Below are 72,089 nucleotides of genomic sequence, written 5' to 3'. Positions count from 1 at the left end.
CTTCATGGAGTCAGCTCTCTCCATGTGTGTGTGTGTGTGTGTGTGTGTGTGTGTGTGTGTATGTGTGAGTGAGGCTGGGGGTGAAACCCAGGGCCTTGTGCCTGCTGGGTAACTCTACCACTGAGGGGCATCCTTGGCCCTCTGGGAGCCTTCTCCAGGTTCTTGTGTCTTGGACACATCTTGAAGGAAGCTGGGAAACTGAATCAAAATAAAACAATATTGTTGAACTTCCAAGTGAAAACCTGTCGGTGTCAGAGGGAGAAGTTCTACATGTGTCTAGAAGCATCTGGGAGGACTTGTCTGTGACCTGGCCTTGCAGTTCCACCTCTTCAGGAGTGGGCCTTTTTTCTTGAATTTCAGTCACAGAGAATTAACATGTGGAGTGCTAAAGGTGCAGGCTGCAAGGTTCAAGAGATGGGGGTTCTGCTCCCTGGGGGGGACCTTGGCTGGACCCTCAACATCCTTGATTCTCAGTCTCCTTTCGCATAGAAGAATAATCAAGGTCACACACTTCAGGAAGTTCAAATGACATAGTATATGTGAAGAGATATGAATGTTGAACAAAGAAATCCCCTCACTCTCTCACCTCAGCCCTGATTATTCCATAACTTTTCATAATATTTTTGTTCAATGATGTTAATAATGTTGTTAAAACCCCCACAGTTTCAACCCCTCCTTCTTTGTCGCCCTTTGTCACTCTCCACATCCCCCTACCCTGGCTCCTATGAGACACTTCAGCAGCTGTTAGAGGTGCTATCAGACTGCAGTCTAGTGGACAAACTTCAGCACTGAATGCTGAATGGACCTTTGGCTCTTGGTTTCCAAAAATCATCCCAAAGCCCCCATTTTACCCTGGTTATTCATGAAACTATCTTTTCCTTTAATACCTTACTTTCTAGATTCTTCCAGGTATGGTCTCTGGATGGTTACCTGCTTGACCAAACCATAAATCACCACCATCCCCAGCATCTGCTATCACTGGGGTCGTTCCAGGCACATCCAGGCTAGGGCCTGTGACAACATCATATGTGTAACCCAAGCCCACCTGTGATCACCTGTGGTCTGGGCTCTCTTGAGCCATGTATAGTTTCCTGTGATTTGGGACACTTAGATTGCCAGGGTTGACTCAGTCAAAGTAGCCTTGGGGAATGCTGAGCTTCTGGGAGTCTTGTGTTTTCCCAAAAAGGTTCAAGTCTGAAAGACCTGGTCTTTGGAATCAGAAACATTAAGGTTACAGCCCTTATGCAGATCATGTAATAGGACATGATTGACATTTGCTTTGTTTAAAGTACTAAAACATTTGAGTCCCAGTTACTTCATATCATGGCAAGCACATGATATGAAGTTCCAAGTATGACCTGTGTATTTATTTTCATCCATATTGCTGCAAGACTAGTTCAAACCATCATCAATGTAATGTTTGACTCTTCCTTTTCCTCATGTATGCCCCAAGTGGTCTCTCAGGTAATGTTCTTCATCCTGTAATGGTCCAGAATGCTTTAAAAATGTGAGTCACAATGCTTCATACCCACCTTTATAGAATTATCTTTACATTGCACTTGGAATAAGAAACAAATGAAGTCATTCACCTCAAAACAATGTTTCAACTAACAACAGACTGTCTAATACAGTGGTGTTAAAAGATTATACCACCTAGTGATGAAGCAGTGTGAGTTAGTGCAACACACTTTTGATATCCGCACAGTGATGAAAGCACCCGAGGATGAACTTTACAGAATATGTCTGGTCTTTAAGAGACCTATGACTACCCACCAGGCCCAGGCTTGTCTCCTGCCTCTGCTCAAGCCCTTCCTGGCCTCCCAATCTCACTAACCATGCTTGAGACACCCTTTTCTTTCCCGATTCTCAAAATATTCATGCTCACGAGAGCCCTGGACACACTGGTGCTTGCTGTTTCTTCCATTAGGAAGGTGAAGCCCAGCTTTGAGGACTTTGAGGACCTCCTCTATTGCACAAGTGCCCAGAATTTCATTTCCAGTGCTTACCACTGTGTCTCCTGAAGTCATGCTCTGCAAATATCATCATTTTATGAATTATTAAATACTATGATATGCACATTTTATTTTCTTATTTGTCAATCATCTCTTTCTTTTTCCTCATGTATATGCCACCTTCCTATGAGAAGGGGCCATGTCTGTCACGTTCTGGGATAATGGGGTTATTGAGAACATTGATGGTGGAGTGAGTCATCCCGGGACTGATTCAGTCTTTCTTCTTTATGATTGTGTGGCTCTGAGTAATTTTCTTAACTTAGTGTTCTTTTCTAAAACTATCAATTAATTCTAAAGTCCCTAATTTCAGATAGTACCTTCTACAAACAATAAGTTCTCCATGAATTTTTTTTATCATAATTGTTGCTATTGCCTCCCACTCATAAGTAAATAGGTTCAAGCACAGTGCTTGTACCATTATTCACAAACCTTGCATTGCAACGCACACACAGGCATTTAAACAATCATCCTGTTCTCATGGAGACTGGAGATGGTGCTGATGAACATATAGGAAGTGATTCTCAATTCTTCCTATTGCAGACAATTTTTGCAAAGTAGGCACCAAATGAGTTGCCACTGGAATAAAAAGTAGGAATTTTTCAAGGAAAGAAGTAAGAAAGCAGTTCCAGGGTGGTAGAAGAGATTGCAATGACTCAAAAAATACAAGGGAACAGGGATTGTTAGGAGGAACAGCAGCAGTCATGAGGACGTGCATCCCAGTCCGTGAGGTTCCCTTAGGCACAGATGTCTGACTAGTAACTGTGATGGTCCTGAGGTTGAGTTTTATAAGAAAAAGTCAATGGGGCAGTATCAAATGCTTCTAAATACAAAATTCAAGCAATCATACCTGTGTTAATTACATTAAATTAAAATAACAACTTTAATTAATTGTAATTAACTGAACAAGAATAGTGCATTTCTCTTAGACAAGAAAGTCCAGGAAGAATATCCTTTTGGAGGCTCCTTTGACACCCATAGTTAGAACTGGGCTAAGGCTGCAGCCACAAAGAAGATGAAAAGGAAGCAGGTTTGAGGAGATTTAGAACAGAGGGTTCTAATTTGGCTGCCCCAGAGATGTGGGTTTTGAGAGAGGAAAAATATGAAGATGCACTGATACATCTATTTTGGAAGATAATTTTTATGCAGTTATGCACATAGGAAATACAGGATTAGAAATAGATCAGTGGCATACAAGTCTGAATTTGGAAATATTACTTTTGAGTTGTGGTAAGTTCTTCTATAAGTATTTAATTTGCCAGCAATTTGTTAACTGTTTCCTATGAGAAAATGTTTTTGCAAGAGTTTATGTGAAAACGGATCATAAAAAATTGGTTTGGTTAGGACAGTCCTGGTTTTTTAACAAACATTCTACAGTAATTATTAATACCAACTCCCTTTCCACACAAAAAGGACCCTGGCTTGGATCAGAAATTGCATGTTAAGTCAAGTTATAAGGAAATGCAAAGCCGAAGGATTGAGAACTCTCACCTCGATGAGAATTTATAATCTAGTGTAGGAGGTAGACATGTTTGAAGAAAACATGTTTAAAAATTGCTATCAGAGAGGAAGAAAAAAAGTGTCAAGTTTTGGAAGAGTCAGTTTTAATTCCTATCTTGGCTTCCCAAGGCACTGCTAGGCTGATGTCAAAACAGCAGAGGACACTTTTTGCAGGGGCTTCTTTAAATGTCACTTCAGGAGGGTGGCCTCCTGTAGGGGACAGTGCAATTCACTAGATATTCTGAGAATCCCCTGGAAACCAGTGTGAGGAAGGTGTAATTATCACCACTTAGAGAGGAGGGACTCACAGAAGGAGAAAGAAAGTAGCTTGTCACATGGAGGCAGAATCTGAGTGCCTGTTGTCAAAAAGCTTTCTTCCCACTTTTCTCCTGCTTTAGGGGACACTGGGCAGACTGTTCAGGGAGACGCAAGAACCCGGCCTCTCAGAGGAGGGTCTGGTATTCTGTCGTGCAGAAGGAAAGAGGCCTCTCATTAGGAAAGGCAATCGCTGTTGAGCAAACAGGAGGAGACACACTCATAGCAGAGTCAGCTCAGCTGAAATACTATTCAGAGTCATTGGGGAGGATGTTATAATCAGCTGTGTCAAAAGTGGCATTCAGATCAAGCAAAATTAAAATACTCAAACTGTCAGGTGCCAACTGCATTAATAAATCATTAAGAAGAAAATCTCAGACAAGAGCTGCCTCTGCTGTGGAGTGATAAAAAGCTGGGTTCACATTATTCTCAGGGAGGCAAAGTCCTTCCTTCAAGAGAGCTGATTGCCGCTGGCTGAGAAGGTCCTGGTCCAAAAAGGCACAGCTGCTATGTAAAGAAATGGCCACACTGAGCACAGCCAGTTGTTCCCTCAGACCCAACTGTGCTCTCCTAACATGAGAAGATGAAGACCATTCCCTGAATCATCACTGTTGGTTTGGAATTCTGGTGAGCACTCTTAACAAGTAGTGTGTGCACAGAAATGGCTAAGACACAGCCCTGGTCGCAAGGTACTTATGGCTCTGTGGCCTTGAACCTTTTCTTATACTTAGTAAATAATGCTTAATATCAAAAAATGATATTTGATAAAATCAAGGCAAGATTAGATATGGCCACTGTTTGTAAGGCTCTCAAACTTCCTTTGAAGCAAATAGGAAGCAAAAAATGCCATTTTCTTAGAATATGCTTACACAGGATCATCCTCTGTTGGAAGGCCACATCTTTTATTATCCAATCTGGAATTTTAAGAAAGACAAAGTAACTTCTAATGATTCCATTTGGGCCGCAGATGTAAACTAGTGCTATGTGGAGTAGATTGATAGGCTATCGCCTGTCCTCCTACCACTCAACGTGAGAGACCATGACTCTCCAGGAATCAGGGACAGCTTCTTTCGGACAAGAGAGGTGAACAATACAGGTGCCACATCGCAAGGATCTTTTCTTGGGCTAGGGATGTGGTTTAGTAGTAGAGCATTTGCCTGGCATATGTCAGGCCCTGGGTTTGACCATCAGTACTACAAAAACAATCAATCAAACAAACAAACAAAAATCAAAACAAAAAACTCTTCAGATATCTTTTTCTTTTCCTTTGACCTGCTGTTGTTACACATAGATGAAATGTAGGTACTTTGCTCTTAAGTTAAAGGTCTTATATATCCGCTTCTAACTGTGAAAGGACAGGAGCAAAAGTCATTGGCATGTGTCTGCATCAATGGCTTGATCTGCCTGTAGCTCTCAGTCATCACAAGCTCCCAGAAGGAGCTTAAAATTATGTTCATAAAGATCACCAGCAGGTTCCCGTGCTGGCCCTCAGATGGTCAAGTAAATTCATTACATGTGTTTCATTTGATATTTTATGAAGATGTTTTAAAATATGGACTCCATATCCTAGGCTCCTTCTACATTTTGATTGGGCTAAAATTCCACAAAAAGAGAAGTGTGCTTGTATGTCATGATTATCATATCATATCTACTATCGATGTCATCATGATAGGATGAGATTATGGCTCTTCTGTTAGAGCTGTCAGGGAAATCTCTGGGTGCATGGGACTTGAGCCTAAATCTAATGCAAGCATCAACTATGTAAAGGGTAGGCTCCAAATGAAGCACGAAATTCTGCTCCACTGAGTCCAAGTTAATCTGCTGTGGGACCCCATGGTATGTAACCATGTAAAACTCTAGTGACTTAGATTTTTCTAAGAGTGCTATACTGAGTTCATCATCATGCCATGGTTGCAGGGACAATGGTTAACCAATTTTAAAAATTTTCATTTCTGTATCATTCATCAAATCTTATCTTGGAGATTTTAAACTTTCTTACCTGAGCTATGAATAAAGATTTAATAGCTCTTTTAAACTTTAAATAAATTCTTGTATTTTAAAAATGAAAACCTTTCAGTCAGAGGACCTGCAAGGTTTTACATACCTTATGCATTCTGATTTCAATTATCTGGTCCCTTGTTCGTCTACACCAACCCCACAGTTAAAAGCTATTTCAGGGATCAAAACTCTGTGAATTTGTCTTTCTGTTTGCCTTCCTGCCTCACTGTGCAACACCTGGGTCAAGGATCACAGGTAAGTCATCTCTGTAGGCCCAAGACTGATCGTGGTGGTCACACTCATTTGGAAAATTACAAGCCATAGCTGCTCAATAGCAGCCATGGTGTATCTGCACAGGAATTGGAGAGTTTACTGGGTAGAAAGGTTTCATACAAGGTTCAAATTACTTCAGCACCACATGAAGTTGCTCATCTTGAAGTGGAATTTCTAGTCTGGATGTGCCCACTGTATGGTTTTAAGCATAAAATCCTTTGACAATAAGAACCTGAGAAACATTATCTGTCCTGGATTTGGCATGAAGGATGAGAACTTTTTGACATCCTAAGACTGATGCTGTAATGAGATGGGACTTTTGAGGATCTCAGTAGGAAGAGGGTTAATGTGGGAGAAATGCAGATAATCTGTGGCCAGAGGAATAACTGTGGCCATCTTAAAGCATGGCCTCAAAATTGTTCCACATTCCCCTCTGAACAGACAGATTATAGTTCTCCTCTTGAAACCAGGCCCTGGGACTAATTTCTCAAAAGTATGCAGTAGAAGCCACACGGTTCCCTTTTTCAGAATAGGCCTCTGAGAATGCTCACTCTGAGAATCCAGCCTCCTTGCTGAGAGGAAGCCCAAATGAGCCCAACAAGGGAGAGGCCTAGGGAGGCCAAAGCAGGGGGTTGCAGCCAGCAGCCCCAGCTGACCACTTAGCTGGAAGCCAGAGTGAGGTACCAGCAAGAGTGAGATGTCTTCAGACACCCAGTCTGCCGCCTTTTAGTCTTCCTGCATCAAATTTGAAATTTGGGGGGGCAGATATAAGCCATACTTGCTGTGCCTTATCTGAATTCATAATCCAGAGAAAATACGGGAGATAATAAATTGTTGTTTTATATCAATAAGTTTTAAGACTGTGAGTTGTACAAAAATAGATAAGCAAAATATCAATGTTTACCTATTTCCAAAGTTAATTATCTACCAGGAAAAGAATTCTATTATTTCTACCCTTTGGTTCTCAATGCTCAAAAATACTTTTCTTTCTTTACTTTCTTAGTGTAGACATTCACTCCAACTCTGTGTAGACAGACAAATATGACTTTAAAGATATAAACCATTAATGTAGATCATTATATTCCCTTCCTTAGTCCATCATAAGAATTGTTCACAGGGAAAATAATCAATAAGGCTGTATTGAATGAATGAATGAATAAGTAACATGTGTTTTGAGCAATAGATCTGTGAAAATCCATTGTAAGAATAAAATGCAATATGAAATTTAAACATTCCCACCAATAATCCCCACCATTATATAAATACTAGGGTTATTCATATTCTGTGGCTTCTTGACATGGAAGATCTCCACTTGAACATGCTTTAGGCCTGGTTCTTCAATTTACTTTTATCTTTAACACAGTTCCATGAATGTAACTTGCCTTCTAGGCAGGTGTGTTTCTTTATGTTTTTCCTCTTGAGGTTTAAAGGGTCACCTCCATCAGAAAAACTGAGCATGTACTTTTTATGTATATGGTTTATTTTTAAGTAATTTACAATTTACATTCAATTGTAAGAAATAATGGAGATAGATTTCATATACCTTTAACCCATGCTGGGGATACAGCTCAATTGGTAGAGTCCTTGACTTGCATGCACAAAGCCCTGGGTTCAATCCCCAGCACCACAAAACAAACAAAAACTACAACAACAAAAATCCCTTAACCAGTTTTGCCTAATGATAATGTCTTCCAAAGTATGGTATGATATCACAACTAGGTTACTGACAGTGATCTAGTCTAAAATACAACATTTCCATCACCCCAAAGACCCACATATTGTTTTGTTATAATGCATCTACCTCCCTCCCAGCCCTATTGTAATTCCTAGAAACTATTAAGATGATTTCCATTCCAATAATTCTGTCACTTGAAGAATATTCTATAAGTGGAATCATAAAGCATGTAAGGTTTGGATAAGCACTTTTTATTCAATATATTCTCTGGCAATTCATACAGGTTGTTGTGTGTGTTAATAACAAACTTCTTATTGAAGAACTTTATCTCTGGTATAGATGTACCACAGTTTGTTCAACCACTCATCTAAATAAGAACATCTAGTTGTTTCAACTTGGCAGTGTTAAAAATCCAACTGGTAAAAACATTTGTAGAAGGGCTTTAGCATGGATATACATTTTATTTCCATGGGATAAGGATTTCTATGGGATATCAGTGTAGTTGCTGTATCATATGATATTTACCTACTTAGTTTCTATTAAAAAAAAACTGCCAAAATGTTTTCCATGTTGGATGGATTCAGTTACATTGCCACCAGCAGTGAATGAGTGAGTCAGTTTTTCCAATCATACCCTAAGTTTGATGCTATTAGGAATTTTACTGTAGCCTTTCCAATATGTGTATAATAATAGCTTCTTATGATGTTAACTTGCATTTCCCTAAGGGTAATGATTTTTACCTTCTGTAATTCATCATTGATAACATATCCTTGTTTTGCACCTATTTGGATTATGCGACTTTTTAACTGTTGAGATCTGAAAGTTCTTTATGTATTACTTAGATATGTACTTTGCAAACCTTCTCTCTTCCCCTCCAGCTTATCTTCCCCTGTTCGTCATAGGCTCCTCCACCATCAGACATTTTAAATTTTGATTAAGTCCAACTTTTCCTTTTATGAATTGTGCTTTGCTTATTGAGTGTAGAAATCAAGCTCTAGATCCTGAAGATTTGTTTCTGTTCTTTTTCTAAAAAGATTCATAGTATCAACTATAGTATACATACATCCATGATCCATTTCTGAATTAATTGTTGTACAAGTTTTAAGATATCAGAATTCGTATCTGCATATGGATATCAGCACCCTCTGGAAACAGTTGTTGAAAATTCTACATTTCTTCTATTGAATTTCTTTCCCAACTTTATGAAAAATCAAGTAGACGTGTTTGTGTGGATCTATACCTTGGTTCCCTGTCACAGTTTTGAAAGCAGGTGGCGCACAGATGAGAGAGGCAGAGGCAGGAAGCAGACCTGGATCAACAAGCTCTTCTTTATTCAGAGGGGTTGGGGGTGGGGGCGGGTGTCAATGGGTCAAACACTTGATGTGGCTCATCCCTGCTGGCCACCAAGAGATCTGGGCTTCAAGGGAAGCCTTAGCAGAGCCAGGCCATGGCAGGAGTCACTTTTGGCAGGAAGGACAGTGGGCAGGGCCAAGTCATGGGGGAGGACAGGTAGCTAACCATATCCTTCAGTTTTGAGTACTATAAATCCATAATAAATCTTGAAATAATGTAGATGGATTCCTCCCAAGGTACCCTTTTTCAAAAAGTAGTTTTGCTATTCTTACTTTTCTATTTCCAGATGAATTTTAATTTACATTTGCAAAAGGAAAAAATAAAATAAAATACTTGACTGGATTTGTATATACTTTGTATCAGGCTAATATATCTATTTTGGGAGAATATGCATCTTTAAGCCTGCTATGGTCTTAGTGTGTTTCTCTATTTATTTGAACTTCTTTTCATTTCTTTCACCAGTTTTTTTAGCCCATGTGCAAGTCTTTACAGGTCTATAAGGATCCTGTGCATGTTTTCATACCTTTATCCCTGGATACTTCATTTTTAAGTATTTGTAAGTGGTATTGTATTTTCATTTTTGTGTTCATGTGATCATTATTAGTATAAAAAATACAATGGATTATTTTTATTTTTATGTTTATCTTCCTAAATTCACTATTAGGTGTGGTTAATTATATCTTCTTTTGTATATCTTATATAAAGAATCATGACACCTTACAAATACAGACATTTTTTATTTCTTCCTTCTCATCTGAAAAGATCTTTTTACTACTTTTTTATTTCACTGATAAATTTCAAGAGACATATTGAATATGGGTTTTAGATGCAGACATTATTATTGCCTCATTCTGATATTAAAGATAGAGCATTAATCCTTTCATCATTAAGTATAATTTAGATTAAATTTTTCATAAGTATTCTTTAATAAAGTGATGAAGTCTCCTCTATGTCTATCTAAAAATTATCATTGATGTGTTTTGAATTTATCATATGATTTTTCTGTGTTAGTTGATATGACCATATGAGTTTTCTTCTTTAGTCTGTTAACTAGGTGGATTATAGAGATTCATTTTCAAATATTCAGACAGCTTTCTTCCTTGGAATAAATTCCAGTTGGCTTTAGTGTAAATTTGTTTTTATTTATTGGTGAGTGGTATTATATTTACTCATACATTGTTACAGATTTTTGCAAAGGACACTTGCTAATATTTTTTAAGAAATTTCATGGTTAAGTATAAGGTAATATAACTGAAAGCTCGGTCCTTTTTCTCAATGCCAATTATGCCACTTTAATAATAAGGACATGGTTTTGAACAAAAGAAAAAATAAGTTTTATTGCTTTGCTAACAAAGGATAAACACTGAGGACTTCTGTCCTTGAGGCTGAAATTCTGCCCTACAAGACAATATGTATGTATGTGACTGCATGACCATCAACATTGGTTATGCAGTCACATATACAGTAATAATGTCTATTCCCATATCCTTCCTCTTCCCACATCCTTTCTATTCCCATATCCCTTCTTCTCCCCTACCATCACTTCCATCTACCTAATCTAAGGTAACAATATTCTTCTCTAGTGCTCCCTGCTTTATTGTGAACTAACATCTGCACATTAGAGAAAACATTTGGCCTTTAGTGTTTTGGGGATTGACTTATTTCTCTTAGCATGATATTCTCTAACTCCACCCATTTACTGGAAAACGCCATGATTTCACTCTTTTTTAAAGCTGAATTATTCCATTAAGTGTATATACCACATTTTCTTTATTCATTCATCTATTGAAGGACAGTAGGTTGGTTCCATCAATAAATGGGATGGTTTCAAATTACAAAGCTTTTTTTCTCAGCAAAGGAAATAATTACTAAAGTGAGAAGAGAGCCTACAGATTGGGAGAAAATCTTCACCACATGAACCTCTGATACAACATTAATCTCTAGGATCTATAAAGAACTTAAAAAACTTAACACCAAAAAGACAAATAAACCAATCAATAAATGGCTTAACTGAAATGAACAGACACTTAACAGAAGAAGAAATACAATTGATCAACAAATATATGAAAAAGTGTTTAACATCTCTAACTATTAGAGAAATGCAAATCAAAACTACTCTAAGATTTCATCTCACTCCTGTCAGAATGTCAATCATCAATCATCAAGAATGTCAATCCTCCAACAATAAACGTTGGCAAGGATGTAGGGGAAAGGTACACTCATACATTGCTGGTGGGATTGCAAATTGGTGCAACCACTATGGAGAGCAGTATGGAGATTCCTCAGAAAACTGGAAATGGAACCACCATTTGACCCAGCTATCCCACTCCTTGGTTTATACCCAAAGGACTTAAAGTTAGTATACTAAAGTAACACAACTACATCAATGTTTACAGCAGCTCAATTTACAATAGCTAAACTATGAATTGTGAATTTTAAACAGTCTTCATTGGGCTATTTAGTCTTATCAAAGTTTGTTCAGTGATGTTTGATTCCAAATATTTTAAGGAGTTTCTTGATTCCTACAGACTTAACAACAAAAAAAAATTCTACCTTATCTAGTAATTAGGTCAGCACATTTTAAAATTAGGAGAAATGAATCCCCATTGAGATCAAGCCACTTTCTGAATCATCCGCATTATTTTACATACATTTATTTTATTTCTCAAATGACATTATAACTTTTCCAAAGGCATGGCTGTACATCATTTTATTTCTATATTCATGTTTACATTTTCATTTATTATGTATGTAGCATGTGCTTAGAAAGTATTCCTTTAATTAATAACTGAAATAACACTTATCTTCATATTATTACCACGTGTTTTCACAAGGCCAATCCGTAATAATACCATGGCTGAAAGCCTCCATAGAAGCCTTGCAAGTAAAACTAGCCAGAGAGTCGATACCTATCAGAGAGAACTGCCCATCTTTGGTTTTGGGGGCTTGGCTTATTTCCCTTAGCAGTTCTGATCATTTACCAGCAAATGTCATCATTTTATTCTTCTGAGTAATATTCTGTTGTGTATATGTACCACATTTTATTTATCTATTCATGCTCTGAAGGATACCTAGGTTGGTTCCATAATTTAGCTATTGTGAGTTGAACTGCTAAAAAACGTTGCTGTGGTTGCGTCACCGTAGTATGCTGTTTAAGTCCTTTGGGTATAAACCAAGGAGTGGGATAACTAGGGCAAGTGGTTGCTCCAGTTCAAGTTTTATAAGGAATCTCATGTGTATTCTTAATAGCAAACTGGCCACATAAGTGTTTCCCTTCATTCCTTAAGCTTTCTTAGCAAATTAATCAACTCCAGGTGAAAACTCTGGTGGTAGCTTATTGGTCAGAAGTCTTGATGACAACCCTCTACTGTGATTAGAATGAGTGGGTTGTCTTGTGGAACTGAACACTCAGCTACTGAGATCTGACACCACCACCAGTTAAATAGACTCAGAACCAAATTGATTTAAATGATCCCAGTTGGGAATATGGTGGAAAGTTCCTATACATCTGGTCAAAAAGTATTCTAAGTTTAGTGTGAGGGTTAAGGGAGAAAACTTTTTCCCATCAGACCTACAACTTTGGAAAGGTATAGGACTGAGCATTCACTAAAACACATATGTTGAAACTGTCAAATTCCACTTTGTGTTTATTTTGCCTATCCCATTGAGAAGTAATTAGTTCACAGGATCTTAGTAGAACATGGCCCTGGTACCAAGACCTCAGTTCCTTGGTTTCTCTGTCTTAGCATTAGACCAAGCCTTAGAACTGGCCTGACATTTCCCTCACATCCTACTGGTCAAAATAATCATATGGCTAGCCCGGCTTCAAAGAACCGAGAAATAGATCTTATCTCTTAATGGGAAGAGTCTCTTTTCAAAGTCATACTGAAGAGAGAATTGGATAGAGGGGAAGAAGAACTATGATCCTCTTTGCTAGTGATTTCCCACAGTGCCAGCAGGGCCTGGCAGGTATTAGGTAATCAATAAGAGTTGCCTAATTTAAATCAAAGGTGATATTTGTTGCCATGCTCTATGTCCTGGCCTGTGAGTCAGAGGCCATTCATTCCCTTAGTCATTAGCTCACTCATTCAGAAATATTTCAGTGATGCAGCATACTTAGGGGTTCAGAGCACTGACTCCAGAGTCAGCCAGCCTAGGGTTGAATTTGGCCTTGCTGTTTACTACCAAGGTGACCATGAGCAAGTAATGCAACCTCAGGCCCCCCAGTTTCCATTGCAAAGAATAATTTGCCTGTCTCATAGGTTCCTTTGTTAGAACTGAGTAAATGCCTATAAAACATTCAATATTGTTACCTGGACCAAAATAAGCACTGTCCATTCATAATTAACTACATAATATTTAAAATACATTATTGGACACTTCTATGCCAGGAACAAAACTAGAACAATGATAGTAATTGTGAATCTTGCCTTCATAAATTTCTCAAAAGGACTGACAGAAAAGAGACAAGTAAACAAATGGTCATTGACTTATGAAGTTAGTTACATAATATGATTGATGTTGTGTGAGGAATGAGAGGAAGAAAGATCACAGAATCATGGAAGAGTCTGAGGAGCCTCGGTTGGCAATGTTGCTCAGGAGTGAAGGATGAGGGGGGCCAGTGCTGGAAAGAAGTAGGAAAAGAGGGTTCCGGGGGGCACGGGGGTGTCCTCCTCCTCTGGCACAAAGCATTTTTACTATTACTGGTTCTTTATTCTTCAATCCAAACTTTAAAGCTTTGTGTTTCTTTCACTTTCCTGTTTTCTTTCTTTCTCCCTCTCTCATTCTTTCTCTCTCTCTCCCACTTCAGAACATCTCTATAAGACAGCTGGAGTTTCCAGTGGATTTGTGGACTGCAATATCTCCCTTCTTTACTAATTCTCTTCCACACACGACATTCCAGGACTTCTTTAAAAAACATCAGGTGCCATGGCAGAGAGTGGCTTAATTAAAACACTACACACGATCACACCCTGGACTAAGGGACAGTCATTGTGTGACTGAGACAATAAGCACAGGGCTTGCCCTCTGTTCTGAAGAGCTTTCTGAACATGAAAGCCACTCAGCCGTGCTGGAGATTGAAGTGGATGACACCATGAACAGCCCCAGCACAAGCTAGGCCCTTGACATGTAGAGACCACTGAAATCAATGAAGTCACTCAGGTAAGGTTTCATGATTCTGCAAGAATCAAATAAGTATAGAGTTGATGTGCCAGAAACCAAATTGTCAGAGCAGAATATCTCCCAGGAAATTTTATGTGGAAATAAATGGAAGTTGCTTGAAGGATTCCCTGTACCATCAATATTACCTCAGTGTCAGTGGATCAAAATAATCCAACTCAGAAAAAAATTTTTTTTTCAAAAAAACATGGTTATTTCTCTTAGCATGACCCCACTACCCAACCAGCAAAGCTTGTTATGAAAGACCCACCGATTCCCTGTCCAAGAAAGACGCACGAGGCACTGGCTGCAAACGCAAGAGGTTTATTCAGACACAGACGCCTGTGGGTGCTCAGCAGAACCTCAGCCGGAGCTTTGGTGAACTGGCACGCCGGGTTTTGGGGTACAGGTCTTTTATAGGATAATGGGGCAGGTTTCGCGCGCACGGGAAGTGACAGGTTTCTTATTGGTTATTTTGAACCCAACATATAGATTACCTAAAGGGCAAAGTTGTTTTTCACTTTATGTTCCTGGATAAACCTCATGACAGTTACATATTAACATTCTGGTTTTTCTGTTCCTGCTTATCATTATCAGTTCCTGTTTGTTCAGGCATGCCTTGGGATCTGCTTTTCTGTTCTTCCTCAACCATCCTGTCCCCTCACAATAGACTACCCTTAACTGATTAACAGAGAGACCTCTCTTTACGTGGGTTAGCAACACGCCCTGATGGTTTCACAATGGGGCCTGGGGTTTCTGGGCTGGGGTCTTTCAGTTACCCTGTGGTATACTTATTCCTCAAGAATCTTTATACTTAAAGCTTTTAATTACTTTTATTTGAAACTCCAAAATGGAACTTCAGAGTAGCTCTGAGATGGATGGAATGTGGAGAGATGTATGCGAGGAAACCAGGGTCTAAACAGTTTACTCAAGGAAGCACTTTAGAAAGGATGATGCAGAATCTGAATGCTGTCAAAATCCCACTCCCATTACCCCAGGGGCATCTGAAGGAGGCATGAAAAGGGGGCGTAGAATAAGAAAGATGGAGGTCTTCCTAACTAAAGGCTTGGCAAGAAAAATGTAGGCCTTATGCTGGGCACGAGATAAGGAAAAAATATGTCAAATAGAACAGAGAATGAAGGAAAGTAAAATAAGTAGGAGAACAGTGGAATACTGATTCCAACACCAAGTAATGAGTAAAATACCAGTTAAAATGATTTTGTTAAGTTTTTGAAATTCTTCAAGGATTGTACAACCCTGTGACCTTCTCTGGGGTCCCCAGGAAGTAGGATGTATGTAGTAGTAGGGTGACTGGCTTCTCCCAGTTGAACCATGTCTGGCATCCTGGGAACCCCTGTGCCCGTAGTGAAGATAGTGGACCTGCCTGTGTGGGAGAGGAAAAGAGGGAGGAGGGGTCCTCAAGCCTATTACCAGCTCCTGAGAAGTCTGGCTTCTGTGATTTTGTCAAGTCACCTCTGGCTCATTTTCTTATTCAAATGTGGGTCCCTTTACCCAGTGCAGATGGTTTGTGAGTTAAATACGAGGTCGTCTCTCTTGAGGAAGGCTTCCACTCGGGATGTTTAACAAGCCCACCAACACATGGAGTGTCTGGGGGGTGACCGCTCATCTAGAGGGGAGCATAAATCCTCTTGAAGAGCGCTGTCCTGGGAGGGGAGGGGACACCTGTGGAGCCTACACAATGACTTTGGCCATAGATTTAGGAACTGTGGGGTCTGTGCGCCTCTTTCCCGTTGCACTCAGTGACAAGGAGGTTCCCTGACATGAGTGAGGACTTCACACAGACCCTGAGGCATCTGAGAGTGTTGCTGAGGCACTCCTGGGCCAGTGCTTGAGGACGGAAGCACTTCATCATCGTGCACCAGGATAGAAAGTGCCAGGAAGAAAGGTGTCCAGCAGTGACTGCAGACCACGCCCCTTTCCTGGGCCCAGGTATAGTCTTGTATCCCAGGGATGACCAGCAGTCCCCATATGACAGGGTCATTGGCCACCCCCTTGATCAGAGGGGACTGAGATTTAATTTGATTTAAAACATTCCCATTATAAATATTTGCATACATTTAAACACTGTAAGACAATTTATTGTCATGTTTTCAAAGAAAACAAAGACATCAATATGGATCCACATATTCTTGCAGAATCATTTAAGAGAAAAAAAAAATATATATATATATATACTGTCAGTTACTATGTAAGAAGGTAAAATGAGGCTAACCAATGGGCAGGGGCATGCATGGGGAGATTTGAACCATCTGCTTGTGAATTTCCATACCAGGAGATGGGCAGAAGAGATTGGAATCTCCTTTCTCTGGTTATACCTAGGACAGGCAACTTCTCTCAGATCAGGCAGGAGGCTTAGAAAGGAAAGACATAGTATGCATTCAAAATATCATTTTACCTATAATAAAGTAAACAGAAATAAATGAAAAGACATTCAATTCTTATTCATGGCTCAATTTCCACCAGACACATCTCACCTGCTCCTGTGGAGGAAATGGGACAGCTCTCTTATAGATCTTTAAGTAAAATTTTGAAGCTACAAATCCTGATCTGAGGAATAAAAACAACTATAGACCTATCAAGTATTAGAGAACCCTGCTTTGTTCCAATGGGCTGCCTTTAAACACATTTGTTATGATCTATTGTTAATTTCAAGAAGAGTATAAGAATTAGCCTCCCCATAATTGATAATTGCAAAGAATCTGTCTCCCCAAAAAGCTTCCTTGCAGAGGAAGATTTAAAATTCTCTCAGTGACAATGGCAGCATTGTGGCCAAGAGGAGGTAGAGTTGGTCTGATCTTTTGTCTAAAATATTCAGCATAATTGATGAGAGAGAGAGAGAGAGAGAGAGAGAGAGAGAGAGAATGGGAGGCATTAGTTGAATGATTGATAACGGAACCTTTCTAATTACATCAGCCCTTTCCAGAGGAGACAGGTCATGGAACTTATAGATCCACAGCTACAAGTTTAAGAGTTTTTGACAAATAACTATAATTTTAAATACAATTATCAAAAGATAAGACAGATGTGAACAGCTTGCTGCTTTTTTCATGTTAGAGTCAGATAGGGACAGGGAGACTCTGCTGCCATAATGGATCCGAGCATTACAACTCCAGAGACATGGCTTAGGGTTGGTAACATTAGATTACAAAGCACTAAAACAGTGAAATTGAGATTACCTTCAACTCCACAGGAGGGAAAATAAATGTCCTATTATTTTCCATTTTCTAGAGATAACATATTTCAAAATAATGTTTCATTTTCTTTTTGTAAACAGCTTCCATGCTCCTGATAGAAGTTTAAAATAAAATAACAATATCATTCCCACTATCATGATGTCCTTTTGCTGAAGTGTTTTTTGTCCCCCTCTGAATAGTTTTGAATAGCTCAGAGATAGGAATTAGGTAAAGGGAGAGATCCGAGTCTCAAAGGAGGTGTCCATCAGCCTTTGAAATGCAAGAGACACTCCTGCACCATTAACATTAACAAAGCACCCAAGAACAATGGTAAATCCTCAGCCAGGTACCCTCAGTCTGCATCCTTGACCCGGTTCTTTTAACTTCAGGGCAATGTGCAAGCACAAGGAAAACAGGTTGGAAATTGTGTGGCTCCCCTTCTAGTCCAGACTCTAGCAACCTTTCCTCTATAAATATTAACATCCCACACCTGTAGGTTGTTCTCTCCCCCTCAGGAGATGGCCCACATTCTCCCTTGAAACTGTATTCCTTGATTTATTTACCCCTGTAAGGATGGTCTTGGGACTTAGTCTAAGCAACTCCATTTTAAAACTCCAGTTTGAAACCTGCAGTCTCACCAGGCACACCTACAGAGCCCTCCAGTATGGCCCTCAGGCACAAATAAGTCACTTCTCCTCACCCTGACAAACTCAGAGTGAAGTCTCTGGCATGTTGATAAGAGCAAGAAGCAGGAAAATCAGGGTGGGGACCACCAGACCAGATGCTTTAACCTCAGGACAATGACAGCACTGAGAAATCCAATAGCAGCTGATGGGGATCGAAAGGGTGGTCAGAAGCCCCAAAAGTTAGTATAAATGATGGAGCAAATGAGGAGACATTCAGCCAGCCCACCCGGATGCACACAAGCCTGAGAGCCTGATGAGGACCTGGACTGACATCCCAATTCTTCTCATCTGCCTGAACTTCTGCATTGTTCTCACCACTATAAAACTTCACAGCAGCCTTTTAACTCTGGTGAGAAAAGGATTCTTCCTATGACCATCTCCTCAGCCAGCTGTCAGCTCCACCCCAGGAGAAGCCTGCTTTGGATCCTGATCTGATCACTAAGGTCTGAGTGAGTGTGTATCTGCTGGACTTAGAGCCTAAGGCTTGAGACTTTTGATCTGACAGTTGAACTTAGCATGCAGAGGGAATGTCATGAGCCTGTCATGATTAAGTGTGTTTGCAGTGCTTAGAATTAATGTAGAATTGTTTGCTGTGGATTATGTCTATTGTAGTGCCTAACATTAAGGATTGTCATTTTCTTGATTAAGAACCTATATAGTGAAGTTGTATTGAGTGATTTGAGTGAATAAAGCATTGAAAAGGGCAGAAGCACAGGCACATTCTTTATTTCTCCCCCTCGACTGCATAAGTCACATCTTTTGTCAATTGCAACAACCCCAAAGATTTGCCTCTTGGGATTGCCCTCATTCTCCCTCTAGTATGTCTATGCCTCTGTCTATGCCCTTGACTGGCCTGTTCTGAAATTCGTTTCCTGACCATATCCCAAGCACATATCTGATCCTGTCTTGTGTTCTGCTCTCTCTTCGGGTACTCCTCTGACCCTTCTTCATAGACACATGACCCAAGTAGAAAACTAATTTTATTCCTGTTTATTATCTACATATATTTTATAATGCTATTGGATATGCTTTACACTTTTATTTTAATATTGCCACATTATCTTATTATGACATTTGAATTTTATGTTTTTAACTTAAATAAAAGAAAACAAAATTAACCAAGTCCATTTTCTAAGAGTGCTCTGAGGAGTTTTGTGTAGTAATATATAAATAATCATCTGATGAATTAATTTTATTAGCCAACATCAGTGTTGCCAGATTGCTTTGAGAAATTCAGGTAACTGTTTAGTATCCTCACCATACCCAAATAAGTGAGAATTAATTCCATAGCAGAAGTCTCTCTGACTCAATACATAAATTTTACAAAATCATATGGTGATTCTTCAATGAAAGTAATTGATAAATTTACCATAAAAGTGAGTTACTAATTATCAAAGACATACTCAACTTTGGAAAGGTGTGTCTTCAATTCTACTGAGTTCATCTGGTTTTCTATTTCTTATTCTGTCACCTTCAAACTCCATTTTTCCTTAAAAGTCCTCCCACATCAAATGTAGGGGAAACAACAGCAGCCCTAAGCCATCAAAGATGGTAGAGCTTTGCATGTTGGAAGGCTTTTATCTTTTCCCCAGTGTATGTTGGTGGTTGTGTTCACTGTTGTACTGTTGGATAAATCATGACTGCTGACTTTTGGAATAGATCTTTTTACTGGTATTTCTTTTGCTAATATTAATACAAATAATAACTAGTATGTGCCCAGGATTTACTATAGGCAAGTCGCAAAGCTGGTTTCTCCAACAAACTTGCTGTGGTTCAATTATCTTGGGTAAGACCCTGTACCTCTCTCTCCCTAAATTTCATGGCCTGGAAAATGGGGGGACATTGCCTAATTTCTCATGAGTTATGAGGATTTTGTGAGATAATAAAAATTAAGATGTTTTATAAAGCATCGCAGCATGATAAATACTTGTTGGAAAGATAGATGGTCTGAATCCCTCATTTGGCTGATAAAAGATAGTGAACCATAGCATTTATTCTCACAAATGTGCAATGCACATACTCTATCGTTTGAGCCTCATAGAGACTGGAAATTGGGATCCAAGGGGATGAAGTCAGAAGCCCCTGTTCATACCTATAACTAAGTCAGCACACAAAGCCAGTCCCTGTTTTTGAAGACCCAAGTTCCCTACCAATGAGTCACTATGGCCTTTTATTTTTTGTGATTCTTTTTTAAATATTTTTATTAGATCATTTTAATTGTGCAGAATAATGGATTTCATCGTGTCATGCTCCCACATGCAAATAATATCAAGGCACAGTGTCCTGCGTTAAGCTTCTTCTGATTCTTGGTTAGCCCACACCTTTAGATTTCTACTAGTTATATATTGTGACCACCTAATAGAAAATTTGTTTCCTCCAAAATGCATACCTCCTTTCTCTGGAGTGAGGGCCCCTTGCTGACTCCAGCTGTAGAAGCATCCTCCTGTTCAGCTCATCCTCTCCTCACCCAAGCTCTCAGCATAATGGAAAATCACAGTAGTTAAATCTCCCATGATGCACGGCACCCTGTCTCCAACCACAAATCACCCTGGGTAATTAAAGCATAATGAAATACCATAGTCAGTCAGAGCCTAATGGGGGTCTTTCCTGTAGTATTTACTTCCCACATTAATTCTCTAATTAGACATCTATACTTTATCTTCCCACAAGCCCAGTCCCATATGTTAAAATGAATTGATCACTTTAAATATATAGTATACTTTTGGAATTACAATAGTTGCTGTGGGTGAAGGGGCTCAAGATGCAGGAACAGGGAGAGAATTCTTACTCTACAAAATATTGAACTGCCCCCTTGGAGAATTTAGCTCAGGTCCCTAGGTAATATCTATATTCTTGCTGGTCTCCTTCAAATATTGCCTGGCGGTCGTCCAATACACTCAGGTTTCCACATCAGCCACTTCAGCAATAACCTGTCATCCACTAGGCATTCACCTGGTCAGTAAATAAACCCTGAATAGCTGCTGTGCCAGGCCCTGTTCTGAGTCCTCAGAATGTGTCAGAGAACAAAACAGACTCCCTTTCAAAGTTGATTTTCCTTTTTTTTTTTTTTTTTTTTGCTTTTGTTTAGAATATTTTTTACTCCGAGATGGACATGATAGCTTTATTTATTTATCTATTTTGTGTGGTCCTGAGAATCAAAGCCGGTGCCTCACACCTGCGAGGCCAGCGCTCTGCCACTGAGCCCCAGCCCCAGCCCCAGCCTTCAGAGCTGATTTTCTAACAGGGGAGGTGGACAGATAGTCGCCATCGAGTGTGACAAGTGTGTTGGCCACATACTCTTTGCAGAGTGAGGCCTTGATAGCTCTGTGGAAGGGGCAAGGCCGTCAGTGGGGGGTGGAGCCGACAGCTGCACTGAGAGCGGGTGTGGGCCTAAGGAAAGGCTTGAGGGGACAGTCGTGGCCACTAGAGAGCTGGACGGAAGGAGCACCTGCAAAGGAGGACCTGGAGCAAAGGCCAAGAGTGTTGTGGAGTTTCTAGAAACCACTGTGCCCGTACCGATGGGCACATTCGAAGGACTATGGCATTTGCTGTACCTGACAGGGGGGATCATTAAAGATTTTGGAGTAGAGGACCAATGGGAGCTGACTTTTTATTTATAATGAGAACTCCTAAATGCCGGGCCGCAAGGAACCAAGTGTGGCTGCCCCCACAATCCATCTGTTGAAGCCTTCCTCTATGGCTAGAGCAGCCCTGGCTGAGGCTCAAGCCCTAGACTAGGCGATTTATATAATTCTCAGCAAGTCTGTGCCCAAGTGACAGCAGCTCCATCCCACAGAGGTTCTAAGAGGTAGAATTCCCAAGGACAGAGGCCCAAGAAGTGACATGAGTAAGACCCCAACTGCAGCAGAACCCCTGACAGGGACACCACACTGTGCTGGCTCCTATCCAGGTACTTTTCTGTGTCTGTCCCCTGACATCTCCACTCTCAGCTTTTCTTCTTTTTTTGAATATTTCTCCCTTCTAAAGCTGAGCTTAAAATTATCCACCTTAGCAACACCAATCCTGCACATGTCACTCAGTGCTGGAAATTGTCCCCCCACTAGGCAAATCACAGCCCCTTGTTTTCTCGTAGTTCTTATCACAAGCTGTATCCACTCATTTACTTGCTCATTCTTCTTCTATCTGATACACCAAATATAAGCTAAATTACCACAAGTGATTTATGAATATTGCAAACCTAGCTAGTGTCTGGTATTTTGTGGGTGTTAAGTAAATATTTATGGATAAAGAGAATGACAAACATTTAAAACACCAAAAACAAACAAATAAGTCATTTTCATTATTTTTACAAATAAAACAAAAATAGCTCCTTACTGCCTACACACTCCAAAGCTCCCCTCCTCCATACACATAAGCTTCTTCACAGTCTGGTCATAGTTTGCCTTTATAGGGTCATCGACCACCACATCCCCGACCTCCCCGCTGGAAGGAAACCCAAGTACAGCTGCACCATTATCTATCTTCAACAACCAAAAAAACCCTTTAATTCTTGATACAGTCATTTTGTCACTAAATTATTTCTCAGTGTTTGTTTATAACTTCAAATTTTAGTAAGTCAATGTGCATAAAAAGGACTCAACATACACCCATGTGAAATATTGAATTGAAATATTTAAAATCATGACTGGGTCAATGCTGATTACCCATTCTCTTCTTTCACGACTTCAGGATGCTGGGCACTGCCATCGACTCTTCCTCCATGTGGAAGGAGGGGGACGCTGAAGCCAAGAAGGCCATGCTGCTGGCCTAGCAAGCCTCACTGGAGGTGCCAGGGAGGGTATTCACACCAAAGTCACCAGTCATGACGGTCTGTGCTCCTCCTTATCACATGTGCTAGAAGGTACTGGTGTCTGTCTTCCAGATCTGTCTGTCGGTCAGGAATACACTTCCGTCCATGGCTCCACTAGGTTACAGAGTACCTCTGAGAATTGCGTGTTCTAGAATTCCCAACACCACTTTCAATGAAACTTCATCAACAAATCAAGGTGAGACAAATGCCAGAGCTTCAGCCACATCTGCAAGAGCCAAAAGCCAATGGAAATGACCTCTGGGGGGCTCCCATCAGAACTGGGATTTGCTGACCTGAAGGAGAACATGTGCTTAAGAACGAGGGCACTGGGAGAACCAGACACAGGGTGCTCCTCCCAAGGATGAGCCTCCCCTGCCAGCACTGGGACGCCAGGTCCTCCCACTCCAGTCCCTTCCTTCTGCCCCTCCTGAAGGATCCCAGCAGATGCAGAGCCACTGGTTTGGTAGGAGGGCAAAGCTGAGCATCCTCGCTAAAGTGATGCTAAGGAGACAGACTCATGCAAAATGTCAAGTGGCCCAGTTGAAAGGGAGACCTCACCTCTCTTACTTGATTATTATGATAATACTGACAGTTATAACAATCCCTGCCACAGAGCTGATGCTGGAGATTCAATAGAAATCGAATAATGCAGAGCAGTTTTTTGACATTGCTGCCCTGCTTAATGGAAGCAGCCTGTACGCACATACATAGACCCAGTTATGCCAGGCTGGCCCGGGAATTACGGCAAATATGGAAAATCTAATGGTGTATTAAGGTCAGTGTCAGGCCTGAGAGGCACTGAGAGGTTTGAGGAAGCAGGATACCTCCAATGCCCCCATCTCTTCTCGTGTGAAAAATTTTATATGACAAGATCAACAATCAGTGTCAAGAACTTAACTCTGTCCTGCTACCCACAGTTCTCAGCTACTCCAGGGGACATCTGTGGCATTGGAACAGATATTTGTATACGCAGCATGGTCCATGATGAAAGACCTAAAGGAGTGCTTAGATTTGGGAACTATGGGAACACCAGGAGGAGAATGCATAGAGGGTCAACCCCTGGAAGGGTGCCCAGCTGTTTTCAGTAGTGGAGCCTAATATCAACTTTCTATTAAGCTCTTTTGTCAGGAAGAGATTAAAATGCTAAAGGAGAAAACACGAAGTTCCTCTCCTTGTGTTTTTTTTTTTTTTTTCATACCAGGGATTAAACCCAAGGGTACTTAACCACTGAACCACATCCTAAGCCCTTTTCATTTTTAGACAGGATCTTGCTAAGTTGCTTAGGTCCTCTCTAAATTTCTTAGGTTGTCCTTGAACTTGTCATCCTCCTGCTTCAAGTTCCCAAGTTGCTGGGATTCCAGGAAGCACTACCATGCTCAGCCTCAAAGTCCCTTCTTTAAGAATATTAAGATATATAATGGACAGGGAGACACACAAACATTTGCAACGTAGTATCTTCTGTGCAACACCAAATAATCTGTGGGTTCAGAGAAGGAGCTCTTTTTTCTTCCTGAGAGAGGTAAAAATGAATCAGCAATAGAGAGAAGATACCAATTTCTAATAATTTGAATCAAAGACTAAGTCAAATAAAGAGGAATAATTTTTCCATGAATTGATATAGCTTATGAAGGAGAGACACAGATCACAAACGCTGGCATGGTATAGGAGCGTAAACGTGTTAGCTCTTATTACTGTGACTTTATTACCTGACCAGAGAAACTTAGAGGAGGAAAAAAAATATTTTGCCTTATAGTTTCAGAGGTTCAGTCTGTGGATGGCAGACTCTATTGCTTTTGGGTGAAGTGAGGCAGAGCATCATGGTAGAAAGATGTGGCTGAGGAGAGCTGCTGATTTCAGGATAGCCAGGAAGCAGAGAGAAAAGTAGGAGCCTGGGACAAGATACAACCCCAAAGGCAAACCCCTAATGACTTACTTCCCCCAGTCACACCCTACCAGTTGCCACCCAGTAGAGAAATTCTTTCAAATTATTAATCTGCTGATTAAGTTGTAGCTATCATAACCTATCATTTCATCTCTGAGAATGCCTGTATTAACGCAGAGGCTTTGGGGGACACCTGACACCAAGCCATAATAATAAATTTGAGGGATATGGTTGGGGATTAGTTAAGAGATAATTCTGGAAGAGTGGTGGCCACTTGTGGAAGTTTTTATGTGGTTTTAGAAAGAGCCATTTTTCAGGAGATGTGAGCTAACAAGGGGCAGAGAGAATAGACTGCTTCCAAAGGGGAAGTGGAAGACAATTCTTTTAATAAACGGAATATGAAATTTCATCTTACAGACAGTGAAGCCTTCTGATTATAAATATTAAGCACACCCCCAAAATATATTAACAGCTACATCTAGACTAGTGTTTGACACAGATTTTTTTTTCTTTTTTCTTTTTGCAGCGCTGGGAGTGCAATCCATGGTTTCACACATGCTAGGCAAGCACTTTACCACCGAGCTACATCCCTGAACTTTTTGGTGTCATACTCTTAATGACTACTCCTCTTTTCAAAAAAATGTGTATAAAATCAGGGTTCCTAGGTTCCTAGTTTCCAGTCAAAGCTGCTCTGCATGTTGAAGGGAGAGTTTGCTGACACAAGCTCAACTGGCCTGCAGTGTTTTGAAATGGTTGGGGAGCAGGGTTAAGTCTTGGCTTCTGAGAACAATGTCTGTCCAGAGGGTCCATCCAATGACAGTAGGTTAGGAGGTTAGATCAGCCCCCGCTGCGGCCTCTTGTGTGCAGTAGCCCCACAGTTTGCACAGTTATGATTCAAGGACTTAACTCTACAGTCATCGACACCCCCAAAGACTTCTCAGTACTTTTTCATGAGATAATGAGTTGGCCAAAAAATTTTAGAATTTAAAAGCTTTGCATCATGACCTGCAATCTCATTAAGGGGACTGTGAAGTGTCTCCTGTTGGTATTGTTTTTATTAATGTCAACACTTTGATGACATGCTGTGGCACCTAAATAGCTGTGTGTCAAAATTCCCTAAATGGAGGGTCAAGAGAGGTCTTCTACACCCAGTTGGCCTTATGTAATTTCCACACTTTGTTTAGCAAGGCTAAAATGCTCAGTAACTATTTTTGTAGAATTATTAATATTTATTTTTATCAGTGTTTGATTAAAAATATAAATATGTCCTCCTCTTCACTCCTGGCTGGCCGTAGAGAATTCTTACCTGTGGTACTTCTCCATCCCAGCAAGGGAGCTTTGGCATTGAAGGGATGAAAAATGGTGATGCCTAAGTGCCAGGAGCCATCTGTGATCTGTGTGTGAACTAGATCGGCACGGAAGCCATCAGGTGGGAAAGTCTGCTGTCTGGGGACTCACAGTGGCACTCGGGCTGGTGAGATCACCCAGTGCTCATGAATTCCTACCTGGCTCTGCCAGGTTCAACACTGCACTGGAGTTGGGGTGACCTGCTGCAGCCACATAGACACACAGCCTCTCAGAGATGAGTGTGGCTTGCCAAGATGCTAACCAACCTGTTTGTTCCAAGTCCCCTGCCACAGGGAGAAGGAAGACTCCACCCACTGAAACCTTATCCCTGCCTTGGATGTTCTCCCTTAAATAAAGGACCTGAACCATTTTCTACTTGCTGGGGTCCAGCTCCTACCAGGGCTGGAGAACCTATCAGGTGCTCCGTTGCCCTTTTAAAGCTATCTTCTGGCTCTGGCTCTTAATTCTTCACTAATTATTTCAGACTTTCTCTTTCTCAGGTGGCTCAATCTCCTCAGCAGGAAAGTACCCTGGTGGGGTGTTGGTTGTTCCACAATACCTGAGCGAGATGACAAGTGGTGACAGGGCAGCCAGCACAGACAGACAGAGGCAAATCCCGAAGACCTTTGCAGTCTGGAAGGTTTGGGAGCGTGGGGGTGGGGAGGGCTGTTAGGTTAGATTGGCTGTGCATTTTGTAATGTCACACTGGGCACAAGGTACATGTAAAGGACCAGAGGGTATTTATCAAACTGTCAAGGTGACCTGGGAAAACTAAGTGGTGGAATCTAGGGTAAGACTAAGGAGCCCTCAGGAAGCCCCTGAGATGTACAGAACGTGGCATCACGAGGTGGCTGGATCTTTCCTGTGTTTTGTAAACTGTTTCAACGGATGTGGTCCCAGTCCCTCTGCATGTGGATTGTGCAGATGTCCTCACAGCACAATTTGCAAAGTTCCTTCAAGAAGAGCAGCTTCACCTTGGGACACCAGAACTGCACCCACCAGGGCTTGGGAAAGCCCTCTGCTGGTGGCTTCTGCCTGTCTTCTCCACTTGGAAGAGCTGTAGGGCCACACTGGGCTCAGGAGTTTCCAGGAACAAGTTTCCAGCTTTGTGATCTTGGGTGTGGTGTTCCCTTCTCTGGCCCCAATTTTTTTTTCCCTGGCATGCCCTACACAGCACAATAAATGTGAAATGAACCGGCGAATGATACAGCTCTCACAGTGTCTAGCACAGGAGGCCTGCTTCCTGCACCAGACCAATTTGCAGTTCTTTCTTTAAATTTTGCTGATATTAGATCTATAATCTCACATTGCAAGATTATAGAAAAGAAATATCAGAGACTGCTCACACTGCACAAAAAGCAGACAATTGTTAAGAATTTCTAAAATTGCAAATTCCCATCTTAATTACATGAAAATGTGCACGTTTATGCAAACTTAGCATTGGACTTAACCTGAACCTCATTGCCTCAGCCCAGAGAGGCAAACTAAGCAAATATATTTTTTAGACTTTATTGTAATTGCAACAAACTTCAAAGTCAGCTTCTCAAAGTGACCTATGCTCTGAATTTTAAATGCATAGTTTGATCATATAAAATTGTCATTTGTATAGATAAAAACAATTGCCTTTGGGCAGTATCATACGGCTTAACCTAATACCATCCTTGAGGTGGATTCTGACACTTTTTTTGAAACTCAGAAAAAGAAATTTAAAAATTAAAAATGGACTCTCTCATTCCCTACATTCAGTGTATCAGTGACAACTATGAGCTAGGCACTGCATATTTACTGTGAATAAAAAAAAAATAAAAGTAGAAATGATTCTTCTTTCTGAATAATTCATAGTTTGTTTGCAGAACTGAGAGTTACAGAAATGATCTCAGGGCACAGTAAGATCTCAGAACTTAGGTAAACTGAGGGAGACAGTGAAGTGCGCAGTAGCAGCAGCCTATCCAGAGAAACAGCAGGGAGGCTGCTTTGGGGGCTCAGTGCTGCAGCACAGCGTCATGCCCTGAGTGTCAGCAGCACTGTGGAGGGGACCTGTGCAGTTGTTTTTGTTTTTGTTCTTAGTTTGCATGGGAATGCATGCACATGCACAAAATTGTTTATTTATTTTCAGTAGAATACCTCATCCTTTAAATCTTAGTGGGAGAAAAACATGCCCCCCAATATGCAAGACAGTTGGAAGAAATCTTCCTCTCCATTCCTTGTAGCAAGTGCATGGGCACAGTTCAGAAGCTTCCTGCTCAAGACTTGTCATCGAGCAACTGGCATAAGGGCAAAGGGACAAGTTTGGAATTCACAGGGTGATCACAGCTTGCAGGCAGCGGTAGTGTTTCGGAGGAACCCTGTCCTGCAGGGGCTGTTCAGCAGTAGCTGTCTAACAGTGGCTGTGTGTTGGGAAAACAGTCTATGGCTGATTTCTTCATGTGTTGGAAGGACCCTCACAGGTGTAATACTAGCTTCGTCATCTGATCAGACCTAGTGGATTTCTCACAGTACCTTAGAGATCCCAAGTGATACAAGTTTCATGTCACAATGGATTTTACCAACTATGGACTGTGGTTTGAAATCGTATCCTTTACTAATGGGATAGAATTTAAAAGAGACAGGGTTTTAAGAGGTTCTTAGGCCAGGAGGGTTCCTCCCTGGAATGGGATTAGGCTCCCATGAAAGAGATTATTTCCCACAGTCTTTGGCTCACTTGTCCTTTGCCTCTGCCATGAGGGGACACAGCCCTCCTCCCCTCTGGAGCATGTGGCACCAAGGTGCCATCTTGGAGGGAGATATTGGATCCTCACCCGACACTAAACCCACCAGCAGCTTGATCTTACACTTTGCAGTCTCCAGAGATTTTGATAAGACACCTTCCTCTTCTTTGGAACCTGCTCCGTCTGTGGCATTTTGTTGTGACTGCACATTTGAACTCGTACAGAAATTTTGCCATCCCGTACGTACACAATCAGTAACATTTTCCCCTTGTTCTCATATTATTCAGGTGCATGTGCACATTTTCTTTAGGACACTTGATCACAATTAACTGCCAGTTAGTACACTGAAGTGTCTCCTGAGAATTTCCCAGGGCACAGCCTCATGTCCTGTGGAAGAGGCAGAAACTCTCAGGCACACGAATCTCCTGCATGGCTGTACTTTCACTGAAGCCACAGGTGGGGTGGTTGCTTCGCTGAGCACATCTGTCTCCAAGGATGACTCCAGCCACTGCTCTTGTGCCAACAAGGGGGCCTACTCACCTCCTGCTCTGGGGACGAAATCCAGGTGGTCATTTTCATTTTGAAACCAATACTGCAAGTAGCATTCTAGGCCACAGGAATTCCAAACTGCTTTCTACCAGGTAAACATGTCTAGAAGTGGAATTCTCTGTTTTATTCCTGTTTTCTTCTAGCATATGCTTATTTGAGAGGGAGAAAGAAGAAGGAAAAGGAAAGGGGGAAGAGAAAATCCAGAGAGAGAGAGAGAGAGAGAGAGAAGGAAATGTCATCCTCTTTCAACTGTTCCTTCTGCTCTTGCCTCCGTGTAGCTTCCACAGATGCAGAGCACATTCATCTCCAGAGCTGACCCTCCTACTGTCCCTCTGACCCTCTTCCTTTAGTTCCTTCTTCAGTGCAGACAGAGCTGAGTTGGTGAGATCACACGATTCACGGAAGCAGAAAGACCAACACTGGTCTGTCGGATCTCTGCACATGGATACCTTGTGCACCTCCTTAAGAGAGCAACTCTTCGATTTCTGTCCTGCTATTATTTTCTGTGTCCAGAACTCCCTCATGAGCTCTGAAAGAAAGGTTCATCAGTTAATTGTGGCCATAAAGAAGTCCCCAAGCAGCAAGCCAGACTCAGTGGCTGACAACAGCTCTCCCTGCTTCCTGCTCACGTGTCTCCTGGTCAGCTCGCTGCCCTACTGCCCCGCCTCAGCTTCAGCCCAGGTACTCCATGCTTCCTCCATGGCCAGGCTTCTGAGCACGTGTCCACATGGCGAGGACAGAAGTGCGAGGAGGCGAGTGGCGATGCTGGATGCTGTTGTACGCCTAGGCTCAGGCTCAGGTTAGGATCCAACGGAAGCCGGCACTACCAGGAGGGACTCGTTAAGACTGATGAAACCACCTCAGAACGACAGGACCTGGCAAGGCTGAGGAATTGGAGCAATAGTGCAGTCCCCACGTGGAGAGTCAGAAGTGCTAGTCAGCAAGGATCTTGCCATTAAATATCAACCAGACTTCACCCCATTTCCAAGATTAGTCACCCCATAAATGTAAATCCCTGCCATTCTTATCCTCACCAAACAAAAACCAAAAAAGTGGGGTAGATGGATAGATGGTGGTAAAAACTCGGCTACCTCTTAATTAGAACTTCCTTGAGGGTGGAAACTGGGCCCTACTCACTATCACAGCCCTAATGTTTTAATATCTATATTTGTTGAAAAAAATGAATTAAAAACCAATTTGCTAAGGAGTTTCAATCTTTTCCTGAGCAGCTTTTCTTTAAAGTGCCTAATGAGCAACATTATTGGATAAAATGGAACAATATATTTTTTTCCAGCTGATACAGGTGATAATTGGTAATAAAATAAGGAAAACCTCCAGTGTGTTTGACTTGTGTAAGAAAGGATCTGAATAATACATCAGCTTGATAATCAGAAGCATCAGAAGAAGACTGCACAGTGTTCAATGAAAACTTCATAAAGGAAAATTAAACCTCTTTTGATTTGTTGGCAAGGGACCTGGAAACCATTAAAGGGAGATTAACGTCTTCAGAAATCTAAGTGTCTGCCTTGCTCAGAATGTGCTTCGCTTTTCTGATCACTGTTTGAACTTCCTTGACAGAAGAAGACCCTTTCTTAAGAAAAACAGACTTGGTGGGTAAGTAGGTCGTTCCCAGGAGAAGTAATTAGAGAATATAAACTGGGCATCACCACATTAAGAACAACAATAGAAAGACTCAGTGTGAACAGAACAGTAAATGGACAGGGTCTCACCTGGACCCACCACTATAGTTAGATGATAAAGTCGGGTCCAACAAAAACCTATTGGTCTGGGCAGAGAGACAGAGTTAAATTTATTACATGAACTCAGAATTCATTTTGTTGAAAATTGAACCTTGAAGTTTTCATCTAAAACTTGTTTTTCTTCTTGTGTTCGGTAACTCATGGTGGACACTACCTTCTCCTGGGCCTGCCAAATAAAAATCTGAGAATTGTACTTGGAATTTCCTGTACCTCAAATCCATGACTAAGAAGTGTGTGTGTGTGTGTGTGTGTGTGTGTGTGTGTGTGTTGTCTGTGTACATGTGCACATGCAAAGAGTTTTATGCATTCTTTGCTTCACCCTTACTAGGTACAACTGGTGGTAGGAGGTTCTGCCGGACATGGAGATCATGAGCCTCTGTTGAGTGAAGTGGGAGGGATCCACAAGATATTGACTGAACAGAAGAGATGACCAGAAAAGCATGTCATGAGAGGTAGCAATGTTTCACTAAGGGAAGGCGGAGTGAGAGCCACCTGTGTTCAGCATGGGTGGAACAGAAGCCACTCCGCGTCCCCAGGATAGCCCTTGCTGCTCTGCCACTATGACTGAATTTAAACTAACATGATTTTATTTTGATTTTTCTTTCTCTTCTCCCTCTCCCAATGGAGAAAGAAGATGAACTTTTTCCCCTCCTAGGCCACATTATCTGTGCATGAGGAAGGAATCCACACTTCAGGACAGTGCTGGAAGTTCTCAGAAACAGCTCTCTCTCTCTCTCTCTCTCTCTCTCTCTCTCTCTCTCTCTCTCTCTCTCTCTCTCAAAGCTACAAGTGGATTCTGACCCTTGATGGGCACAGCTAACATGAGAGGCCTTTGAGTCACCTCTTTAAAAGCCCTCTGTTCCCCCTCACAGATAGAATCACAGCCTCTGGGACAGGAGTTCCCTGTGTTTCTCCTTTGCTAGCAAAGCAATAAACCTTCTTTTTTCCTTTTTCTCAAAACCTTGCCTCATTTTTGGATTGGCCTCAGGGACAAGGCCTGGGCTTTGGGTTACATGGGTATGTGGCTTTTCAACCCCTGCAGGAGTAGCCAGGCCCCTGTGCTGTGGCAGAGTAGGAAGACCCAGGATCCCAACATGTTTCCACAGGCCTCCAGTGAGGGCAGCCCCCAGCCAGGGAGCAGTGATAAGGAGCCTTAGGGTTCTGCTTAGCTTGAGGGAACTTAAGGCAGCTCCTGTGCTGACTCCAGGCTCCTGACCTCCCTTTCCTCAGAAGACTTTTCTAGAGAACTTAAAATTCCATGTTCTCTGCCTACTTTGAGATGCAAAGGTTCTCAGTTTTTTTGTTTATTTGTTTTTAATGTCATTTTTCAGTGCTAGGGATTGAACCCAGAACCTCACACAAAGCTTTCTACCAAGGAGCAGCATCCCTTGGCCCCCTTTTATTACTTTACTTTGAAACGAGTGTCTTGCCAAGTTGCCCAGTCTGACCTAGAATTTATGAGCCCCCTGCCTCAAACTCCTGAGGCCCTGGGATTCTGCACAAGCAGCTCATATTTGCAGTTTTGCTGGCTAGTAGTAATCTCTTTCCCAAGGGCCCACGAAGACACCTCGTTGAAATGCGAACATGCAAGGTGCCTGCCCCATCTGTGTATTGGTGGGAAGATGGTGTTAGCAAGCCCAGATGGCATGAGTGGGCGGACCTCCTCCCTAAGTCATTCAATGTTTTTCCACTAGCTCATGCCAAAAGGCAATGATTAACTCTTGAGTGAAGTAAAGGAAGTAAATAAACTCAGGGATGAGATAAATGGTCTTTCAGCTACCAAGTGGAAGAACAAGTAGCTGACCATATGAATAAATAAAGGACACTTTGAATGGAGTTTGGACCCTGTCCATTCCAGCTGAGAGACTGACATATATACAGGGTACATCAGGTATCCTTGGGTTAAGCTTAGCTATGACAGTGCAGAAAATGTACCAGATAAAGTTGACATGGCCCCAGAAAATGCATGCCTTGGGCAGAGTGCTTGCTCACCCCAGGTAATTGGAGCTCCTCAATCTCCCAGCAATTTCTGCTCCTCCCACAGGGTCCTCCTAGTCCCCTCAGGTCATCTCCCTCAAGCAACTTCCCAGAGGTAACTCCTCCCCCTCCTCTCCACTTGCCCTTCTCGTCCCTCTACAGCCTCATGGCAAGGCCAAGCCTTGGCAGTGAAACTCCTTCTCCAACTGGGTTTGTGGGACTGAGGGACAGGTGAATGAAAAGTCAATCATTTGAATTAACAATTCCAGCAAGTGTCCAGTGCCCTTGCAAGATAACTATTCCATAGCCAGGATAGTGCAAAGGATATGCCCCTTCCGAGTTCTTGCATCCTCCTGGGGTTTGGAAACAGAGGCAGAACTTGGACTGACAGGAGACTGTGGCACCAAGGCTGTGGGCATAGTCATTTGCATATATCCTATTTATTCTTCCACTTATCCAAAGAAGAAAAAACAATCACAGTTCCAAAATGAAGAAAATCAGACTGCAAGGAATTAAGTAACTGGTTATAGGTCACAGGATTGTAGGATGCTGAGTCAGGATTTAAAATTAGGTACTGCAGGCCCCAAAGTCAGTACATTTCCCAAGAACTTGTACTGCACCACTTTTCCCAGGGTAATTGCCTCCTCTAATATTCAGGTGGTGTTTTCTCTACTTCTGTCCCTGCCTCTCCAGAGGTACCTGGCTTCATTAGGATGCTGCACCTTTAGCTGCAGGTGACTCGTTAGGCATTCGAGCACCCTGCATTTGTCAGCAATTCAGGTTAACTTGCTCTTTCTAGTAAAATCCTTTCTAGCAAAATTCTTCCCTCTTGCAAAAATTCAATAAAAGCTGAAAGGCAGGGGAGCAAGATTAGAGAGGTTGAGAAAGGAAACTAGATAACTAAGAAAGAACAGTCCCAATAAGCCCATATTTCTCTCTCATCAGAGAGTTGGTGAAAGGGCCAGATTGGCAGGAATGAAAAGGAAAATCCTTTTTTATTACACTTACCTGAATAGTATTATCTCTTCAGAGGTGTTTATGAAAACATTCATACACAGTAAAACTTGCCTCTGTAGACCTACTTTTTATTGAATTTCTTCAGCTCTCCATCAAATTTTAAAATCCCTGTCTATTACTCCATCTCTACATAAATCATACCCCTTGTCCATCAGACTCTGGCTCAGGTGCAATCTCTCCAGCTCCTGGTAATCTGATATAAAACTGTGCACCACACAGAAGAAGCAGTTATGTCCTGGGCTTCCAAATCACCTAGGGATGCATGGAAATTACCTTGTTTCATTTCTTGAGGGTAAAAATGAACCAGAATCTAGAGCAAGAGACAAAAAGGCCACTGGAAATTTTATTGCTGCAGGCTCTCAATTATTCAGCCTCCAATGACCCATCCTCTGAATGAGTCCTGCTGCTCAGCTCTGAGACCCGCACCAGGCCTCTGTGCTGCTGACCTGTCTGGAACCTATGGAAGGGGCAGGCAATATCACAGGAGGTGGGGGCTAGAGATCACTGTCACCGTGAGTGAGGAATTCAAATGTAAGGGATGAAAGGAGCTACCTCTGTGGATTCCAGGAGTGAGAATTGAAGGCAACCCTGGATCTTGCTCTCTAAGACTAAATCAGATTTTGTTTTGAAAGGCATTGATGGTGGACAATGGGCTGTTAGTCTTCGAAGTTTTACAATTTGAAAAATGCTAGAGTATTCCCCATTCAGACCTACCATCTTCCTATGCGCCTTCACTCATTCATTGACGTCCACTCCATCAGCTCGTCAATAGCACCAGCTTCAAGAAACAGTTGAGCATTCAAAGTCCCGGGGAATGCAGGTGTTGAGAGCATGTGCAGAACAAAATCCATATTTCTTGATACACGGATTTGGTACATAGTACATGAGCTCAGCACATGAATGTTATTCAGAAAATCATAGGTAAGAGGAATATGAGAAATACATTCAGAGATCTTATGTTCTAAAACATAATGGTGCATTTCCTTTCTTTGTGGTGTAGTAGCATTCTCACCTGGGTGAGGTCACATGCTGGCATTTGGATTTGTTATTTCCACCAATGTGTCCTACAGACAAGGACATTACTATATCATGGCAGACAGACGTCAGCATGTGAGAGTGTGGACTTCACAGTTCCCTTCTACCACGTGTGGTGACCATCAGAGGGAAGATCTGACCTTGTGAGTAAAGTTGAGTAACTGATCCTGGAAGTCAAGTGCCCTGTCCTTCTTTCCTGGAAGGGTCCCTAGAAGTTCTGCTCTCCTCCTCTTCCCTCTGTTCTGTGGTGTCCCCAGCTCAGGTGGTGGGAACATGTTCGTCAAAGGTGAACCCTTTGAAGCCACTCCCACTAAGTGTCCCCTCGGCCCTCAGAGGTTCTTTATCCCATGAATGAGTCCCTCCTTGGTCATCACAGTGACCCACTTCTGCTGTCAGTGTTTTGCGTTTCCACATCACTCTGGGTCACCCTGACACCGCACTTTGCTGTCCCCGCTGGAACCGCTGCCTGCATCCTGAGCCCTGAGGCTGACCAGGAGCTCACTCCAGGCTCTTCCTCCTCACTTCCTGTCTGTGGCCTCACTGCTCCTTTCCACCCTTCCACCCTCAGGGAAGCCTTTTCCAGAAAACTGAGGAAGCGGAGGTCCACTGTGGCCCTCGGAGCCCTCCCCACAAAGGAGACAGATGGCCGCTGACATGTGAAGCACAAGGTTCTTGGTATGGAGAAGAGATAAGCCAAATACTGAAGCACCTCAAGAGCAGATCTTCTAAAAAAAAAAAAAAATGTGGTTGCTGGGCCTAGAAGGCAGGATTTAGAGCTCTCCTCTGCCAAATGGGACCCAGCCCTGCCCAAGCAACCACGCTGCTGAGCACAGAGCCAAGAGCAGCTTGGTCAACCCACGGGGGTTTTGTGTTGCAAGGCAGGAGGAGTGCTCTCAAAGACTTCCAGAGGACGCGGCAGCAGGGTCTCTCAAAATCACCGTCTCCTGTTCTGTTTTGTGCTGCTGTCACAGAATGAACCATAAAGACTGTGTGCTTCATACAGCACAGACATTGATCTATCACAGTCTGCAGTCTAGGGCTGGGGGGGGGGTGGTGGCTGGGGAAGCAGCATGACTCTACTTGTGTGAGTGGACGTGAGTCATTAGCCCCTCGGGATCTTGGGCTGGGTTCTTGTATTGAGAGTTCAGCATCACCCTCAGGGGTTCAGGCCTCATAATTGGAATGGAGCCATTGGTTTCCTGGTAGCTCCAGGTTGCAGACAGCATGTCACGTCATGGAGCTACTCAGTCTCCAAAATCATACTGTGTGAGCCAATTCCTATCATGAAATCCTCTCATCTATTTACCTACCTTCAAATCTACCCATCTATTCATTCTCTCTCTCTTGTTTCCTATTTCTGTCTCTTTTAGAGCTGGGACTACAGTTTCCCTGGAGAACACTGACTTATATATTGTTTAACTTCTGTTAAACTAAATATTAGTTTATTTATCTTCAGGATATATGCATAATGCATTCTTCATAAAGCATATGTGGAGATAAAATGAATCATGTGTGCAACATTACTGGCACAACAGAAGAACTCCAGAACTTCCAATTCCCTTTTGGTCTTCCCATTTTTTCCTCTGAATCACAAATGTTTACAGAGAACAGTATGTTACCTAAATAGCTCCGTCATGACCTAACCACCTTCCACTGGGAACTCCACCTCCAAATCCTGGTGCATGGGGACTGCATTTCTAATACGTGAATTTTTGAAGATGCATTCATGTTTTAATTCTATAAATCACCAGGTGAATTAAATGGAAGTGTCATCTGTTGATTGCCATCATTCCCTAGAAAATTTCACATGCTGCATCTAATGTATCACTCACAACATCCCGTCAAACTAAACTACCTATTCCCATTTCACACATGGACTTCACTCAATCAGGGAAGCCAAAGGGTTAAGCTACTTACCTAATAAGCCAAGTAAAAAGCTTTGGGTTTGAATTTAAGCTGTATCTTACCCCAAAGCCTGTACCATTCACTCACTCACATCATCCCCAGCTCTTTATTTAGCACTTAATATGTTCTAGGAGATTTACAAATATCATCCCATTTACATTTAAATTTAAAGTTTATTATCAAAATAAAAAAAATACATAGAAAGTCAGAATAATCCCCATTTGTATGTATGGAAGTAAAATTCAAAGAGTGTAACAAATGAATCTAAGTCATAGCAGTAATAGATGGAAGACCTAAATTTTCAATTTATCATACAATGTTATAGAAAGTATTATCTTAGGTTGTACATGAAGAACACATTTTTATTAGTTAGACACATAGGAGGAACTCAATTATTGTCTGCTATTATTACTGCAGGTGTGCCCACATAAACATCTTCAAATTAAGTCACTTTTCTGAAATAACGATCATTCATCTTGCCTAGTTATTCCCTTCTCTTTCTCCTTAGTCTCAAGTTCTTGTAAGAACTGTGGTTCACACTTGGATAAAAAGTAAGGTCAAAAGACTAGAAATAGAATATTTCATATAACATATAAGCCCACCATCTCACTCCTTGGTATTTATCCAAAAGAAGTAAAGTCAGAATCCTGTAGTGATATATACATACCAATGTTTACAACGGCACAATTTGCAATAGCCAAGTTATGAATCCAGTCTAGGTGCCTGTCAACAGACAATAAAGATGGATGAAGAAATTGTGGTATATATATTCAACAAGGGTTTACTCATCCATAAAGAAGAAATTATGTCATTTGCTGGTGAATGGTTGGAACTAGAGAACATCCTGCTCAGTGAAATAAGCCAGATTTGGAAAGTCAAAGATCAGATGTTTTCTTTTATATGTGGATGCTAGAAAGAAAATTAAAAAATTGAATAAAAAAGGGGGGATCTCACAAAAATAAAAGTAATCCATTAGAATAGAAGACAGAGATTGAGGGGTGGGAATGGGGAAGTTCTGAGGAACAAAATCTACCAAATTGTACCATGTCCATGTGCAAATATGCTGCAATGGATATATATGTATATATATGAATCTCTATTTATTCATTGAATATATATATATATATATATATATATATATATATATATATGTATAAAAGTATAATACACTCAGTAATGATGATAATAATAATAGAAGGGAGGTCAGGAGAAGAGAACAATCAGGGCAGGAGAGCAAAGAAGAGAAGGATAGGGAAGGTGCTGGGGAATGAGGTTAAGCTGTGTGCATGGATGATATGGCATAATGAATCCCAGTATTATACATAATTATAATTCACCAATGAACATTTTAAAAAGAACTGTGGTTCATTTAGTGCAGTGAGGACCTAACCCTGGGGAGTGTGCAGCACTCAGCAGTGAGCAGAGTGCAGGTTTGGGGGCAATTTGGGTGGGTATCCAGATTATATTCACCAACTGTGTCACCCTCAGTAACAACCCGAGGAGGATGCTCAGAAGAATAATGACATTTGCTTGGGGACAGCAGAGCATCCCAATGGGCACATGTGTGCCATAGTGAACTATGTGGGTATTGTGAGAGGCTGATACAAAGATGTCATGTTCCAATCTGTTAAGGGCATGATCTGACATGAGGAGAGAGACAGGTATTTGAAGCAATAATGCTTGGCTAAAAGAATTTTAAAAAACTGTAGCTCTAATCCAAGATTAAACAGACATGGGTTGGGAAGATGCCCCCTGCAGACCTCGGGGCACAGAGGTAGTAGTCTTTGTGCACCTTTGTGGTTCTGCTGTATTTTGAGAACAGTTCTTGCCCTTGGACCCATGAGATTCTGTCCTTCACAGCCTCCTGGTCTGACCCACTTGTCTCTTTATTTATTTATTGCATAGGGCTCAACAATAGTGATTCCATTTTGATGTTGACAACTTTCATAGCTGTCTGGTCTTAGAAAAAGCCTTGGGCCTCTCTGAGTCATAGCAGATGTAAAATTAGAAACACTATCCATGTCACAGCAATGCTGAGAGTCTGAAATCCCAAAGCATGCTTGCTGCAAGTAGGCACTTGATACCTATTACTTCTGCTCTCAGTCTCATTCTCACTGGGATGTGATGGGCAGAGACAAAAGGCCCGTGCAGTGGACACTGGAGCCACAGTGATCATTACTCTACCTGTCGTTTCTAGTTCTCCTGGGCACATGCATGGGGTGCTCTTCCCTGCCATACCTGTAATACCTCCGATACACGGTGGCCTACAGATCATGAACTGAATCTTCTGGTCAGATTCACCGCATCTCTGCATGGTGGTGACCTAAGTGTGCATCACATTGGAGTCCTTGACAGCGGGTGCTTGAGCAACTGCAGTATGTGGGTTCCTGGGCCAGCTGGGTTGACATGAGGCATGAAGAACGAGGCTTTTGTTGTAATAAGCCACTGAAATTTTACTTAACCACCGCATAGCTTAAATATGCTGACTGATGCAAGCAACATCTACCTTGATTTTTCCTTCCATTTAATTTTTCACCAAAGAGCCTGGTTTTAACTATTCCTTTCTGTTTGCTGAGAGGCCCAGAGGGGTTTGGAAGCAATCTGATCATGTAAGTGAATGATTTATCACTCCCTTTTGGCCTTAAGCAAGGATTTGCCCTGTACCATTCATCTCTCAAGATATAATTGGACTTAAAATTAAAGCTGCATTACCTTCCAATTCATTGAGAGGAAACTGGTGGTTTTGACTTAAACAGCAGTTTCCAGCAAGGCATCTATTAGGAGACTGTGAAAAATTGTTGCAGCCTGTTATGCTGAAACTCAGCACAGGGAAAGAATCGTTTTTCTAACAATGCACTACTGAGTCTGAGGTCCTAAGGACAAACTTCATGACCAGAGGTGGTTCTGACATCCTGAGCTCTGTGCTCCTCCTCCCTTGAGCCTAAGTTGCCCCATAAGATGTGGAGTCCTAGTTCTCCATCCTTGATGTTATACATAAAACTCATGACTGACAGGAAAGAAAAGGGGGGTTAGGGACCAGGAACTAGAGTCAGAGCAGCGTTCAGATGGACCCTGACTGCTGAGAGGAGGGATGATGAGGGCTCTCCTTGTCTTTATTTCAAGCCCCTCTTCATCTGTATCAAGTTCAGGTGGAAGGGCACAGTAGAATTCACTAGGGGGAGAAAAATTGCCTTTGGCTGCTTCAGATTTCTTTGTGTCCTTATAGCTCAACCTGTAGACTGTAGACGTGCTTCAGGGTCCTTCAGAAGGGGACTGCTGTGTGAGTCTGGGGTTCAAATGAGTATCACTTCTGAAAGGACCCGGGAGAGGCCAAGAGGTGGCAGAGATTTCGGAATACAACGTTAACCCAATGGGAGTCCCACAGCAGACTCTCTGTCCCCCGGAGTCTCCACCCTGAGTGGACATGCCCAGATCGTTGGCCATCACCAGGCTCAGTCATCGAGTGGAGAACCACAATTCCATTTGTACAGTTGGAGTGCACTGTGAAGCATCTTGTGCTGAAGGCTCCCAGTGAGCCAGCTCCTGGAAGTCCTTCGGTGCCTCAGCAGTGAGTCACTTGTCCCTACCTCCCCTGGGGCCTTGGCTGGTGCCTGCTGGAGGCCACCTCCACCAGCTTAACGATATCCAGGGGGTCTTCTTGCAATCAGGGTTTGAGAAGTGCAGAATTTTACTGAGAAATGGATGGAGGGAGATAAAGTTCTATGGTCAATCAAGGGGAGCCAAGATCCCTGGAAGTCATACCCGATTGAGACCTGCTAATAACATTGAGAGTACACTTGAACCCCTGGAGGAACTGTCTAACATTACAATTCCCAGGCCTCATAGGCAAGAGAGCAGAGGTAGCAGAAAAGGCTGCAGGACGGACTCTTGGCTCTAAAAGGTGGCTTAGACTCTTTGTAGCTAAGTAACCTGAGCACGTGACTTGACTTCTATGTCAAGATGTCCTTATGTCATAGTGAGACTATCTCATGGGATTTTTCATGAATGTTAAAAGAGTGTATTTTGTGAATCATTCAGAATAATATATGGCAGTTGGAAAGCATTTGTTAAACAGTTTCTGTGCCCAGGGACATCCTTTCATTCAATGGTCCACATTTCAGCAATTGTAGATACACCCTTGGGAGTATTCCTGAGAAGAGGAATGCATTCATGTAATGCCAAATGAAGCCTAGGAAGACTCCCTATTCAGACTTGCAATGTCTAAGGACACACACACAAAAAAATGTTAATTACTATTATTACTTAAATTTGATCCAGGATGTTTGTCTGACATGGTACTCCACAAATGCAGGTTTCCTCTTCCCGATGTTCAACACCCATTTTTCTCAATACCTATGCCTTGTGACACCAGTGTTTTCTTGTCCCCACCATATGTCCAGTGCTGCATCCTCCTTCTAAGACGTTGCTCCTGATGCCTGTCCACCTTGTGCTTCTCAAGGTCTCACTTAGACTCGGTGAGAGCAGCAGCCAGGAGCACTCTGGGAATCCCTCCAGAGCACTTGGGGGCTTCCACCTTCACAGTGCTAGCTGCAACATCCTAAGAGGTTCTCTTTCGGTGTCTGTGCTTACCTGTCTCCAGAGCAGAACCACAGTCCCATCATCTTTTCAGTTCCAGGGACTGGCACTGGACTGACATACAATAGTTACTCAGTAAATGTGGAATCGATGCTTGGATCTTATTTCAAACAAGGCTATGCCTTACTCTTTCTAGCTCATCCCAAGCCAGCATTTTCAGCCTAGATTGCTGTGCTGTTTCCTCTCTCCCCTCTTCACAAAACCAGGCTTTCCTCAGAAGTACAGTCTTATGGAGAAAAGTGTTACAACAAACCAGAAGCTATGTAAAACGTGGCATTTGCATTTCTGAATAAATAAAAAAGGAAGAAAGGAAGGAGGTAAGGGAGGAAGAAAGAAAGGAAGGAAGGAAGGAGGGAAGGAAGGAAGAAAAAGAAAAAAAGAAGAAGAAAGGTACATCTACATTTTTTGCATAAAATATAAATTTGATTATATATTTGTATATAAATATATAAAAGTGGCAAATAGCAATATTAGAATGACTAGCACAGTGTGAATATTGACATACCAATTGCAACACTGCCAAAAATGATTAACCACCTACTGAATTTCCATAACAGTGTCAGAGCACTGCTTTGTCTCCCAGTCCGAATGTTCATAGTTTTCTGCATAGGTCAAAAATACCTCAAATTTAACTTGTCTAAAGCTACAGTCATAAGCATGATTCCCAACCAGCTTTTTCCCAACCAGCTAATGCTGTGATGTGGCTCCCTGTTGTTCAGTCCTGTTAACATTCTTTCCAATCTATTGGTCAAAACCCTTAGTTGCAGATAGCAGAATGTGCTCTAGTGACTTTGTGTGGGAAGGCTATGCTAAGAGACAGTGCCATGACAGGGTGGAGAGAAGTCCGTGGGAATGACCTGCCCTAGGTAGGAGTATTATTTTATCACTGAGGTAATTTAAAATTATTTATACATGTTGATAATAAAAAGCAGATGGGCTTTTGGTTAATTTCCTTGTTAAATTATCTCTTCTGCAAATAATATATCTCCTTATTTTCTGCACCTGGAAATAACTGTTCCTGCTATACCACCCATGATATGAGGCTGCTGAGGGATAGATGATAGACAGAATATCTGCATTAGCATTAGGGATATATCTAACCTGAGAACTCCAGAATTATCTGGTCTATAAGAATATTAGTATATACAAAACTCCAGTTGAGAACTCCTTCACCAAAGTAGGAAACTGAGCTGTGCCATCACCACCTCTATTCCCAGAGACTCCCTGTTGTATGTTTGGTGTGCTGCTACCATGTCAAAAAAAATCCATGTCCTATGTCCTCAGAGGGTTCACTTTCAAATCAAAGACTTATTGACAAGATTGAACTGAACAAATGACATTTCGTGCCTCTACCCCTGGTAGTATGTGGAGCTTAGAAGTACACACACTCATACACTCACCAGAGGCAGTCCTTGCTTTGCATAACATTGTGTCAACTGAAACTTTTAAATATCAGAATTGTGTCTTCATGTTGTGCAGTTTCGTGGTTATTGTGTGTAATTGTGAACATCATGATACATGCTTGATATGCATGCATTTCAATTAATGTAGAGCACTTTGCAAAGATGAGGATTGAGATAAGGAGTAAGATTCACAAGGTCCGTCATTAATCAAATATGGAAAAAGTTGTGGAACATCTATAAATGATGGATTTCTCCCTAACCTTCTAAACCATCTTTTCCCCCCATTATTTGTCCTATTATGCCCATTCCACCTCCAATCTCTTTCTTCCTGTGGCTTCATCCCATGGCAGAGGTCAGAGCCCTATCACTCATATATCTCAATCATAGGAGCTCTCTGTCTTGACACTTCTTTGCCTCCGATCCCTGCACCTCTCCTTCCAGAGTAAAATGTATGACCATGATGATACCATACTCTAAGTGGGCTACCCATATCTTCTGCATTAACTGTCCCTTCACTGTTAAGTTTCCTGTGGCTTTATGAGTGGGATAAGCAGATATGTACATTGTTCTTCTAGCAGATCACACACTTTGTCCCAAGGCACTGCAAACGTCTGACTTTCCCACTAAAGTTTGTTCCCCTGTTTTAACTTAGTCATATCTGTACCTTCCAACATTTTGGCCATATTGATACCTGATGGTTGGACGAGGATTGACTGATAAATCAAATTGAATAGTAGCTGCTCAATAAATTCCCTTTTAATCACAGACTTATTTGTTAAATCTCAGGGATACTGGAATAATAGTTACTGTGCCTAGACTTTGCACTCTACCACTATGTAAACTTGATCTAAATTAGATAGTTGTATTGAATCTTCTCTATAATTCGTATTTTAGGGATGGAAAAAATGAAGACATAAATACTAAGGAGTTGTCTAAGGACATATAACTTGTAGGTAACTTATCTACAACTGAATCCAGGTCTATTTGACTTCAAAGTGAGATTTGTCTCCATGATACTTCACTCTAAGAAGCACCATAAGTCTCCCCTAAAGAAAGGTGACGGTTAAGAACTGCAGTCTGTCTCAGACACTAAGCATGTCCACCAGAGGCAAAACATGGCTATCCATTTCAGCAAGTAATTGAATTGATTCACTGATTTAAAGCCAAGAAACCTCATAGCACACCCAATAACTTGGAGATCAAACACAAAGGAAGACCTGGTGTCTCCAGAAATGTTCCTATCGATCCATTTATTGCCACCCTGGGCTTAGAAATGTGTGGACACTATGTGTGAATACAGAGTCATCATGTTTCAAAAGATAATGCTATTAAGTCACTCAAGACCCTGGGTGTGATTGTGACATTTGCCACACTTCCTGATAGCCCTTGGCGGGTACTGGTGGTCTGTTTTGTGACTGAAGACTCACTTGGTTCCCAAGGCTCGTTCTTTCTCTTGTTTTCACTTCTTTAGGTGTCCTGTCTCCCCCTGGTTTCAAATAAACTCTAATCTCTTCTTTTTTTTATCTTCTATTGTGTGTCTTCAAAAGCCAGGAAGGCTATTGTTTCACAAAGTTATTTATTTATTTATTGCCTAGATGCTGCAAATGCCTGCTGTGCTCCAAGGAGTAGGAATCCAGGTGTCAAAATAAGAAAGCCGGTTTCTAAAATTTCTATGATAGGTTTTTGAAGTTTAATAGTCATGCAAGCATAACAAGTAAATTCTAGGGGAAGAAAAATCCACAAATCAACTCAAACAAAAAATATGTGATTGCAATAGCCTCTACATTTTAATAGAAAATTGGACCAAGTACCAGTCAATAGGACCTACTACTCACACAAAGGAGGAACATTCCCTACAGAGATATGGGTGGAAAAGGTGAGTTGCATCTCCATGTCTCCAGGAGGTCAGTGCTATGGGAAGTGGACTGGAGACAATAAGGGCGTGAGTTCATCCAAAGGGCTTAGGCTCCAGGTCAGCATTGCCCAGAGCAGGTGCCGTGCTGTTCTGATAACTGCATAAAAAAACATCTTCAGCCAAGGGACATGGCAGAAGCCAGGAGACTGGGTAAGAAGTGACCATGGTCAGTCCTTCTACTTACAAACAACAAAAATGATCTGACAAATTGACTTATTAATGGACCCCAAAGTACCTAAAACATTTCTGGAAGATTAAGAAACTTCAGTTTGGGTTTCTGCAGTTAGGAATAAAAGTTACCCACATGCCCTCAGATTCCCAATACTAGTCAATCCAGATTGTCCCCAGTTTTAGAACTGAGAATCCCAAGTTCTGGGATGTCCCACAATCCCAGGAAAACACAAAAAGATGGTCATTCCACTCTTACAGGGGAACAGGTCATGGAGATACCCGAGCCTAGGTAAGTGGGCACAGAATTGCCTCTTGTTCCAGCTGTGATTCTAGAGACTAGATCAGCCGCCAGAACCAGAGACAGTCATTCTTCTAGGAATGGTGCAGACCTTACCAACAGGTGTTGTCAGAGTCAGTCTGGCAGCGGTGTTACCTGTTCCTGATTGAGGGAGTCCATGTGTCTGGATCTAGATACATTACCTGGGATCTGTCAGTCAGAGAAGGTGGAGGAGAGCTTACAAGCAGCCTTCAGTTTAAGAGTAGGAAGATTCTATAAACACAAAGGGACACTCCAATGTCATGATGGGATGCCTTCAAACAAGGACAGCTCTCAAGTCCAGTGACTCGTACAAGCAATTCAGTGAAGAGATAGTGAAAAGCTGAAATGAAGCTTGAAAAAGGTGTGAATGATTTGAGAAACATTTAGAAGGAAATCGTAAGAAGTCAATAGGATATGCACAGCCAGGGAGAAGAACCAATTGTTACCCCGACACATCCAGATTACATATCCAGATTGATGTTGTTGCAACCTGCTAAAATCAAAACTCAGAGAAAGAGAGGATACAGGTAGGAAGGTAATGAGGTTAGTTTCCATCAAGTTGGAGACGCCTTTGGGAATTCAGGTGGAAAGACCCATCTAACTGAAGCTCAAAGAAGGGCTAAATTATTCCCAGTTCGTAGGTCTGAAGAGTGCAGCTAGAAGACAGTGCTTACTGTGTCCAAGGTAATAGAGGGCAAGACTATTCAAATGTGAGACTGATCCCAAGAGCTTGCTTTCTTCAGTGCTTCATACTACTAGGATGACCTAAACAGAACAAAACAAAACAGAAGAAAAAAAAAAGTAGAAGAAAATTTTATCATCTGTGTTCAGTGGTAGAAATATATATTCTCTTATTTTGGAAGAGAAAGAAATGTAAAAATATTAATAATTGTCTTGGAAGTGACAGTTCCCTATGGTAATCACCTGGAATGAATTCAGAAAAAATAGTCTTTATTTTGCACATGATGAAACGGAGGCTATGAGGGATTGATTTGCTCAGCATTACGCAGCAGCTCGTGAACTGAATCAGGTGAACTATGCTCACTCTTGAATGTGGAGGTTCTGAAACTGAGCCTAGACCCAGAAGTATCAGCATCACCTGAGACCTTAACAGAAACACAATTTTCTGACCCCACCCACATCCCCTGAAAGGAAAACTCTGGGCTGTGGTGCCTGGCGATCTGTTTTAGCAAACCTTTAAATGATTCTGATGTATGTGGAGGTTTGACACGAGTGCTCATTTTACATTCCTAGGTAGGATGATAATCGAATTTTGTTTTTCCACTTTTGGGTAAGATAAATAATTTAAGTGAGATGCTATTTATAAGTCCCATAAGAGAGTGTCAGCTACTTATTATCTTCTCAATGACTCTAGTTGAAATATGTTAAGCTTACAGTTCAAATAGCAAGTCAGACTCAATCAAAGCCATTTAAGTATTCTTAGAGCTGAAAAAAAAAATTGTTTAAATTTTTAATATATATATATATATATTTTTTTTTCATTCCCCACTGCTGGGGAACAAAACAGGGCCTTGTGTGTGCTATGCAGGCTGCATCCCTACTTCCCTGCCCCAGACTTATGTATTCTGATTCTCAGTTATTTTAAATAAAATTTTCTTGACTTCACTAATTTATAAGCATGACATTACTAAAAACATGCGTCCTTAGGATTTCTTATGAAGTCATCTCTAAAAGCGTTAGGAAGCTGGACATCTGAAATGGACTCCACACCCTGGAGGTGTCGGATCCTGTGCCACTAAGATCCTGAGGCCAACACATGCTCTCATTTCTCTTGGTACTGGAAGTCTGGCTCTTGGAGGTTGTCTATTTCTGGTCACTGAAGATAATTAAGACAAAGCTTAATTCACACTTTTATCGATAGTCCAGCTGTAACTCATGAACTGAGTAGAAGGAAGCACCAGACACTTACACGTCTCCTCCAAACTCCAGATTCCGGTTCTCAGTGAGGTGTGTGATGGGGGAGGCCCATGCCCCAGAGCGCTTCCTGCCACTTGCTGAGCAGGATTCTTGCGCACTACCTGGGAAAATGTGGGATGATAGCCAGGTGTCCTTGCTCCTTGGAGTCTTCCTTTATCAAATGAAGTACTTAGGCGGTAGGCTGATGGAGATTCCTACCAGTGCTGGCAGGATGTTGAAAAAGAAAGATTTACCAAATAATAAAGAAATATTACCTAAGCAGAGAGAGAAAAATCCAATCACTCGTGTGTTGTGCTTTACAGAAAAGTATAAATTGTTCCCCTGTAGATGCAGATGTTATTCATTACCCTGTAGATAAATTCAGAAATGTAGTTTACCCTGATTTAGTATTATGCCTAATTGTTTTGAAGACTAATGCAATGCAATCAGCCCTGCACACTGTTTTGTTGTTATGTTTAAAAACTAGGACTTCAATGATTTGCTTGTGAAGTTTCTCTACAGGAAAAGACTTCTAGGCCTGTAGTCTCAAATCTCAGAAATGGAGGTATCTGCACACTAGAAGATCTAATTGTAAAAGCTACTATGCGTTTTTCAGCACATATTTTGGACCAACGAAGGGCTAACACTCAGTGCGTATATGAATTGTTTCTTATCCTCAGAACAAACAGTAGAGGAGAACTTGGCTCCTCATCTTGCAAATGAAGGCAAATTGGAAAAGAGAAATACCAAAGCCAAGAAATGAGTGGCTGAATGTGCTACTAGAAATAAAAAGTATAATTGGGATCCAAATCCACTTCTACTTAACTCTTATCCCACCCCTCCAAAAAGAAAAAAAAAAAAGAAAAGAAAAGAAAGCAGATAAACCAACTTAAAAATTGAGCATGTTCTATCTCCTCTCTATCAAGTTTCTTATATTTATTTCACTTACTGGTTATAAAACCATTATTAGCTGATTCTCTGGGTAGAAAACAGTTTACCAAAGTCACAGTCCTAGCTAAGAGAGATTAGGATCCAGACCAAGCTGCTGATGATGCAAAGAAAAACAATCTAGGAGCATCAAGCTAAGCATGAATGCAAAGGACTTTGCAGTTTCTTCTCATAGACCATGACAGTGTGCAATGGTAAGTAATAATATATTCTGGGAAAATATCTCATTATGCCTAATATATTATTTAACTTCTATTAAACTGGATATTAGTTTACTTATCTTCAGGATATATACATAACACAACCTTCAAAAGCTTTTTTTGGAAACGAAATATATCATTTATGTAGTATTTGTAGCAAAATAGAGAAATCTCAAAACTTTTAATTTTCTTTCTTTCTCCTTTTTTTTTTAATTGGAATCACAAATAGTTTCAGAGAATAGTATTTTGCCTAAATAGCTCTTTGAGTCAACCAAAGGTTTCCTGAGCACACATATGCCCAACTTGTTTGTTGTTTTTTAATAAGAATGTCTCCTTTTATTTCAGAAACTTGTATAGAATCTCTCCTGATAGAAACTCTTTTGGCAGTGCATTTATTACAGGGAAAGTTGTCCCTGGTCTTTTCAGCTGAATTAGATGAGTAACCCAGAACCACTCGATATGCTAGGCACAGACGGCAAGTGCTGAGGAGGTTAAGAAAATGATCTGAAAGGAAATTAGGTAATCTCCATTGAAAAGGAAAGTAAGCTTCAGGGTTCTTACTCTATAGACAGACTGAGTTGTTGTTTCTTTAATCCATGAATATAGGACTCAGCTGAGGAGCAAGGCAGTAGAAAATTGAAAAAAGATCAGAATGCCAATGGACCAGAATTTGAGTCTTAGATATATCTCTTACAGAAATGAGGAAACAATATGTATCAGTTAGCTCTCCCCACATAACAAAATACCTCATCACTTACTATCTGAATAGTTATTTATTGTTTCTTAGAAATGTATGTGTTAGCACAGGGGTTCTATAATTGGGCTTCACTAAGTTCACTCCTCCATCTTTAATCATCTGAAAGTGGCTAAGTCACTGTTCTAATTGGGTTAGGCTTTCTCAAATGTCTCAACCAGGATAAATAGGATGACTGAGCTCTGTTCAGTCTGTTCTGTCCCATCTCTCTAAAAGCTGACTCATGCATTTTCCGTAGTGAAAGCAGAACAACAGAGTGGAGAGAAGTGCACAAGACCGCCTGAGCTTGGCTTGGAGCTGAGAGACACAGCTGCTGCAGGAACAAGACCCTGTCCTGGCTGAACTTTTGTAATTATTATCTTCTCTAGCTAATTTTGATATCAAGTAGGATTAAAGACAATGACTTCACTGTTTGAATCATATTCTGATAAGAATTCCTTTTACTAAAACATTATTAAAAGCAAACAAAAATGGAGTAAACAAAAAATGTGTCCTTATTAGTTCACACAAATAAAAATTTCAAAGCAAAATATAACACAATCATTTCAAGGATGAAAAAGAATAGCTTTTGTCTCTATCCAGTGATTTTCTTCGCTCCATTGTGGAATTCATATTGTGTAGATAGGATTTTTCCATAGGGTGGCAAAACTGCCTACCAACAGTTTCCATAGTCTTTGGAACTTTGTTCATTACAACAACAACAACAACAAAGAATGATGGATGGAAGAGGGGAGAGAGAGTGTGTGTTTCACTTCTCTGAAGCTCAGAAAACAATAAACTTTCATTGACCCAACTTTGATTACATGACCTACCCAAGAGCTCAGACCAGTGCATTCAGCCCATTTGGATTGAGATGAAAGAAGAGTGAATTTCCAAAAGGAAATCAGAGTGTAATTACCAGGAGAAGAGGAAACAGAAACTGGGCTGGCAAAAAAATAACAGATTTCTATGACAGATGATATATCTGCATCTGCATTTCCATAACATGCTATTATCTCTCTTTTCCTGCTGCTGTAATCATGGATTTTATTCTGACTTATACACTGTTGTATAATTTTCTTGCATACAAAGAAAATGAACTATAAATTTTGTTACACTGGTGTTCCTGGTGTTATGCATAACACATAAGCAGATCTTTGTTTTGTCTATTTTTTAAAGAAATTTTATTGAGTTTCTGTTACTGATTTCTTCTTATGCTTTTAAAACTCGAAAAGGAACATGTACTTGATTTCCCCTTTTTTACCTGATTTTTATTGCCTTTGGATCCAGGTCAGTATTCCCACTTGGTCTTCAGCCTTCAGAAGTTGGATGAATCTAGTCTCCTTTTGTCCTGATTAGAGTCAAGTTGACTGATTTGTGAAATTATTCCATTAGACCCACATCTCAATCTTAAACAGGCTCAGAATTCAAGCTTCTTAGAGTAGCAGCAAATAAAAAGCAACAATTTTCACACCTGGAACAAATCTGGTCCATGCATTCTACTTCCATTTGTGTATATTTGGATAATCTTTCAAACAGAGGTTGAGATCACCTGGGCAGGAAAAAATATATGAACAACTGATACTACGGTATTATATACAAGGGAAGGAAGAGAGAAAACAGAAAGCACATCAACTGTTACAAGAGAGGGTGGATCATAGACAAGAACTATTAATATTCTCATTTTTACCTAAAAGAGTCAGATACATTATGAGACATAGCTTCATGCTCTTCATCCAACCCAGAGTCCATTCCTTTGGCTTTTACTGCCCATGGTCTCCTTTGAATCCTTTTTAAGTCTCCACCGCTCCCATGCTTAACAGCACTGTTCTGGTAGGATGAGATATTTTCCAGAGTTTGTTATTACTTAACATTGTAAAATGCTATGATATGTGAGAAGAAATCACAAATATATTTTACTCATGCTTAGCTCAACACTTACGTGTGACTATTCCTTGTGTTACCAGCAACTTTATTTCTAATGTTTCTCTGGGCTTCGAACCATGTTTGTCACATGGGTCAGCACCCCAACACTAAGGGTTAAAGCCAAGTTTTCCTCTTGGCTAGGGCTGTGACCTTGGGCAAATGGTTTCCTGCCTGTAACTCTTGTAATACCCCTACTTGACTCAGACACATTTAGTACCAATGGATTTGGGGGGCTGTAGAGAATTTCATGAAAGCCTGGACTGTCTGCATTGCCTTCCCTGGTTCTGTTTGCCTCTGACATCTGGTAAGTTTGTGGGTGACTCCACAGATGAGCCACAATAGCACACTTGATGTCAAGTATCGCCTCCAACATCCAAATGAGTACTGCTAAGCCCAGTGCATCTTTTCACTGAAAAATATGTTGAAAATTGCAGCAATGTGTCTGTTAACTTTTGAAGAGATAATTATACATGTTTTTGACTACTGGATCAAAAGTTCCACTGGGTTAATCAAACTCTGAAGTTTTGTCAGATTTTTCTCTCCTCCTGTGGTTCTTGTAAGTCACATTTGATAAAAGTCTGTTCATCAGATCTAATCAGCATAGCAAAGATGTAGTGTTTGGGATGTCGGAATGATCAATAACTTTACACACTGTAATAGGCAGAAAGAAGAGACTTTGGAGGTATTCTGTTTGACGTGGCAGGTAATACAAAACTGTTTCTGATGGTTCTTTGCATATTAAAAGGGAAGAAGGACCATAGAACAGGCCAACAGCTGGATGCTGGGTGCCCGGGGGGCTGAGCTGATTTGCTCAGCAATGATACTGCACATGGACTTTCAGTTGGCAATTGAGTTTATAACTTGTACATGGTTATGCTAATTCTTTTTTTTTTTTCAAAACAGATTTAACTTCTGCATTGGCTAAAGAGGCAAATTAAATGAGACTGTCATGATTTTGCAAATTTGTATCTCTCACGTACTTGATGGTGATGCTTATCTCTGCAGTTCCCCCTAAGGATGAAGTACTGCTCTTGGATTAAAATATCTCTAGAAAGAGGAAGTTTCTTCTTGCCTGTTCTGACCCTGATAACCCTGAAATGAGAGTGAGAAAGCCAGATGGGGATTCTCACAGATATCAAAGAAGTCTACTTTAGGAATTATGAAAAGAACCACAGGTTGACTTTACAAAATAACAAAACCCAGTTTTTCGCTGGGTAAATAAGATTTTTTTTCTATCATTTGACTGTTAAAAGCTTTCACTTTGGTTACCAGACCAGCATTTTTGATCTCCAGGAATTGGGCTGAATTCATGACCAGTATTTAATATGTTCTTTCCAATAATGTAGAGACTCTTTAAAAAAATAGGCTCTTGACCCTACAGGGAAGACTTGGAGAAGACTTTACACTACACACTGTGAAAGTTCTTTTTCTTTTTTTTGGTATCAGGAATTGAACCCAAGGATGCTTAACCACTGATCCTCATCTCCAGCCCTTTTCATTTTTTTATTGTAAGACAGAGTCTCACTGAGTGGCTTAGGATCTTACTCAGTTGCTAAGGCTGGCTTTAAACTTGCAGTTATCCTGCCTCAGCCTCCACAGCCACTGGGATTACAGGCATGTGCCAGCACCCTATGTGAAAGTGCTTTCTTAAGTTTCTGGTGTTGCATCCCAAAGCCTGAGGATGCCCTGGCATCAGGCCAGATGCCAAAGCAGATTTGGGAAGAAGAGGAAATGAGCATCTTGACACATGATTTCCATCTGGGATTCATTCTCTTCTTCAAGATTTTTTTCTCTCTTCTGGTGAATCTATGAGGGAATAAAAATATTGCAAGAATCTGTCATACAACACACACACAAACAAAATACTGAAGCATAAAGTTACTCATTAGTTCAAATCTGACCTCCCTGGATTTTCCAAAATTTATTCCAAAACTTGTTTCTTTAAAATTTTTAACAATTCTACTGCTTCAGATTCATAGTGTTAGATAAGTAGACACACAAACCACGTGAGAAAACAATGGAACAAATCAGGCCAAATAAACCAAAATACTTTGATAACAGAATTCATCAACATCACCATGGAAGAAGAAGAGAAGAGTTTACAATGTTCATAGTGAAACTTGTCTGAAAGGTAAAGGACATTGTATGAAGTGAAATCAGAGAGAAAATATAGGAAGTGAAAGACAACTTCAATAAAGAGATTCTGAAAGAAAAAATAGAGCAGAAATCCTCAAATGAAAGAATCAAAAAAACAAATTAAAAATGCAATGGAATGTATCAACAGCAGACTAGACCACTTGAAAGACAGAGTTGCAGGCAATGAAGACAAAATATATAATCTTCTTAATAAAGTTGACCATGGAATAAAAAATGTTAAGAGACCATGAACAATGCTTCTAAAAAATATGGGATAACATGAAAAGACCAAATTTAAGATTTATCAGAAAAGATGAAGTCTCAGAAACACAAACCAAAGAAATGCATAATCTTTAAAATAAAATAATGTATGAAAATTCCTCAAAACTTAAGAATAAAATGGAAAATCAAACAGAGGAGGCATACAGGACACAAAATATACAAAATTACAATACAACCACACTAAGGTACATTAATATAAAAATGCATAATATATAGAATAAAGGTAGAATTTCAATGGCTGCCAGAGAAAAAAAATTATTAGCCACATTAAGAGAAAAAAAATAATCTTGATCTCAGCTGATGTCTCAGCCCAGACCTTCAAAGCTAGGAGGTCTTAAAATAATATATGCCAAGCTCTGAAAGAAAATTGATTCCAATCACGAAAACTATACAACCCAAAATATCCAGCTTCAGAATTGATGATGAAATAAAAACTTTCCATCATAAACAAAAGTTAAAAGAATTTGCAACTAGAAAGCCTGCACTTCAAAACAAACTCAATAAAATATTTCACAAAGAAGAAATAAAACATAAAATTGAAAAACAGCAAATGGAAGAACCACACAGGATGAGTAATCTATCAAAGGGAAAACCAATTCAAATTACAAACCAGAGATAAATAAAAGTGACAGGAATAAATATCATTTATTAATAATAACATTGAATATAAGTGGGCTAAATTCATCCATCAAAAGACATAGATTGGAAGATTGGTTTTAAAAAACAGGACCCAACGATATGCTGTCTCTAAGAGACTCATCTCACAGGCAAAGACATCTACAGACTGAAGGTAAAAGAATTGGAAAGAACATGTCATTCACATGGATCTTGTAAACAAGCAGGGGTTTCTATCCTCATATGTGGTAAAGTAGATTTCAAGACAAAATTAATCAGAAGGGGAAAAGAAGGCCATTCCATGCTGCTTAAGGTAATTATACATCAAAATGTCATAACAATCATAAATATTTATGCCCCAAAACAATGGAGCATCTACATATAACAAACATTTCTCCATTTTAAGGATCAAATAGACCATAACATAATAATACTGGGTGTTGCTTGTTGCCTTATTGGATAGATCCTCCAAACAAAAAACTAAATAAAAAAAATAATGAACTATAAAATGCAGTTAATAATTTAGACTTAACAGACATATATAGAATATTTCACCCACAAATGACTGAATACATATTCTCCTCAGCAGCACACAGATCCTTCGCTAAAACAGACCATATCTTAGGCCCCAAAGCAACGCATAGCAAACAAAACAAAACAAAAAAAGAGATAATACCTTACATTCTATCAGATCATAACAGAATGAAATTAGAAATCAATAATAAAATAAAATATCAAAAAAATAGAAGCTACTTTAACACCTGAAGACTAAATAATACACTTTTGTGTGACCAATGGATAGCTGAAGAAATCAGGGATAAAATGCAAAATAAAACACTTAACAGTAAGTGAGAATAGTGACAAAAAATATCAAAATTTCTGGGACACTTTGAAGGTTAGAAGTAGAAGATATGAAGTAATTAAAAGCAAAGCTGAAATCAATGAAATTGAAACAAACAAACAGAAAGTTCAAAAAAATCAATGAAACAAAAAGCCAATTATTTGAAAAAAATAAATAAAATTGATGAACCCTTAGCCAAGTTTACAAAGAGAAAATGGGGAAAAAAATTATCAAAATTTGTGAGGGGAAAGGAAATATCACCAGAAACACTACTAAAATACAGATGATAATCAGAAACTATTTTGAAAATATATACTCCAATAAAATATAAAATCTTGATGACATTTACAAATTTCCAGAGACATAAGACCTACCCAAATTGAATCAGGAGGACATTACAATTTAAACCATCAAAAGCCTATAAATAAAGAAATGTCCAGGACCAGATGGAGGGAAGAATAGAAGTTCATTGGATTAAACAAAGGGAAATGAAGGAAAGGGAGAATGGGAATAGAAAGACAATTGGATGAATTAGAACCTTCCTATGTTCTTATGAGAATACACCACCAGTGAAACTCCACATCATGTATGAGCACAAGAATGGGATCCTAATTAGAATAAGTTTTACTCCATACTCCATGTATGTATAGTATGTCAAAATACACTTTACTATCATGTATAGCTGAAAAAAACAAAAAAACAGTTGGTGGTTTTTTTTTTTTTTTTTTTTTTTTTTTTTTAACAGAGATCAAGTTTCTGTACTGGTTTAGATCAGAAACTCTCAAAGGCCTACTACTCTCCATTGTTGTAGCTAAAGTCAGGTACTTGCTGGTAGACCCAGCATATTACAGTCACCAAGACCTACCTGTCCTATTTCATTTCTAGGGAAACAATGCTCCATTAACCACTAAAAGTATATCTGATTCTGTGTAGCAGTTTGGGCTGTTGGCTTTTCGATAGCAATGCCTACCTTCTTTCTAGAGACTAATTGTTATCATCTAATTTTTTTCTAGGCTGGGATTCCTATAATGGATCCACCACAGTGGAAGCATCTCCACTTGGCAATATAACCTATAAAGAAAAGCATCTTGGTCCATTGGTGGTTCTAAAACAAAACACCTAATTTATAAAGAGAAGAGTTTTGTTCCTCACCATTCTAGAGGTCACAAGTCCAAGAGCAAGGCGGTGGCACTTTCAATGTCTGTTAATTGCTTAATCTCTTCTTCCAAGATAGTACTTTGTTGCTACATCCTCCTTCTACTATGTAGAAGTTCTCTTCTACAGGACCAATAAGGCCTGTGTACAATCTGAGCATCATCAGCATGACCACATCCTGAGATGAGAGTAAGTTAAAGTTGACTGAGAGGCATAGGAGGAAGAAAGGAACGAAATCCATTAACAGATTGATTGACGGCTCAACACACCTATTTGTAGCAGTTAGTGTAAGCAGACTCCGTGCTCGGCTGGAGATGGGAATAAAAATGTTGTCCTCTTCCTAGCTTTTCCACATGATTTCACAACTGAATCCCAGCAGAAGACTTAAAATAGAGATGTGTATTGAATTCATGTCATTGGCTCTGGAGGATTGGCAGCTGATATAAGTGGGGAAACTGGTGAAATCTTCCTGGAGGAAGATCCTGGGAGACAGGCACAAGGGGCAGGTATTTAGGACTGATGAACAGCAGTAGGGCTGTAAGGCTCATGAGTTCATGAGGTACAGTATATGGGGTTGAAATTGTGGGGAAAATAAGTCATGAACCACATCCTGCTGAGTTGTTGGGTTCTGTTTTCTGTATAATGGATAACTCATAAAGTATCTTAGGGAAAGTGTCATTATCAGCTCTTAATTTTAGAAGAAATATAACTAACTAGAAAACACATAAAAATGGATGCCAAGGAGCAAAAATTGAGGCAAAGGAGACAGGCTATTGCAGTAATGTGAGTTTGTACAAAGGTACCTAGAACTAAGAGGATCCTGGAAGTATCGAGGGGGCCAAGTGGAAGACAGATGTTTTAGAAGGTTAACTGAGTAGTACTGAGAGATGGATTGTGCATATAGGTGGTGAGGTGGAGAATGGGAGTCAAGAGAGCCTGTTAGACCTATTAGGTGACCTGGACTTCAGAACTGCTTGGGGAAATGGAATTAGGAGAAGGCCTAGTGGAACATCTGAGCTGGCATGAGAAGGGATTGGCTAGAACCAGGGCTGAAGAGTAGAGTTTGGAGTTGAGGCAGAACTGCTCTGAATGGAAAGCTCACATCTTTCCCTGGAAGGAACTCCCTGCTCAGTGGTACAGTTTCACAAGCTAAGTTCCTCTTTGGGTCCTGATATTATTATTATGCCTAACACAAGAGTTCCAAATCCATTTTCTGAGGCTTTAGTTATGTACAAAAAAGTGAAGATTGTAGATTTTGCAAGGTGCTTCCAGGCTAGCTGTCTGAGTTCCACCTTCCTCATAGGAAAAAATCTGCACATCTGAGGAGAGCCTTCTGGTATGCTACCATCAGAGGTGGCTCAGTTAGTCAGCAGAGCTATATGCTAAAGAGGCATCACTTACCCAAGATCAAGTCATGGTTCAGGGATGATTAATCAACTCTAATTAGGTGGCTCACTAATTGATCCCTGGAGCTTTCCCTATTTGACCTCTGGTAAAAGAGCTCAATACCTTCAAACTCCTCTGGAGACAAATGAAAGGCTTGCCATTGGTTGAAACCACATAATTCAATTAACCCATTTAATGAATCCAAGGGCGAGTCAAGCCATTCAAGCAGATATTGAGTTTGAGGAAGAAATTGAATTGGAATTTATCTTTATCTTGTCTTTTGATAAATACCATCTAGATTCCAAAACCCTAAGTGCAAACCTCAAGAGAGGATTCCATAAAATGAGGTGGGTTTTTATCTACATTCAATATTATTTCTTACTTAGGTTTTCTTTACTTCAATTTTTTTTTCTTATTTAATTTTCAAAATCCTGCGAAGTTGCATTCTTGAAAATAGGAAGGGTCTGAATTAACCCATCATTTTAAGGAGGGATAAGAATTGATAAGCACACAATATTATAAACTAAATAAGTAAATGAAAACAGCCAAAACACATAACAATGGAATAGTATTTGTAGTATGTAAACTTGCTCTTACCAAACAATGAGAAAATATAAGTGCCTAAAATTAAAAATGAGTAAAAATAGAACTATTCTATTTCAGCAATAATAAATTGAAATGGTGAATAGGAAAAGTACATTCTTTCAAATGTTCATAAAAGAAATGCAAATTAAAAAATCAGTAAGACCATAGTAAGTTTAAAAGTTGATTCACTTTCAGCTTGTAATGCATTGACAAATTATATTCTAGAAAGATTCTATCAGTGTTCAGGGGTACCAATAATACATGCAAATTCCACTTTCTCACAAAAAGCTAAGTATGTGTGTGCATGTAGAGATATTTGATTTTTGTCAGTTTTTAGGTACAAAAGAAGTAGGTCACACATCACTGGAACCATATGATAGCATTTTGAGAATTAACCAGAATTTTAGGAATATGGGTTAAAGAACTGCAAAAAGGATAGTGTCTACATGGACCCATTGCCAAATCCTGGTCTCCTGTGTTTCTCAAAGTTGACTGACTTTATCTCTCCACTAAGCAGTACAGCATCAAATGCAACAACTAAAAGATAAATATAGAAACTGAGAACCACCTAGAAAATAGTTATTTAATTTACTTGCTCACCCTATGGAGAGCTGTTCCATCCTGGTTTTTAGAACAGAATTTACACTAAAGAATAAAAGGTACCTGTGAAAGGTTTGGATTCAATATAAATATTTTGTTGCATAAACCAGTTTCAATGCAACAGGCTGCCTTTAGATATTCAGATTCAACACATACAAGAACATATATGTGTTGGTGGCTTTCTCTACCTCACATTGGGGTGGTAGTCTTCTGTTTACCCCTGGTGACCATATGGTAACATAACCAGTGCTTCCAGGTCCCAGTTAAGACAGGGGAGCTCAAAACTGGGAAGGAATTCATTTAAGGCAACTGAGCCAGTAGTAAAATCAGAATTCTACATGGGTCCTGACACAGCTTCGTTCCCCTGATCCCCAAATAATATCACACACAGAATTAAGTACCAACATGGTAAAGGTAAGGCTGTGTGAAAAAAATAAAAGAAAAAATAGCCAAAAAAACTGTAATCCCTAACAAAATAAGAATAAGGAAGGAAAGTCCCAGAGTGTTCAGAAGTTTTCTTTTGCAAAAGCAATGAGATGTGATGGATGGGGAGGGTCCATGGGAGGCAATGGCACCCTGTATAGTCTCTCCCTGTCTCCCTGAACTAGGTTTCTAGCTTTGCCAGATGAAATTATCACAGACTGAGAGACTTGAGCAACAGCAATTTATTTCTTATAGTTCTGGGAGGCAGCAGTCTGAGATGAAGGAGTCAGTGGGCTTTTCTTCTGGTTCTGCCTCCTCAGTTAGCAGAAGGCCTCCTTCTCCCTGGGTCTTACGTGGTTTCCTCAGCACCCAGATCCCTTCTTACATGGACACGAATCACACTGGATTGGACCCATCCTAATGACCTCATCTTTACTTACCTTTTTGAGGACCCTGTCTCTACAAAACAGTCACATTCTGAGACACTTGGGGTTCAGACTTCAATATATGAATTTTGGGCAAAAAGCAAAGGAGATCATAAAACTTTCTTCTTATGTGGGAGAAGAGAAGGGATGGTACTTTTTTTCTTTCAGCTTTCAGGATCTTTTAAATTGATGCACCATAATATAATATATAATATTATATTATATATAATATAATATCTGATATTATATATAATATAATATCTGATATTATATATAATATAATAGTGAAATTTGTATAAAATTTCTTAATGTTTCTCTTTTCTAAAGAAATTTTTTAAAAACTTCATCTCTGGTAGATGACCATGAGGGACTCACTCACATAAACAGTTCTGTGGTGTCTCCTCTACTGATGCTCTGCTCTGCACTACATGTCAGTATTGCTGTTTTCAGTCTTTCTCTTTAGAATTGCAGTTCCTTGAGGACATGTTATCTTTAGTACCTAGAAAGTATGTAAGGAGTAGTTATGCATTACATCAACTAAATAAGTAGTGATTTATTCTCAAACAAACAAAAGCATGTTGAAAGAGTCTCAAGGAAATGATTAACCCCTTTTGAATTCATTTGTCCCCATGGACACGTGCCTTGGAAAGCTCAGAGTGGGCAGCAAATAATGGATGGCTACGAGGAAAACATGAAGATAGAGAGGCAGGACCCAGTATGTTCTGCACAATCCAAGGCCAATTGCCATGATTATTTTGTTTAAAAATAAATACTGAGAATATAGACTGGGTCATAAAAAAATAAAATACTTTATTGTTGAACCAATAAATGGATAAGAAAATGAAGCAATTGACAAGTGAGGAAAAAGAAAAAGCAGTAACAGAGCAATTAGGAGGGTGGCAAAATTCAGAGACAGGAAGCATGGAATAGCCTCGCCCTTCAGGGACCTGTATTGGCCTCCATTGTGACCAAGTTCCCCCAAATAATTCTCTCACAAACCCAAGTGAGAGGCCCTGACTAACCCAGGTTGTCACAGGCTTCAGCAGGTGGCTGGCTGAATCACATGAAATCTCGCCTTCCTTGTGCATGTTATCTTGCTCATATAACCTGGACCTCACTTCCGTCTGAAATGAGCACCTTGGAGGAGTTCAGTGGCAATCTCCCTGGAGACGGAGTGCAGATTGCTAATATGTCTTTGGAAGTATCAACTCTTACACACTGCAACTCACATTTATGCGCAAGATCCCAACCCCTCCCTCTGCAGATGCAAGGCAATGTACTCACCCTGCTTATTACAAAAACATCAAAATGGGCTCTGTTGGTAAATCACAAAGACACTTTCACCTGTTTTGGTTTCAGACTTGTTTTTGTAGAATTTCTTCATCTGTTTTGTTTTTTTTTTAACTTACTTTCTAGAGAAGATTCTGGGTCATGCGGAGCTGGGTTCAAGCAGCACATGTCTTTGGCATAGATTTTTCAGCCTCAATTTTAAAACTCTTTTTGGAACCATAAAACTTTACCTGATCAGAATGTCCTTACTATGTGCTAGATCCTGAGACATATGCAGAATTTTTATAGTTTCTCCTCTAAGACACAACATAATTCTGTGTGGGAAAGGAACATTTTAATTCATCCACTTAACACAAGAGAGCAGGTCCAGGAGAGCTTATTGATCTGCTCCAAGGCATGAAACACCTATTTTCTTTCTTGACTTGGGCAGCCCAGAGATGACTAGAGCCCACTGTTGCATGAAAATTTGGTCTTTCTCTCTGCTTTTACTTATTTAGAAATTACATAAGATTTATGAAATCTATTAATTTGCTAATACAATTACACAATAAGTGTAAACTAAGAAGTAAGAGCATTGAGTTTTGGGGATTAAGGTCTTGTTCATTTTCAATGACTTATAAAGATATCTGAAAATATGTACCATTTCAAGGTTCTCCAATGTCACTTCATCCCTTTATCCACAACTCTAGTTGCCATGTAAATTTAGGAGTTCATCATAATTCAAAGTATTATATTTATATTTCTTTTGAATTGCAAAGCTTCTTGATTTTTTTTTCCCAAAGGGATGAAACCCTTTCCTCAGGTTTATTTGAAAACTCTGAGTCTCAATGTACAGTAAGTCACCCTTCATTAAGAGTAAGATTATCCATTTAGTTGTGCTAACTCCTTTTTGGAGTTGACAATGAGAACACATTATTTGAAGACCTGCATGTGACCGGTAGTCCTCAAGTCTAGGTTGGTAAAGGGACAGAGGGCAGATGCACAGTTCCTGTCAGGGTCACCCTGCCATCTGAGCACAAGGCAGCCCTAGACTATCAGAAACAAGTGGGCATGCCTCACAGCATGAACAGAGAGGCTGGGGCTTCCTGCATTAGGAGCTTGGTCCCCAGTGTAGGGTACTGAGAGGTGGCAGGCCTTTAAAACCAGGGTTGGTGGGAGGCAATTTGTCCATGGGGGATGCTGCCTTCAGTAGCTAATGCTGGTCATGTGCAGCAAGTTGAAAACGAAAACAAACAAAAAAAAAAAACCCCTCCTCTCTTGGCCTCCTGCATTCCTGGGTGTCCCTCTTGTACACACTCCCTCCAGGACACCATCCCTGCTTGAGACCCTCACCAGAGGCCCAAAACGGGGCCACCATGGACTCCCAACCTCCAAAACCGTGAGATAAATAAACTTCTTTTCTTTATAAAATTGCCCAGCCTAAGGTGTTTTTAAAAACTGGAAAACTGACTAACACAATATGTAGAAAGGCTTCATTTTCATTTTTAAGTTCATATAATTTTATATGCCACAAAAATATTCTTTTGAATTTTTTTTCCCAATCATTTAAAAAACAAGAATTGCCCTTAGCTCACAGATTGTCTTAAAATAGGTGACAGGCCAGATGGCTCACAGGCTGCACTGTGCTGACCTCTGACCTAAGCTGGGGGGTTTTAACACCAAATAAAGAAGATTAAAAAAAAAAAAAAAAAAAAAAAACAGCTTCTTGACTATTTGGAGCTTGCATTCTGTTGGGGATGACTGACAAAGAAAGAAATAGGGCAAACCTGAAATGAATGTTCACAAAAATTAGAAGCAGTGATAAAGCAAGCCCCAAATGTGGAAGAGACAATTCACCTGGGAGTGTCCTTACATAGGACCATGTCAAGCAATCCCTTTCCACCGGAGATGCCGGCCTGAATGGCAGGCCTTGGAGTGAGATTATTAAAGGATTTTAAAATAAGTCTAGCTAAGAGGCAATTGTAAATTTTCTCTAAGCCTTTGTCTCTCATTGTGCTCTGCTGTACTGTGACCTCCTGGCTTTACTGTAATTTTTTGAAAAATCTACCCCACATACAGATAGCGATGCACATTTTCGTGTAGTGGGCAGCTCTGAGTGGTGGAGAACTGGAGGTAAAGGGGCTGCATTCCACATTTAGGTGAACACACAGAGGTCAAGAAGTGGGAGCAGCTCCTAAAGTGAGCTTATGAGAGAATTCAACAGAAGCTGAAAATCCAGGAACAAAGTTTATCCCTTCCTCAAAAAACTGTATCAGGCATTGGTAGGGTAATGATGATTCCCATGAAAAGTGAGAAACAGTAAATTAATTTCATATGACTGTTAAAGGAAATCTACTGCTAATTGCTGAGTTGCATAGGAAGCATCCCCTCATATAGGGATTTTCATTTGCATGTGCTTCTTTCAACTTTGCACAATTCAGAGAGGAGCCCAGGACAGATGTCTTCTCTTATATTATAGACATCTCTTTTGCTATTACTCTAGGACCGGAGTGTTTCCATGGGAATGAAAGCTGGGTAAAGAGAGATCAAAAATTTTGTTGTCTGTTCTCTGTTTTGTTCACATCTGGATTCCCAGTGTGCTTGATCCACTGTCTGACACAAAGAAAACACTCAATAAATTTTCTTGAATGAACAAAAGAAAGAATAAGTAGATAAATGAGCAAATGAATAGAATAAGTAGAGAACAAGGGAGAAAATACCTTAAGGATCGATTTTTGAATCACAATTAAGGAAGCACTCAGACTTGTGACAGGCCTAAATGTATATTCTCCGTGGGATTTCTTCTGGGCAAGGAGAGATGAGATTTTCTTTCTCTCCACAGTATGGTGCTCTCAAGGAAGCCGCACTTCTCAGTGTGCAGAATTTCCCATCAGGACACACCCACTGTAGAAGCATTTTCTTGGTAGAAAATGCAGCTGTGAACTCCCTGAGATGTTCTTGGTGATTTCACAGAATTGATGGGTATATTAAAACCTGAGGTTGACAAGACCCCAAACTCTCATATTATCTTTTCATCCTCTTCTTAGCAAATTTATTAATTTTTCTGCTCTCATTCACGCTAGTCTTTTGGGTGGTGGGACTCCAAAGCCATAGATAAGGTAGGCAATGATCTCACCACTATGCTCACACTGGCAGGGAGTAACTGGGATCCTCCCTAACTCTGTGCCCTCTTCCCTCATCATGCTGTGAACTCATTGGTGGCAGGGGACATGCATGATCCCTTTTGTATCCAGGATTTAATATAGAGTCTGCCATAGGTCCACCACTGAAAAACTTAAGTCTGCCTTTCTCTTACGTGCTAAAGCAGTACCATTGGCTTTACTGTGACATTCTAAGTAGATGCCCACATTAAAGAACCTTCAGATTTGCAACTCTTAGTTAATATAACCATCAGCCTCCAGTATGAACAGATCCTCGAGGTTTTACAGAAGTCAACGTTAAAATACTGCTGAACCAATTTGCGGTCCTACCAGCAGTGTATGAGAGTACCTTTTTCCCCACATCCTCGCCAACATTAATTGTTGTCTGTATGCATAATAGCTGCCATTCTGACTGGAGTAGATAAACTCTTTGAGTAGTTTTGATGTGCATTTCTCTAATTGCTAGCGATGATGAACATTTTTTCATATATTTGTTGATTGATTGTATATCCTCTTCTGAGAAGTGTCGTAGAAAGCAGTATGGAGATTTCTTGGAAAATTGGGAATGGAACCACCATTTGACTCTGCTATCCCTCTCCTCTGTCCATACCTAAAGAACTTAAAAACAGCATACTACAGGGACATAGCCATATCAATGTTTATTGCAGCACAATTCACAATAGCTAAACTATGGAACCAAACTAGATGCCCTTCAATAGGTGAATGGATTAAAAAAATGTGGCATATATACACAATGGAATATTATTCAGCAGTAAAAGAGAATAAAGTCATGGCATTTGCAGGTAAATGGATGGAGTTAGAGAAGATAATGCTAAGTGAAGTTAGCCAATCCCATAAAAACAAATGCTATATGTTTTCTCTGATATGAGGAGACTGATTCATAGTGGGGTAGGGAGGGAGATCATGGGAGGAATAGAGAAACTCTAGATAGGGCAGAGGGGTGGGAGGGAACGGGAGGGAGCATGGGGTTAGAAATGATGATGGAATGTGATGAACATTATTATCCAAAGTACATATATAAAGACACAAATTAGTGTGAATATACTTTGTATACAACAAGAGATATGAAAAATTATGCTTTATATGTGTAAAAAGGATTTTAATGCATTCCACTGTCATATATAAATTAAAAATTAATTTTAAAAGTTCTGAAAAAACTGCTGAAATATTTCTAATAGAGTTGGAGGATATGTGTGCATAGAGATATATACATTTTGCGATAACTGTTTAATAATGTGTATTAGTTAATACAACCATGAACTTCACCTACTGAAGTTCAATCCTATGTAAAAATTATTTCCATAGTACATGTTTAAGGACGCGAATTAGTGTGAATATACTTTGTATACAACAAGAGATATGAAAAATTGTGCTTTAGTTCAACCATGTGTAAAAATCCGGTCTTCGCTCTCGAAGATCTCTAAACCAGGCACAGAGATAAAAAGTGTGAAATGAGTCATGGAAGTAGGTCTCTTAACACAGATTTGAAAACTATAGTGAGGAAACATATCAGGCATGTACAAGAAAGCAGAGCACACAAAGAGTGGAGCATGACCAGGGAAAAATATTACTCTGAAATTCTCCTTTAAACGAAGACTTGAAGGAAGATCAGCAAGAATTTTCTAGGGTCAGTCAGAAAAAGGTCTTATCTTAGGGCCTGTGACATGCATCAGTGGGATTCTACCATGTGTTCCTTAAACACGTCCTAGGGAAAGAAAGTCTACTCTGGTGGTGCTTTTATATCCTTGTTTTGAAGAGGGAGTAATTATAGTAATTAATTCTTCTTTTTAATGAATATTATGAGTTAATACTCATCAAAGTCAATTGTCCCTCAGGATCTATAGGTGATGGATTTAGGACCACCATAGGGGTACCAAAATATAAGGATGCTCAAGCTCCTTGTACAAAATGAATAGTATTTGAATAGTATTTGTGTATAACCTATGCACCTCCTCTGGTGCACTTAAAATCATTTCTGTATTACTTATACCAAATTCAATATAAATGCTATGTAAATAGTTGTTCTATTATACTATTTAGGGGATAATAACATGGGAAAAGTACAGAAGTTATAAGTTTAGTGAATACAGAATGGTCCTGTTTTGATATTCTCGATTAGTGGCTTGGCTGATTTAGTATTATTGTTATCGTTGTTGTTGTTGTTGTTGTTGTTGTGCTGGTGATTGAATCTAGGACCTGTCTCCATGGTTGGCTGAATCCTTGGACTTGGAATCCATGGATGTGAATGGTTGAAGACCTTACACGGAAGAATGTCAAGATTGCTTTGATTCTAGAATTCTCGAATTTGTTGCTACTGTTATTTTTATTAATGAATACAAATCTCTAAGTTTTATTTATTGATCAGATTTTCATTAGGAATGAGGACACATTATTGTTCTCAAATTAGTGGGGAAAGACCAATGGCTTAATGCAGCTTATCATGCTCATTTGGAGCATTAGGTTTCAGATGGTGTCACCAGAATTTTCTGTTCCATGGCAGCAATCAGAAAGCCAGTCAGGGAGGGGTGAGATGAGGCCTTTGTCACTGAAGCCTTCTGCAGTGGTAGTTGGAAGCCCAGATGGCCTCCAGGTGAATACCAGCTGAATTCTGCTCCCGGAACACTGGTCAGTGGGGGCCAGAAGAGTGTCCTCAATGGGTTTGAGAGTCACCCACACACCGGGGACAGTCCCCAGTCCAGCTATGGAGCTATGTGGAAACCAGAGATGCTGGCAGAACAAAAATTAAAACTCCTTTGAAGGGATCCCAAGTCTGGGGGTCAGTGGTGGCCATGCTGTAGACAGCTAAATGACACAAGCCCCAAAGCAATCAGCTGAAGATTTTGAGGAAAGAACAGAAAACAGCTTGATAAAGAACAAAGAGGGCTTGGAAAAATCATTTCAGGGGCATACCTCAGCACAAACAAAGCCCAAAAGTTGAGCAGAGCTTGGCCAATTCAGAGAACCAAAATCCTGCGCAGTACCTTGAAGATGCCAGATGAGGAAATAACAGACAGGCATGGGGCTGGAGAGCCAGGCTGCGTCCTGTGTGTCCTGCAACGGATCCTATTAGATCAAGCCTATAAAACACCCTGCTAAGAATTCTATTGTCAATTTTCTCTCAAAGTGATTAAAAGTTCCTGATTCAAATGGATGGAAGAGTTGAAGACAGATGATTATATTTTTGCCTGTCTCCTAGGAGATACCCATGGAGCAGCCACAGAAATAGCATCATAGCTGAAGCATCACAGCATGAAAACACACACACACACACACACACACACACACAAAACATGTACACACACATATCAGGCTGATTAACCAGAAAATTATATCTCTAACAATGGCCAGGAAACAGAGGGAATTAGCTGATTAGAATACATTTCACAGGATATTCAAGGTTTCGGGTTGCACATTTGCATCTTTCAAAGGTGTAATTATGTCAGATAATATACCCTATGCTGGAGGTTTTACATAAACACTTGTGGTCTAGTTCAGAGTTATCTCTTCGGCATGAAGCAGCTGTTACGAGAGAAAAATATAAGCTATTAAAAACTGTTTGAATTAGATGTGGTCTACTTGTTTAAAATATGCAATGCTTAGTCACTTATCAAGCAGAGAAGTGAGTTACTGTTTGTTTGTTATGCAAAACGTGTGCCTGGATAAGGTATACAAATTAAGTGGCCTGTAGAAGTGTATGTTACCAATTCTGCAAGAAGCTTTATAGTAAGTCGCTTTAAATACACATTGCAATTCCAGATAAATTCTTTATTCATAGACTGCAAATGAGAAACAAATATTGAAGGCCACGACCAGGGAATGAAGCAATAGGAATATCCTCCTTTTTTGTTGCAATGGTGTTTTAATTTCACTTTGTGATCATAAACATGATAGCCTTGCTCTCTCTGAGCAGTCTTTTAGAATATAGAGGATAGATTTTAAACCTGTGATTTAGTTAAGATTCAATTAGGGAAGCAGAGACAGAATAAGTATTAGGGAATAAGGAATTCAATTCCAGCCATTTGTGGGACAGTTGGGAAGGCAAATGCAGCAAAAGGATCACAAGCTGCCAGGCAGCCCCCATATGGGTAGGTGATTCACCTTTCTGGAAGAGCAGGCGTGGAGACTGGTGGGTGGTCACGGATCTTCATGGCTCCTCTGAATTCTTGGTGGGGCATCTGGTGGTGGGCCTGGGTTGTTCTTCATTGGTAGGGCTTGAGTCAAGAAGGAGAGCTAGAAGTGGACCAGGAAAAGCAAGGGTACCCATCACTTACCTTTTCTAATCACACCTTCAGGTTCATTTTATATTCACAGGATTTTCTAAAGGAGATTTGGCTGTGTAGGGAACTTGGGCAGAAAGCAAAAAGGGTGGCCCAAGGCTCCACCCAACACCCTGCCCATCCCCAACACAGAACCCCTGCCATTAACTTCTTGCTTAATATGGTACATTGGCGGAAAATGATCACTTTATTAACAAAACCCATCATTTACATCAGGGATCAGTCTCAGGATATCCTGCTGTATGGATTTTGACAAATGTGTCATGTATCGCCTATTAGAGTATCATAGAGAAGAGTTTGGTCCAAGAAACCCTGAGTTGCTCATAGCATCCGCCTCTTTCCCATCTTACTGGAAAAGACTGATTTGTCTTTTTTTTTTTTTTTTTTTTTTTTTTACTGTCTCTCTAGTTTTTTTTCTTTTCTAGAATGCAGTATCTTTAGAATCATCCAGGCTTTGGAATTGACTTGTTTTACTTAAAAATGTGAATTCAGGTTTCCTCTATGTCTTCACAACTTGGCAACTTGTGTCTTCATATTGCTGGTATTCACTGTATGGATGCACTGCTGGTCACCTGTGGAAAGGCTTCATGGTTGATTATGACTTTTGACAATTAGAAAGTTATAATTAGAATCCCAAGATTTTAAAGGCTAGTGCTTCACTTGTGCCACAAAAATCCCATGCTTTTTTTGTGTGTGTGTGTGTGTGTGTGTATGTGTGATCAAAGTAAAGCTGATTAATAGAGCAATAGAGGAAGGGCACCATCCTAGGAAAGGAAATTGCTGCTTTACCAAGTCAACACAATATACAGTTACCACTGTCCACACTTCTCAGTTCATCACCTACATATACCTCTGTTAACTTGCTTCACCTCCAAATAAAGATGCTATTAGAACTGTGTGTCCACCCACCACTATGAAAACATCCTTCATAGAAACAAAAACATGTTAAACCTTTGCCCAAAAGAGAACACCAAGACTCACATACTGTTTTTTTCCACCTTTCAGTTGTATTTACACCTTTATATACAGAGTCACACCCAGTTAGAAGTCCGATAGCATAAATACTGAGATATAATATTCACAACTTATAAAATGTATATAATTAGCAGATGAGGTAGGGAATGTTTTGACAAAATAGTCACAAACATATTCACAATTATATATATATATAGATATAGATATAGATATAGATATAGATATAGATATAAATATTATAAATATTATAGTACTTGTTTCTGCAATTGATCACATGTTGGCAGCTGGTGGTTTTAAATTCCTTCTACTTCTATTGCTACATCTTTCTTTTGCTACCTTATCTGCTCACAGTTTTGTAACTAATGAGGTGAAGAGAAACCTTTGCTCCTATGCAGTCCAAGTACAGCGGTTCTACATGTGACCAGCTGTATGGAACTCCACCAGCTCTTATCATAGGACGTGGACATATTGAAAGGCACCAGGGCAGGTCCTGCACCACAGATGTGGTCTTCCTTGTCATTACTATGTTTAAAACCAACTCAAGACCAATCACCCCTCCAGAACAACACCACCATTTCTAACTGCATGCTTCACTGACTCTGGGAGCACACAGTGGACTCATGATACCCTCACCTTGAAAATCAATAGACTATAGCCATTTTCTGGTGAGCACATCCCTTTTTTAGGAATAAATATCTTAAATCAACAGAATCTAAAGTTGTAGACATAAGAAACAAAAAACTCATTAGTGGATGCTTAGAGGTGATAAAGAAAGTAGCCATTCATTCCTCTCCTTGGTGTTAGTTCCTAGAGCCCTGGCTGGAGGAGACACAGCACTACAGACTTCTGCTTCGCTTAGAGCTTAAGTAAATTCTAAAGAATGTCCCCTCATCCTGAGTTGTTGCTGCTCACCTGGCACTGAAATGGAAACTCCAGGAAGGACATTCCATTTTTCCTTTAGGCTGTCTGCTTTCATGTGAAGGGTGACATTAAAAAGCAAATAGGCAGGGCTGGGGATGTGGCTCAAGCAGTAACACACTTTCCTGGCATGCGCGAGGCGCTGGGTTGGATCCTTTATACCACATAAAAATAAAATAAAGATGTTGTGTACACCAAAAACTACAAAATAAATATTAAAAACTCTCTCTCTCTGTCTCTCTCTCTCTCTTAAAAAAAAAAAAAGCAAATAGGCAAAGAAAAAAGAACAAGTGAATTCCACGAGCAAAACACCATAGTGGTGGGTGGACACACAGTTCTACTAGCAAAACTCCTCTTGCACTTCAGAGTCTATAAATGAGTTTGACTTTCAAAACTGTGTAGCTCAGTGGAAGAGCATTTTTCTAGTGGTGTGAGGCACAAGTTCAACAAACTTCCCTCCAAAAAACAAAACAAACTGAAACAGGGTTCTAGGTGGGATACCTTGATAATAAAAGACAGCATCCAGTAAGTCTAAGGATGGTGGCTTGGGCACAGCATTTGGAGCAGACTCAGAGCCCATTCCAGTGGGGATAAACTCCACCCGTGACAGAAATGCTGAGCACGCTCTACCTGTCCTGGGGCTGGTGGATCCTTCTGGGAAGTGTGTGGTCTATCAGGTGAGCCTCAGCAGTGGCCGTGGCCTTGAGGGAGGAGACCTAGGTAGCTGAGCAGACTTACAGCCTCCATCCCCGCTTCCATTTCTGTCCAAGTCCTTGTGTAAGGACAGGGCGCCTGGGGAAAGATGTTGACAGATACCCACAGGAGGGTCAGCTTGTCCAAAGACGATTAAAAACCCGAGATCACTCACCAGCATATAAACATCTTTCCACGTGTTTACACTCCAAACAGTTTATGTAAGTATTTTCTTCCCCACATCTCTACAGAATTCTAGGTTCTTGTTATTGCTCTCTTGATTGGGTAGTGAGTCCTATCTAAAATTTTGCCTCAGCAATTAGACTACACAGCTCTCAGGGCTAGGCATCTTGGTTTCATGTATGTTTTGATGTTAGGACTATGCTCCACGCAACTTCTGCAGCTCTCTGCTACCCACAGAGTGCTGAGTGCATGGTGGGTAGTGAACAGGCCCTGGATGAGGCTGCAGTGGGAAGGGAAGACCCACAGAACAGACCACTGGCATCATGTCTCACATTCCCATTACACTGGCACAGAGGATTTTAAAATCTCTTTAATATTATATTTTTCTTTCAGAAATATGTTGCTAGTATCACTTGATTCATATTCAAGTAATGTATAGGATGAACTCGTCTCAGCCTCTGTACATCACATAGTGCAATTTTAAGTCAAGATTTGACTATGGTGAGGCCTTGGCCTAGTCTCATCAACTCAGAATTTCAATTTGCCCAATCTGAAAATGAAGACACAGTTGCTAGCTAAGGACATTACAGACTAAGGAAATACACACTAACAGACTGGGCAGCACCTAGAAAGCACTCACCTAAGTTACGCTGTTGTCAGCTCCTCGGTCGCCTCCCTTATGCAGTGTTTGGGGAATTCATGTTAAGGAAATATCTGTGAAAGGCTTTTTACATGGTTTTATATCTATCCTGGGACCTGAATAATGGCTGATTTGCCAGCCCAGAGAAGAATTCACCAAGAAAACAGAAGCAGTTAAGAGAGTTTATTGGACAAAAACAACACTGTGCCTTCGCAGTGGGCAC

The sequence above is a fragment of the Callospermophilus lateralis genome, chromosome 16 (genome assembly GCF_048772815.1).
Source record: "Callospermophilus lateralis isolate mCalLat2 chromosome 16, mCalLat2.hap1, whole genome shotgun sequence".
In the NCBI taxonomy this organism is placed as follows: Eukaryota; Metazoa; Chordata; class Mammalia; order Rodentia; family Sciuridae; genus Callospermophilus; species Callospermophilus lateralis.
The sequence above is the reverse complement of the archived record's forward strand: the minus strand, read 5'-3'. Positions refer to the sequence as shown.